General features: G+C 33.2%; 1 protein-coding gene across 1 annotated transcript; it reads right to left on the bottom strand.

Moving 5' to 3' along the window:
* Positions 1-13376: 13376 nt before the first annotated feature.
* Positions 13377-60963, bottom strand: LOC131845278 (M-phase inducer phosphatase-like). The gene is made up of 6 exons (XM_059194318.1): positions 60886-60963; positions 17558-18038; positions 15546-16461; positions 15101-15252; positions 14097-14278; positions 13377-13605 (listed from the first exon to the last, which is right to left on the bottom strand). The coding sequence occupies exons 1-6, from the start codon at positions 60933-60935 to the stop codon at positions 13377-13379; spliced, it is 2010 nt and encodes a 669-aa protein (XP_059050301.1). The 5' UTR covers positions 60936-60963.
* Positions 60964-72089: the final 11126 nt, after the last annotated feature.

Genomic DNA, 72089 nt, shown 5'->3' with positions numbered 1-72089 from the left:
TTCGTCCGCGTGGAATAGTCGACTAGCATTATTAAGCCAAAGAAAAAAGTTACAATATGTTATCTATGGTTTCAACGTTCTAGCTACAAAAATTATAAATAACATACAAACTTACATTCCCAATTTTATTTTAAGACTAAAATTTTTATAATCTTTGAATGTAATATATATTTATATTGAATCAATAACCTAAAAAATAAGTTTCAAGCTTCTAGTTTAAAAAATGACGATACTTGCAACCTTTCATCACCACTTTCAACCCTTTATTAGAATTAAAAATTAACCTATGTCCTTTCTCAGGGTCTAGACTAGCTGTGTACCAAATTTCTTCAAAATTTTTTTTTTTCTTTATTTCTTTTTTGGGATTTTTGTGCTTCTTCTAAATCTGTTCAGGAGTTTTAGTGTGTAAGCGCGATAGACAGACAGAGTTACTTTCGCATTTATAATATTAGTGAGAATAAAAGATATGGTCGCGGGTTCGATTCCTCGCACGGCACAAACATTTGTATTCATGAGTATGATTGTTTGTATCGGTCTGGGTGTTTTCTATATATATTATGTATGTATTTACGAAAAAAAATATGTATTTGTATCAGTTATCTAGTACCCATAACACAAGCTTTAGCTAGCTTAACTTGGGTCTAGATGGCGCTGTGTGAATTGTCCTGAGATTATTATTATTATTTAGATCGTTGACTGATTGTAGATATTTATTTATTAATAATGATTTATTTATTAATACTAGATAATGATGTTTTCAACTGTAATTCAATGTTTATAACTAACAACCAATAAATATATTTCTGTTTACGAAATGCTCTCATTATTTTTTAAATCCCTTTTTATTTTTTAACAAGTTTTTTTTAGTATAAGTGTCGCTGGAGTCGGAGAGGTTAAAGAGTAATCGTCTATCACAGTATGGACATGTAATGCGTAGGAACGAGGATAATATTTTAAGAAAGGGGTTACATATGAATGTGGATGGTTATAAGGGCAGAGGAAGGCCGAAAAAGAGATGGATGGACTGTGTGAAAGATGATATGGTAAGAAAGGAAATAAATAACGAGATGACTGCGAACAGAGATGAATGGAAGAGAAAAACATATTACGACGACGAAGCTGATGATGATGAACAAGTTTTTTTTTTTATTTTTTACTAATAAGAGTGCAAATTTAGGAACTTACGGTATACGGGTACCAGTGGAGTATGAAATCTGTTAGAACGAGGTTTGCAATCGATGTCTAGACTGGCTGGTATGGCAGATGAAGTATGTTTGAATATTTGAAAAGACAGTGTGTTTTGTCATCTTGTCTTACACTTATCTGTATATTGTATTAAATGTGTTTTTATATTATTTTATTTTGATTAGAAATATATTTTGTTTATCTTATTCTACGTTATTTACTTGAACACCACTATAGTTACTCTGTTAACGTGAGAAGTTCGGAGGTAACTTCCCTCACAAAATCAAGTCAATTAAGACCTCAGTGATGTCTGAGACTGGTCGTAACCGTCAGGCGGAAGTTGTCCTTTAGCCGCTCCATAAGTCCTTCCTTTGGTTTGGAGTGCCATCTGCACTCGCCCCCTATCGTCCAGTGAAGTTATAAAGGACAGCTGCGGCCAGCATTAGAGTAGTCCGAAAAAAATCACAGCCTATTGTGGCAAATTCACAACGATGACTTCAAGAAACTGCGTGGAGGTCGACATAACATAGTCAAATCAAATCTAAACATCTTTATTCATGTAGGTCTATTACTGACTTATGATATGTCAAATCTACCGTCAGTTCGGAATGATATCGAGATGAGAACTGACAAAAACTCAGCTCGTATTCTTTTCAAATAAATGTTGTACATGTTTACAATAATACAGATTCATTTAAATTCAAATTTGGGAGAATAGAGTGACCACCAGCATATGCTATTGCAATTATTCATTATACACACTTCTTAGACAATAAAAAACGACTTCTTAGAAAGTTAATATCTAATATCTCTAATACATACCACAGATAACAAAATATCAAATAGTAATTAGCGTTGCCCAGCGTCCCGTATTTTAGGCTTAGTTTAAAATGTCCCGGCGGGACTGACTGTCCCGTATTCGAATCGAGCTCCGTTTTTTATTATTACATAGATCGATCTACGCTAGGCAATGTCTTTTGATAATTTGTCCCAGGTAAACAACTAAATTCCCGTATTTTTATGCCTATTTAAACATTTGCCTCTTATAGGATGAAAAACAATCACAGCTCTAATAGTGTTAGAGTTCAGTTTAATATTGTAGAAAAATCCGATATTTTAAAACGATATTAAAAGAAGGTAGTTTGTGTTTAGTACTAATGAAGTACCCAATGTAAAGATTACGAATATTGTAAATAGCGCCATCTAGTATTTATAGACTGAACTAAGTTTTTAATCATAAGAAACCATTACCCCATTCTTTTCCCTCCTACACTGACTTCGGTCTATAAATACGGAGGTCGGTAGTTGAATAATCTTCTTTCGTTGAATAAGTCACGGCATTCAGTCGACGAGCGCAGAGCGTGCCGGTTGTGTTTTGGATACTAAAGTGAATTGTATTAGAAATGGGTTTATCCCGGTCTTAGTTGGGCCTGGGGGGAAGCTGCAAGTAGTGAAGGTGAGTGTTAATGCATTCTAAAAGGGCCTTTTAAACCTACACCCGTGTCACAAGTCACGGGCGCTACTTGGGGTTTCCCTTGCGGTAGCCGGCTTCAAAGCCTAAGTCGTCACCATTATTTAGTGCTTCTTACAATAGTAATACTCACTATACGACAACTTAATATTAGAAGCAGGAAGAAAAGATGGCGGAAGGTAAGAACAGAAACAAAATTATTTTCTTTAAATATATATATTCTATATAAAACTTACAATATGACCAACTTATCTATTTACATTCTTAGCTAATAAGCGTACGTTTTTCGAGTAACAACTATTCATTAATCTATAAACGCATTGTATGACGCACTGTCATTCAAGACTGACGTATTTCTCTAACATAATTTTGGCGCCAAATTTATTAACATACAGAAATGAAACCGAAGACTACGGCTGTATGAGCTTAGTCTCTTTGCCATTCCTATATGCATAAAAAAAACTAAATATATGATAAAGTTGTGATAAAATTTGGCGCCAAAAATTATTTTGACATTTGGGTTGTCATTTAAAATAAACATTATTTTTTTATAATTGATATTTAAATGCAGATAATAAATAATAATGAAAGTCATGTTGCTTTTATTGAATGTTCAGTACATCATACAATACGTAATACATGTTCGAAATAGTCTCGGAAAAATCTCATTAAAACCACTCCATAACACAGTTGAATAACACAGATTCTATTGAATAATAAAATGAAATTTGACAATTATATATCTTGTAATAACCTCAAATACAAACAATCTAAATTATTGATTTTATTACAATTTATTTAATACAGAGTTTTATATGTAACAATGGTTTATGTTAAATTGGTGAAATTTCTTACATACATACCAATTTTTAACTTTCTACCTCTATACATACACGAGTTACTAATTTTTGAAACAGTTTTTGTTTGTTTGTTTGTTTATATAAATATATATATGTACAATAGGTCTGTATTGACGTTGTATACAGTAGTGGGTTCATTTATCATATACCTAAGTTAATTCAATAAACTAACACAATTTGGAACAAACTAAAAATTACTTTTATATTTAAAAGTAACTTCTTACCATTTCACACGTATGCTCAGTCGATTACAGGCTTTAATAACAAGAGAATATGGTTTATTTTTAGTATTTCTGTTGTTTCTTAATTAGTTTTAACTAATCCACAACAGTATTATAAGAAGAGTTTGTTTGTTTGAACGCGCTAATCTCAGGAACTACTGGTCCGAATTGAAAAATGATTTTTGTGTTGGATAGATAGTTCATTTGTCGAAGGCATTAAGGTATATAATATTACGCTACGACCAATAGGAGCGGAGCTGCAGTGAAAAATGTTGCAAAAACGGGAAAAATAAAGATGTTTTTGATAACAACGCGAACGAAGTCGCGGGCATAGCTAGTACTGTTATAAAAATGTATAGGATTTTAAATCGGGATAATTCTAACAGCGCCATCTATTAACAAACTATACAGAGCTAGTTCTAAGTACTAGATAGATTTTTTTTAACACAATAAACCAACCAATACATACAATTGTATTCATGAACAATGTTTGCACCATGTGAGAATCGAACCCGTGATAATCGCAAGGCGTTAATAAACAGTATCATTAGAAAGGTACTTATAATATTATATTCACGAAGAATATTGTACCATTCGGGAATCGAACTCGTGAATATCACATAGCATTAATAAACTGTTTCATTACAAAGGTTCTGGCAGACGAGCGATAGTCTGAAAACGTAAGAAGCTACGCTGAAATAAAAAAAAAATAACATAAAAAAAATTTATATACAGTCGACATAAAATTAATATAGTATAATGTAACGTTAGCTATCGTCATAATTTGTTTTAAATAAAAAATAATTTTCTTTCTTTTCGTTTTAAATCAACCTTATATTCTAGTGCAAGCGTAAATTAGTATTGCTCATTTTTTAATTAACAATAATAGTTGTATCTTGTGTATGTTGTGTAATGAGGTAAAGACTAGAGAATTGAATTCTCTATGAATGTATCACGATTGAGGACTTTGTGTATTTGATTTGCTTTTGAATTGAATTTAGCATTTGAATTCTCTATCAATTGATCACTATTTAAGACTTTGTGTATTTCATTTGATTTTGAATTGAATTTAACATTTGAATTCTCTATCAATTTATCACGATTGAGGACTTTGTGTATTTGATTTGCTTTTGAATTGAATTTAACATTTGAATGCTCTATCAATTTATCACAATTGAGGACATTGTATATTTGATTTGCGTTTGAATTGAATTTAGCATTTGAATTCTCTATCAATTTATCACGATTGAAGACTTTCTGTATTTGATTTGATTTTGAATTGAATTTAGCATTTGAATTCTCTATCAATTGATCACTATTGAAGACTTTCTGTATTTGATTTGATTTTGAATTGAATGTACCACTTGAATTCTCTATCAATTTATCACGATTGAAGACTTTGTGTATTTCATTTGATTTTGAATTGAATTTAACATTTGAATTCTCTATCAATTTATCACGATTGAGGACTTTCTGTATTTGATTTGCTTTTGAATTGAATTTAGCATTTGAATTCTCTATCAATTTATCACAATTGAGGACTTTCTGTATTTGATTCGCTTTTGAATTGAATTTAGCATTTGAATTCTCTATCAATTTCTCACGATTGAGGAGTTTGTGTATTTGATTTGCATTTGAATTGAATTTAGCATTTGAATTCTCTATCAATTTATCACAATTGAGGACTTTGTGTATTTGATTCGCTTTTGAATTGAATTTAGCATTTGAATTCTCTATCAATTGATCACTATTGAAGACTTTGTGTATTTGATTTGATTTTGAATTGAATTCTTTATAAATTTATCACGATTGAGAACTTTGTGTATTTGATTTGATTTTAGCATTTGAATTCTCTATCAATCACGGACTTTGTGTATTTGATACATTCTACTATTGATAATTAAAATTATTTTATTTATAACATTAATTAGTAATCCTTTTACAAGACACTTAAATTGGTGTTTATGGTTAAATAATAGAATATATAAAAATTACTAATTAACATTAAATTTTAATATATATATATGGATTTTTATCAATATAATAGTAGGTTTCCTGAGCATATTATTTTCGGACTACTCTAATGCTGGCCGCAGCTGGCCTTTACAGCTTCACCGGACGATAGGGGGCGAGTGCAGATGGCACTACAAACCAAAGGACTTATGGAGCGGCTGAAGGACAACTCCCGCCTGACGGATACGACGCCAGTCTGAGGGCACCGCTAGGGATTTGAACTGGACGTCAGGCCGTCGTAATTTCGATCCCCGTTTGAATTGGACGGGGGATCGATCGGAGGGGGAAGGGGAAGTGATAAATAGTAATTAATATTGGGGGTATCGTTAGAAATGTTTATGAGGTCGACCAACACACGGTTGTCACTGAAAAGGTAAGTAATTCCTGGTCAATAAAACTCCGTCAACCCATTACTAATCTGATTTCCTTCACTGGTGCCACGCCAGCGTATACGGTTAGCACAGAGTGGTGCATTCCATTATGAACCATAAGCAGTAGGCTATAAGGACGAAATAGCCAGATCTGTTATCACAACGTTTTACAATATTTACTGGGAATTAAGTTTCCAGGGGAGACCGCGTGGTGGTCGACTATGTACATAGCCTTGTACGTTTTGCTAATAGTGAGGCCAGATGCCATTACTAATAATCCCCCAACAATGTGAAATGATCGACGAAGTGTGACATATTCGATGAAATGTGACATTGTTTGTCACACAATGTCACATTTCATCGACAATGTCACACTATGTCATACTTTGGGTACGAGTTATACGTTTCACTCCACACAATATGAGAGTTGGTATTGTGACAAATTTTTTTCTTCCCAATATCAAACCTAGCTTTCTAACTAATAACTGATAAAAATCCATTTACAATATGTTACTATTATAAAATTCAATTTAATTAACTTATTAACTATTTCTATATACAACTTATATATACGTTAATTTATTGGACAAACTTATTTTCCAATTTATTAACTAGTCGGATACCGTGGCGGTGCGTGGTAATTCACGAACAGAAGTCCAAAGAACTTGGAATCTTTAGTAAGTGTATATAGGCACTTATTTCTCGTAAAATCCTACAAACATTTTCAAGAGTGTTATAAAGTTTGATTTTATTTTTTAACTAGCTACTCTATCCGGCTTTGCACGGGTGTACATGTATTATATATATAAACCTTCCTCTTGAATCGCTCTATCTACTACAATAAACCGCTTCAAAATCCGTTGCGTAGTTTTAAACATTTAAGCATACATAGGGACAGACAGCGACAGCGACTTTGTTTTATACTATGTACTGATGGTTAAAATCATAAAACACTTGATTTTTAATACTTGACTGTACTGATAATGAAATGACCATCTACCAATCCAGTAGCAATACAGTCTGACCATCCATCTGATGGTAAGTGGTAACCGCCTATATACATGAACAGCACTACGGACTCTTCCATTGCCATTCCTGACGAGTTATATGTTATTTTGGAAGAGAAACTAATTTTGTCCAAAAAATTATTTATGTCGCCTATATACACGAACATCTACAGACATCACGGTATGTGACACCACTTTTCCATCACTATCCTGATGAGATTGATGTAATTTTGGTAAAGAAACTAATTTGGTCCAAAAAATTATTTATGTCGCCTATATACACGAACATCTACGGACATCACGGTATGTGACACCACTTTTCCATCACTATCCTGATGAGATTGATGTTGTTTTGGTAAAGAAACTAATTTTGTCCAATAAATTATTTATGTCGCCTATATACACGAACATCTACGGACATCACGGTATGTGACACCACTTTTCCATCACTATCCTGATGAGATTGATGTTATTTTGGTAAAGAAAATAATTTTGTCCAATAAATTATTTATGTCGCCTATATACACGAACATCTACAGACATCACGGTATGTGACACCACTTTTCCATCACTATCCTGATGAGATTGATGTAATTTTGGTAAAGAAACTAATTTTGTCCAAAAAATTATTTATGTCGCCTATATACACGAACATCTACGGACATCACGGTATGTGACACCACTTTTCCATCACTATCCTGATGAGATTGATGTAATTTTGGTAAAGAAAATAATTTTGTCCAATAAATTATTTATGAACTAATAAAATATTTACATTATATTTGGAGCTGACGGCACTTTATTGAATTTAAAGCTTGTGATCGCTTATTGCGTTAGGGGCCGTTCAAGTATTACGTAAGCACTATAGGGGGGCGGGGGGGGGGGGGGGTCTTTTCTTTGCTTATTTTGGATGACATGGGGGTGGGGGAGTCTGTATGATGATTACGTCATCGGTCGTAATTTACTTTTTTACACGAATGGCAACCCTCACATTGACTTTGCTAAAAAAAACAATACATTAATTGAGAGATGTTTACGTAAGCATGGGTGGAGGGGGTAAGAGCTTTGCTTACTTTTGCTGACAACGGGGGATGGGGGGTAAATAATTGTGATAAATCTGCTTACGTAATACTTGAACAGCCCCTTAATTACAACTACCCTACCTGGAATTATAGTCGTGAAGATACTAATGATTATATATTCGAGACTTCCCAACCAAATGTGTGGGGATTTTATGGCGATAAAGAGTAATTTGAGGGATCTAATGTATAGGCGGATTTGAAGAAGGAAAAATTTGGGTTTTTGGCCTACCTGGACTATAATTCCATTTAGGCCGAAAACCCCAATTTTTTCCTTTTTACTAAAGGCATTGATGATTATATATTCGAGACTCCCAACCAAATGTGTGGGGATTTTATGGCGATAAAGAATAATTTGAGGGATCTAATATATAGGCGGATTTGAAGGAGGAAAATTTGTTTTCGGTATATTTATGTAAAATTAGAAAATAAGATCATGAGCATTTCGGCTAAAATTAACGAGTAATTTGAAATAGGCAGCCTAAAAGTAGATAACATCGGGTTTAAGAATCGATTGATGCATAAAAACAAGTGTTAAGGTTGCAAACATATTAACAGTATATGTTAAAAAATATCAAGAAATTTGAAATTGCCGGTCTAAAAGTTGCCAGTAGAATCCGCTTTAAGAACTGATTGAAGCATAAAACAAAAATTGAAGATCAAAATAGGTTGCAAATATATAGACTAGCGATTTTTATTTTAAACCTGAATTTCAGCCTAAGTTAGGTCAGCAGCATACAGCGTTCTATTGGGGGTGTCTACTTATCTTTAAAACTTGTTTTAGGGAGGAATGCAACAGTAATTTTTTATAGGTGTGCGTGACACGACAGTGAAGATGAAGAGAAATTGCAGCAAGCACATTATTGCCATATAGAAAAGTATAAAATTGATCAGGAAAAGTTTTTTTAAAGAGTTATGAGTTGTTTCGTTGCTTTTACCGTATATAAGGACATCCATAAATATTTCGTCACAAGAATTTTGTCTTTCTTTGCTGCTGTGACAACGTGGGTTCTTGTCACATTACTTAAATTACAAATTGATTGTATATTCTGGAAGTATTTTAAAACTTTCCTATAATAGTTTTACATTACTTAAGAAATGTGACGTTGCGTAATTTAGGACCTTTACAACCCTTTGTCACACTATGTCACACTTTATCGATCACGTCACTCCGCAATGTGTGACGAAATTTATGAATACGCCCTCTGTGTATTTATTTAGGGAGATAATTGCTTCGATCTTAATTTCTTTACTCAGTTAATTTTTTTAATACTATTTTTAAGTAATAATTAGATACTACAACAGCTGATCATTAGGCGGGGCGTATGCTTAAAATGCGTTAATTAACGACCGTCCCGCTAATTTAACTAAATTATATTGCAAGCGTTTATAACCTAAAATGGCATATAAGAAAAGGTGGGATACAATTTTTTAATCTATGTTTTTTTGTACTTAAATCTTAAAATAGTATGGCGTTTTTTTTTCTATTTACAAATTCAGTACATATCATAAATCGACGTAAGGGGAATAAATAATATTTTAAATATACAGTTGAATGAACGAATATCCCTGGAAAATTCACACAGCGCCATCTAGTCCTAAGATAAGCAGAGCTTGTGTTTTATAATAGACAACTGATATAAATACTTAGATATTTTTTTGTACATGATATACTAGACAGAAATATAAATGACCGCACCGTGCGAGGAATCGAACCCGCGACCATATAGACCATTATTGGTAGTTTCTTTAAATCAAAATATCTTTATTCATGTAGGTCTACAGACTTATGATAAGTCAAATCTACCGTCAGTTCGTAGTGATTTCGACCCAAGAACTGATAAGAAACACAGCTCGTATTCTTTTCAAACGAACATGTACATGTTTACAAAAATTAAGATTCACTTTTAAATTCAAATTTGTAAGAAAAGACTGACCACCAGCATATGCTATTGCAATTTTGTCAAAAGGAAACATTGTAATCGGCTGTAAACCGGATAGAGCTCAGCATCTTTACATAATACGAATGGTATTATTTTTTTCAAGTGGCTCCACTGAAAATCAGCGCTGTAGTGACACACTGCCTTTTCAGCATAGCGAATTATTAGTTATTAAGTTTTCTTTTTTACTCTGTACTCTTTTTCATGCTGAATAAATGATTATTATTATTATTAATAACTTAGTACAAGCTCTGCTTAGGTTGGTACTAGATGGCGCTACGTTCAAGTTTTTAATAACCATTCGTTCTTCATTCACTCGATGTCATTCAGTAAAATTTGACAGATCTTGTTTCAAACACCTATTACGCATCGCAACGTAAATTTACTAAGAAATAACGCGCTTTTGCGAGACATTTATACATATTAAAGTTATAAGTAATTTTATTAATTAATTTTCAATTTTATTCATATTAGAACAAAGTCGATATTGTGTTGGCACTGAATAATAGTTACTTGTAAAGAAAAAATACACGTAAAGATGAAATGGTACTTGTTAATATCGACTTTGTAATATGAATTTACTTGCGAACTTTTAAACTATCATTCTCTCTCTTTCTATCACGTAATAAGAGAAAGAGACGCATTCATATATTACATTTAAATTTCAGTAATTAAAATTCAACCTTATTCCAATTAAAACAAGTCGATATTGTTTTGACGCCGAAAATAGTCACGTGTTGTTTCGGAAACATACAGAAACATCGGACTTTGTAAATAAAATTAATACACGTATCGTGCAGATATCTATCTCTTTCTATCACGTAATAGGAGAAAGAGATGCATTCATATATCATATTTTAATGACATTATTTAAATTTCAACCTTATTCCAATAATAACAAAGTCGATATTGTTTTGTCACTGAAAATAGGCACGTGTTGCTTCGGAAACATACAGATGTTTTTAATCGACTTTGTAAATACAATTAATTATCGTTATACCTCTTTCTTTCTTTACATCATAATTTGCTAATAAATGTATTAATTAAATTTCAACCTTATAAGAATTGAAACAAAGTCGATATTGTTTTGCACTGAAATATAGTCACGTGTTAAAGTTATACATACAGATAAGATCTTACTTATCAATCGACTCGTTCTATCTCTTTCTACCACGTACCAAGTGAAAGAGACGCATTCATCATATTTTAATTGCAGTAATTAAATTTCAACCTTATTTGAACTATAACAAAGTCGATATTGTTTTAGCACACAGATATTAATATCGACTTTGTAAATAAAATGAATTCACCTACAAAACTGTTAACCTATCATTCTATCTCTTTCTATCACGTAATAAGTGAAAGAGAAGCACTCACATATATTAATATAAAATGAATTTACTTGCAAATTTTTAACCTATCATTCTCTCTCTTTCTATCACGTAATAAAGAAAAGAGACATAATCATAATAATCACAATTCGACTATACTTCCATATCGTGCAAACATCTGTCTCTTTCTATCACGTAACAAGTGAAAGAGACACACTTCTAAAATATCGTTCTCTCTTTCTATCACATAACAAGTGAAAGAGACGCATATACCATATTCATGATTCGGTATTGTCCAATAGAATTAAAGTTATTAATTCTCATTACATACATAATTTGAGATTTTGTCTATGATTTTGATGTATAAACCAAAATTTTGTTGTCTCTGGACAGTGGATCATATTTATAGGATCTTATATAATGTAACTGCCCCTTAAAATTTAATTCTATTAATGAACTATTGTTAGATATTTGATATAAATGTTTTGTATGCATCAATATAAATATGTTTTTCTTTCTTTCATTAGCAAAAGAGAATTGAAAATTGTATGATCACGTGATCACAGATTTCGTATGAAAAATATTTATTTTAAAATTCCCTTGTTTCCTTTATTGGAGCTGTGTATGCAAAACACAAAGTCACGACCAATTCATTTTGTATGAGATCATTCAATTTGTATGACACCATACATTTTGTATGACACCATTCAATTTGTATGACTTCATTATGTATGACACCATACATTTTGTAAGAGACCATTCAATTTGTATGACATCATACATTTTGTAAGACACCATTCAACTTGTATGACACCATACATTTTGTATGAAACATTCTATTTGTATGAGACCATTCATTATGTATGACACCAGACATTTTGCATGAAACCAATAATTATGTATGACACCATACATTTTGTATGAGATCATTCAATTTGTATGTAGTTCACGTGTCAGTCACACCAATATAATTGACAAACAGCTCAGCTGAGACTCGAACCGTGTACCTTACGTTTCACATGCATAACACTGACCTCGTCTCGTTAAAACGGTCCATGATTCGTCAGTTATCGTTCATTAGAAACGTAGGAAACAATGGAGAAATGTCAAAACTAAATATTTCGCTACATAGTTAAAAACTGTTAGGTTTTAAAAGCAGACGTTTTAAAACGTTTTTATAAAACATTCATTTTGAAACGGCGACTTTTTTATCAGAATTGTTTCTAAAATGTATACCATTTTTAAACGCAGACTTCAGAGAAGCCACCGTAACCTGGTCAGACTTTAAAATGGCCCTTATTTTAACACGACTGTTTGTGAAACGTGTGCGTTTAAATAACTCAATCATTTTATGATGAACTTTTGTAAAATGTATGTTAAAAAACGCAGTCGTTTTCAAAAACGCATCACAGTAGCTGTAACATTATGTCTTTAAAAACGCCGTTTATTTTAACACGCCCATTTCTAAAACGCATGCATTTCAAAAACGACAACGTCTTTATCATAAACTTGTGTAATTTGTATGACGTTTAAAAACGTAGTCGTTTTTAATTGCATCAGTGTAGCGGTAACCTCGTCTGAATTTAAAAATGTAGCTTATTTGAATTGACTGTTATTATGTGTGCGTTTAAAATACGCATACGCTTTTAAAATGTATCAGAGTAGCTATAATCTCGTTTGAAAACGCTGCTTTTTTTGACACGTCTGTTAATTACACGCAAGCGTTTAAAAACGCATGCTTCTAAAAGCGCAGGCGTTTATAAAACGTTTTTGAGTAGCGGAAACCTCGACTGATTTTAAAACGCCGCTTACTTTAACCAGTAGTAAAACACATGCGTTCATAAATGCTTACGTTTTAAAACGCATACGCTTATAAAAGCGTAGACGATTAAAAAGCTTCATAGTAGCCGCTGTAACCTGGTCTGACTGGGCGTGGAGCGGTGCTGCTTGAGGAGTTGCTTGTGCTTGGGGTCCAGCATGGCGGTGTACCCCTCGGGGGTACACAGCTGCGGGTGACGCTGGTAGAAGCTGCGGTACCCCTCGTGGAGAAGGTAGACCTCGGGGTAGTGGAGAGATGGGTAGTTCTCCATGTTCTTGGCGCGATCGGACGAGCGGAGGAAACGAGATCTGTGGAGAAGATATACAAATATTATTAACATCTGTGGTCTAGCGGTTAGCACGTTGTTTTATAGTCACGGATTCGATTCCTCGCAAGAGAGCTGTGCTGTTTTCTATTTGATGTTGTTCATTTGTTTCATCTGTTTGTAGCTATATATTACCAACAGGAGCAAATATTTGTATCAGTCTGGGTGTTTTCTATACATATGTATATAATACTAGTTGTAGACGCGACTTCGTCCGCGTGGAATTTAGCTTTTTCTAAAATAAAAGTAGCCTAAGTTACTCCTTATTACATCAGCTACCAGCCAATAAAAGTCCCGTCAAAATCGGTCCATCCATTTCAGAGATTACCCGGAACAAACAGACAGACAGACAGACAAAAATTGTAATAAATATTATTTCGGTGTATGTACCGCATTTATATTCATATGCATGTAGTAAAAAACGTTTATTTCAATATTACAAACAGACACTCCAATTTTATTTATATGACTTACAACTTGGGTCCCCTCTCAAGTGAGAATTCGCAGTGGAAGACCAGTATGCTCCTTTTCGAGTCTTCATCCTTGGGCTGCAGTGGTTTGTTGACCATGGTGAGGATCTGAGCTGGTGTGTACAGGTTCACAGCGCCCAGGATGTGACCACCTTCAAACTCGTAGGGATAGCGGCAGTCTATCACCTGTAGAGTAAAGAATAAGTTTGTATTAATAAGATTGTTACTAATCACACACATTTTCATAAGAATAGACAATACATAATACGACATAAGATTTATAAAATTGTGTTATTATGTGTGATCTGTAGCAATACAAACAGGTCGAAGCTCAGCGTGGGACATTGTTCAGGGAACAAAACACTGATGTTCAGCTTCAACCCATTTGAGGGTACGTGAAAATAATAATTAAAATAAATATAAAATAAAAAGAGCAATATTATTAGTGATTGTCTGTGCGGTGTGTTTATAATAAAAGTAATGTAAATAGTTCACAGTATAATTTGATATAATTTTAACGTGAGTGGTAAGGATTAAAAAAAAATATATATTAAAAATAAAAGGCCGGATCATGTAAAGTATATCAAATTCAAATTCAAAATATCTATATTCATGTAGGTCTATTACAGACTCTTATGATATGTCAAATCTACAGTTCGGAATGATTTCGAGATGAGAAGAACTGACAAGAAACTCAGCTCGTATTTTTTTCAAATAATAGTGGAACATGTTTATAATAAACATAGTTTTTAAAATTCATATTTGGGAGAATAGAGTGACCACCAGCATATGCTATCGCAAAGAACAAACAATTTAATCAGTGTTCACAACCTGAACAGACCAGTCCCCACAAGCAGCACCCGTTCACGAGTATGACGTATGAGCCAGCCATCATTGTACTCAACCATATTTGAGGGAGCACATCGACCCGGCCCACCACGCCGCCATATATATTTCAGAGTATAGTTATATATTATTTTTTTTATATTAAGACATTTTTATACGAACCTGGAAATCGCTGATGGAATCCTGGAAGTCTCCCCTGAGGAGTGCTGCGAGGGTGTCACACGATATGGACTTCAGATCCGAGTGGTCCCCGCTGGTGAGAGGCAACGCGAACGGCACTGAGAAGTCTCCAATCAGATCTGGGTCCACGGCAGCTGGAATAAGTTTCATTTTTATACTGCTGGCAAACAAGCATACGGCCCATCTGATGGTAAGCAGTTACCGTAGTCTATGGACGCCTGAAACACCATGGGTGTCTCGCGTTGCCGACCCTTAAGAACTTATAAATGGGAAAGTAGTCATTTTTGTTACGCTATCACGCGAAAACTACTGAACCGATCATCATGAAATTTTGTACACATATTCTTAGAGATATTATAATGAACATAGGATACTTTTTATTAAAAAGAAAACGGTAAAAATCTAGTAGAAATATAAATGAACTTACATCTCGCTAATGCAGACATAATAGACGCATTGTTCTCTGAATACGCCCTCTGCAGCACTGGCCGTTGCACCTTCTCCGCATCACTAGTTCTCCGTCGCTTATTCACCACATTCTCCATCTCGCTCTTCTCCACTCGCTTCTGCGACCTCTTCTCCGGATTCTCCAGTATTGAATACAACGATACCCTTGCTTTACTCTGCGGGTTTAGACTGTAACTGCGTTGCAGTGGTTTCCTCTGGAAGTTCTTGTCTGTTAGAATACTATCCTTAATCTGTCCGGAGAGCAAGTCGTTGAAGTTTGCCATTTTTGGTGAATTCGATGCGTCTTCCATATCCAGGAAAGGTTCCTCCAGCTCCGATATGAACCCACTTTCCATTGAAGTTGTCGACTCTGATGTGAATATCCTCAGCCTGCTCGAAGCTGGTGAGGATATGGAACTCATGGATCCTATACTCGAGTCGCTACGTTCATGCCTCAGGGGGTTCTTCGTTGGCGTCTCTGTGAACTTCAGGGATTTCTTGACGGAGGCACTCGTGCTTGAGGACGATTTGGTGGCCGGTGAAGTGAATTCGAAAGTCTCGTCTTCGAAGTTCAGCATCCTCGTCGCATTTGCGTTCGGTCGGTTGAACGACGTCGACTGCTCATTATCAGCTAGTGGTGCTCCGAACGAGAAGTTTCTAGAATTAATTTTCCTTGCTGTGGTGGATCTACCTCTGGATATAATATTGGGACTGTCTGTGGATATTATTTCATACTTCGTGCAGTGATCAAAATTATCCGAATCGAATTCCTCTTCCAAGTCGTGCAGGGTTTGGAAATCCGAGTCCAGATCTGCATCGTTTTCTGGTACGAACATATCCTTGACTTCTTTCTCCATCTCGTAGGATTTCGATGGGATGCTGTTGGTGAAATCCAGCTGTGAACATGAAGAAATAAGACATTGTAATATTGTATTAAATTCGTTGTAATTGGTGTAGTAATGTAATAAATAGGCTCACATTGACGACCTCGGTGGTCTAGCGGTCTAGTGCGAGATTCCTCGCACAGCACAAACATTTGTATATGATTGTTTGTATCGGTCTGGGTGTTTTCTCTGCATAATATGTGTGTATTTACAAAAAAATATATATCTATGTATATGTATCAGTTATCTAGTATCCATAATACAAGCTTTACCTAGCTTAACTTGGGTCTAGATGGCGCTGTGTGAATTGTCCTGAGATTATTGTTATAATCTGTTTTCCGAGGACGGGACATGCCAAGTCTCTCGTAACTTTAGATTATTTGTATTGGGTATTGCTATATCTATTAAATATGTTACTTTATCTACTTTTATTATTATTATTCCTAACTTCCAAAAAATAAATCTCATCTCCCCTCTTAAGGAGAGGAGATGGCAACTTACCCCCGGCAGAATATTATTATTATTATTATTATTATTATTATGATAGTCCCTAGTTCTATATTCATGCAATAGAAATATTTGTATTCATAAGTGTGGTGCATGAATGTATTATAGAATGTAGAACAATGATATATTATAAGCTATTTTCTAAAATTACATTTCTATTTGTGAGACAATTTTAAAACTGTACATTCCCACAAAAAATTGTAATTAAATTAGAGAAAAATATTCAGAAAAAGGAAATATATTATAGAAGAATTTCTTGTATTATTCATATTAGTATAGAAAAGAGAGACAAAATATATTCTTTCTCATGAATAAACAAACAGGTATTAAACCCCATGACCAGAAGAAGCAACTGCTAAATCACATGGATGTAATATATTATATTAATAGGATGATACTCTAGTTATCAAAGATTTAATTGAATGTGTTTGCCCTCAATTATATCATTGATTTTTTATTGATGGGAGCCAATACAGTCAAGAATGTACAACTAAAGAAGATAAAGAATATAAATAGAACTAATATTAATTCAAATAAACTTATAATATAAGCACTTTAAAATGTTCAAATATTTTTATTTTAATATAAGATAGAATATTACCTTAGTCGTCGACCAGCTAGTCTTCGTCGACTGGAAACTCTCACCAAACGAACAATCCCTGGTTTCTTCCTCCACTTCCAGCTTCACGAAGGTCTCGCTCATCAATCCAATATTCTCTTTATCCATCTTGAATCTGGAACGTTCTTCGAAGATCCTAGATATCTTTGTCGTACTGGACTTCAGGATCCTGCTCGTTATAGGTGATGAGACATGCCTGTTAATTTGTGGTGACAGTCTATCCAGCACTGGAGAATTTCTCAACCTCTCAATAACGGGTGAGACTTTCGGCCTGTACAACGGAGAATTCTGTATCTCACCGAGGACTCTCCACTTCGAAGCTGATGCTATGGGTGACTGGGGTGAGTTGAAGTTCAACGAATGAGGACTCATTTTAATCTTGAAGTTTGTTGTGAGTGCTTCATCCTGTTTACGTTTTGTTCCGCTGTTCCCGGAGTTGATCTTGAAGTTTTCCGTGATCAATCTGTAAATACGGAAAGTTGTATGTTAGTTTGTGTTAATAAAACCACTCTGTTTACACCCTAAGGTAGAAGTTCCCAAACTCTTGTGTTATAGACCCCTTGCCATATTTTTCGGTTTTGGGTAGACTCACCATTCTTACCTGGTACTGATTTTTTGTAAATTTCTAACTGTAGTAGAGTTTAGTGTTAAAAACATGAAGTAAAAACAACAAGATGACTGCTGACCTAGAGCCTTTGCAGTTTGTCATAGACCCCTGGGGGTAAATATAGACCACTTATCCAGTGTTATAGATTAATTTTAAATCAATGTTATTGATGAGGGCCTTTTTATAATGGATATCACAAAAATAACAAATAATAAATATGATGTATTAAAAATAACTATTTCTAAATAGTACATATATAAATGTGTACATGTCACACAGCGCCATCTAGTCTCAACTTATAGAAAAACTTAAATATATTTTTTTAAATATACTTAAATGATGAAATAGTAGTGGAATATAATAGGAAGGGTGAATTAAGCCCATGGTATTAACCAGGCATTTTTTTACTATAATGGAATGGTGCATCCGCCACAAAATTTATACTAGAAACTTTTGGAAACTATGTACTCTCAAAATTATTTCTTCAACAAATGAAATGTGGTCATATCAAGTATTTGTGATGATAATGTAACGGTGCACCCGCCTGCGCTGACGGTTTACGCTGGCGGGGCATCAGTGGAGGATGATAAGATGAGCATGAGGTCATAGCCCGTGACAAATTCACCAGTAATTTATCACAATGGTTTCCAGGGGGAACCGCTTGGAGGTCAACCTGACATGGTACATTGCTGGCAATGAGATCATCAGTCCACAGTACTAACAATCTACTTACCCCCCAGGTCGTCCTAATTGAGTACATAGAAAATGTCACTACATCCCTTTGCTAACAATTAAGATAAATTTAATTAAGATAACATTTAAGATAAATTTTCACATAAAATATTAGGATGAAATTGCAACAATTTTGTACACACAGAAACCCTTTCGTTTGCAAAATGAATCATAAAAAACCAGTCACATTTATAAAAAAAAATATCAATGGATAAACAACTATTTTAAAAGTTGGTTAAACACTACACCAATGTATACCTGACACCCCATCCTCTAATGGCATTTATTAACACTACAAAATCCCTTAATAAATACTGCAAACCCATTGGACGTCACAAAAGAAGACGGGGTACAAAATCATTGTTTCCTTGTAGGGCCAATATAAGTTTCAAATAAGAAAACTGGTTTCACGCACCTATCAGCCCTTACAACACGTCACACATTATCAATAAAGTTCACAACACAAAATATATAAAGATATTACGGTTCACAATTCAACAATAGTATTTCCACGGAGGTTATGGGAACGTTACTTCGATATTATACGATTTCTCACGTAAACTATATTACAAACAAGGGTAGATCATATTATTTTATATCTTTAATATAATAACTCTGAGGTAGTTACAATATATGAGTAATTTACGAAAACTTGACACGACAAAGTAGGTTAGTGAATCGGCGAATTCTGTTTGCCGCGCTTTTTATTTTTTCCTTCACTTTGACGGCTGTCAAAAGAGGTTGCGTTCTAAAATTACTGTTTTGATAAGTCAGTATCTTTTTACATTCATTACTTTATCATGTAATATAATTAAATATAATCATTAATTTAAGTAATTTGGATATCATTATTGATTATTTATTATGTATAGATTTTTTTTTATAGCATTACTGATGTTCCAATGTTTTATACATATAAATACATAGTATAAAACAAAATCGCAATCGTCTGTTCGCATATCTTTTAAATTACGCAACAGACTTTAATACAGTTTCCAGCAATAGATAGAGTGATTCAAGAGGAAGATTTATATGTATAATACATACGTGTATAAAACAAGCCGAGAAAATTAAAGATTTGTAAGCCTTATTAAGCTACTCTTATTATTATTAGAATTATCATAGTCAATCAACCAGTCTTTCTTTTAATTGGAATGGCAGTACGGATCATTCATTGCTATTTAGAAGAACAAGATGGAATGGCTCTTATCCTGTAATTTTACTGCCTCGAATGAATACCAGTATTTACCATAATCTAAACCGTAACTCCATCTTGCCCGTCGGTTATTTATGTCTTATGTGCATTTCATGACAATAGAGAATCGGTTAGTTAATCAATATTCATCATAATAACAGATAGGGCGTTCTCGTTATTTGAATAAATGTTTTTAACGGCTTTTATTTCTGAACGGTTCTTTATGTATCTTTTTTTTTAATGGATATTTGAAAATTGATTTTTAAATATATGTATGTAGTAAGTCTGTTGATTCTCGAAACAGATTTAAAAAAATTAATGACCACAGATCTTACTTATTCTTAATATTTTTTTCCTAGTGTCCAGTTTTTTTTTTGGTTCGGTTTTTCCCTTTTTAGAGAAAGGCAAAAGGACTCAGCCCATACAGCCCCTAGTGTCCAGTTCACTATAAATGAGAAGAACTGTCAAGAAACTCAAAATGGATTAATCATGATGGGTATTTTTTAAACTGTTTTATAGTTATAGTTATTTACTACAATTTAATAGAATTTTAACGTTATAACTAACGTCTATTTTTTGTAACAAATACACTATTGAATATAAAAAAAAACAAAATTTAGGAAATCGCTAATTTATGGTGAGCATAGACATTTTGTGCAATTTTTTCAACGGTTACGTTATGCGTGTATTCATTTACCCTTGCGAGTACCTGCATTGATTGTGCTACGTCTTATCATAAAGCAAGGGGCTTTTTTATGCAGTTAACGGTACCAGGGGGACATAAATACGAGGAAGAATTGTTGAGAATTGACTAGAAAGTTTACGGGTTTATGTGATTAGTTGAATGGTAAACAAGGTAACGGCTTACCTGATGGTAAGTGGTAAGTGTCTAGTTTAATAATAATAACCCGGTTTAAACAACGCCATCGAGTCCTGAGCTAAGCAGAGCTTGTGGTACTAGATATTTTTTTTATAAAAGCTTAGAAAACACTTACATAATATAAATAATTATACATCAATACAAATTTTTGCACCGTGCGAGAAATCGAAACTGCGACCATTGGTAAGTGGTGTGGCCCTCTATGTACATAAAATAGAAATAATCTTTATTAAAATAAACTGAATATAAGCACTTTCGAAGTCTTATAAATTTTTTATTCTACCGCTCATTTGAAAGACAGACTCAGACAAGAAGAATAAGCAATAAACTTGCGTGTTGCTCTTTTACATAATAGTTGTTCTAAGTAAATATACCTCCATATAGTCAACATGTTTATATGTTACTATATTTTGGTGCTATACATAAATTGAAACACATTACTGCTTGTAGCCAACAAGCAGTATTTTTAGTTCTTCGTGAGTTTGAATTAGAAATTATAAAACTTGAATATCAATAACGCGTATCTACAATATTGCTAATTAGTTTCTATCAGGCGTTTCAATAATAATAAATTTATTTGTAGATTATGTAAGGTTTTGATTAAATTTTGTAAATATGGCCCTTGCAAAATCTGCTTCTATCAAGCGTACAAATCTTAAAGTTAATTAAATTATCGATTTTTTATATAATTAATAATTATTGTATATATGCCAATTTGTATCTATATAAATCTAAATGTCATGAGGTATAATTTATTATTTTAGGATTTCATAAATTCTTGAATTGAGTAGAAACACTTGGAAACTACCCATTCATGCAGTTTTCTTTTAAATAATATTCCAGAGAGAGTTCTTGTCATCAGGAAGTTTATTAAATATTTGTATCTCCATACAAAATGGACACTTATTTGTTATGGACAGTTTTATTGTATGTACTTTTATTTTACTTGTATGGCTGTCGCGTATTGATTTTTTCATCGTTGTCTCTTTTAGAGGAAAGTATTCTGGTTGTTCCTTTACGAATATGCATAATTGTTTAATATATAAACATATTAAGGTAAGCAGTTTATTTTTTTTAAAAAACGGACGACAAGACTATTGTATGTGCGCACCAAAAACTGACCTTATACTTTTTTTGTGATTTAAACACGATTTCATATGACAATGTTTATTGCAATGTTTTACAACAAACTCCCAGAGTCTGTACACAATTTTCCAGAAAAAAAAATTCAAATGTGTCATAAAATATTTTCTTTGTGAAAAATCTTATTATAAAATTGAAGAATTTATAAATGATAATAATGTTTTTGTAGAAAATATCTAACTTAAAATTCATAGCGCTGACAATGTTATCTGATTGAACAGAGATTAAGCGCGTAGCGGTTTCTATGTTGATTGTCGCATGCCTAATCCTTGTTAATTAAATATAAGTAAATCAATACTTATTTAAAAGAGCAACACACAAGTTTCTCATTCTTGTGATGAATCTGCATTCCGAATGAGCGGTAGAATAAAAAAACTTGACTAATCAAAAGTGCTTATATTAAGTTTATTTGAATAAACGTTATTTCTATTTCTATGAAGACATGTTCCACATACGAAATTATCGATACCAAAAAACTAGTGTTTACAAATATAATATTCAGAAACCTGTTACTGGTAATAAACCGTTTATACGAAACGTTCGTTATTCGGTATTGTCTATGTGTTTTATCTCAATACAATAAGGTCGAGATTGGTGTAGCGGCTGTTGTGGAGGGATAAAGTGCATTGGAGGTATGTAAATCTATCTGTAAACGACACTGACTGGTGTCGGTGCATCCACTTTTGTGTATTGTATTGTAAATAATAAAGAAACTGGTTTGCACGACTAACTGAGAATTTCAGTTGGTTGTCAGACTTATTGATAACTAGCTGTACTCGGGACTTTGTACGCGTGGAATTTAACTTTATTTTTCTAAAATAATAGTAGCCCAAGTTACTCCTTATTACATCAGCTACCTACACGTAAAGTCCCGTTGAAATCGGCCCTAAAAAGTTTGTTTGTTTTATTCAACGCTTTAAACACTGGAAATGATTTATCAAGGGAAATTTTGTACCTCAGTCCCACCTATTTTAGCGAAACAGTTTGCTTTGTAAACTGTTAATTACTGTAATTACTGGCAAGTTGTACAATAATAGGAACACGAAAAAAAAAAGGAAATTTAAATTAAGAACAATGTAATTAGCCAATAACATAATCATTACCTAAAATAATAGTTACAAAAAGAGAGAAGCGTTTATCATTTAAATTTCGAACATTAACCAAAATAGTGTTTTCATTTAAATTGCGACCGTACGAAAAATATCGATATTTATTTAAATTTCGAACGTACTAAACATCTGCATTTCGCATTCCATATTCAAATAGTGTTGTAACGATCGCGAGGTCGCGACGGCTCATCTCTGTCGATATCCTTCCGACATTGTCACAATAACAAGAACTTGAAAAAAAAAGGAAATTTAAATTTAGAACAATCTAATTAGCCAATAAAACATAATTATTACAGAACAAGACTAAATTACAAAGAAAGAGCGTTTTTCATTTCAATTTCGAATTTCGAACGGTAACCAAAACAGTGTTTACATTTAAACTTCGAACGTAAACATCGGTTTTCATTTAAATTTCGGAGCGTTTTTCATTTCAATTTCGAATTTCGAACGTTAACCAAAATAGTATTTTCAATTAAACTTCGAACGTACAAAAAAGATCGGTTTTCATTTAAATTTCGAACGTACCAAACATCTGCATTTCGCATTCCATATTCAAATAGCGTTGTAACGACCGCGAGCCCGCGACGGCTCATCTCTGGTATCCTTCCGACCTTGTCACCAGATGCGCCCGTTTTTATGCGCAACCATAATTCTCAGAATGCGCTAACGGATTTTCTGTATTTGTGGTTTATCCGGTCTTTAATTCAACACCTGTTTAATCTATGGTTAGACAATAAAATTGTGCAATAAACATAGATTGTGGAACTTTTTTTTTTAATTTAAAGTCTTAGTATGTAGGGACTGGTCTGCTCTAATCACTACGACTGAATTAATCTTATTGTGTATTTATATTTGATCATAATAAATTAGTGCTAGTTGGTAGTTTATATTCACATGTTTCGACTTACAAATGTAACGTTACAACGATTTTTTTAAAAGAGCAACAAGCAAGATAATTGAAATGAGACAGTTTTCCGATTGATAGGTAGGTTAAAGAAACTGATTATTCAAAAGTGCTTAAATTAAACTTATTTGAATAAAGGATTTTCTATATTATTCTATTCTATGATCATATTCGTAAGTTATTTCTTTTCTTTTTTAAGTTATATTTTTATATATATAACTAAAAAAGAATCGGTCTAAATTTACGCAAATATAATTCGAGAGCTTCTCTATACCTTTAGTATATTTAGTAACTTATTTAAAACTAAAACAACAATATACAACCAATAACTTTTATTAACATTATCACTGGCCACTATTCATGTATAAAAACATAACGTACACTATTGGAAACAGTTTAGAATCTGTGCGCAGACCTTCCCTGTTATAAAGAAAAAAGTTAATCGATCAAAAAACCGTTAATAACGTTCCGTGGTGCAACACTGCGGGCGTGGCGCATGGCGGCTCCGATACCCGGTTGTTAGTGCTGTGACCCTTCTAAGTAGGTGTTATTTTTTTATTTTCAAATTTAGAACAAAATATTACACCAAGACACAATACACCAAACTTTCTTAATTATTTTTTTAAAGTTCTTATTGTTATGACCCCTCTAAGTAGATGTTATTTATTTTTATTTTTAAATCTAGAACGAAATACACCAAGACAATACACAAATTTCCAGATATTTTTTTAATCAGTTGTTAGTGTTGTGACCTTTCAATATGTGTTTTTTTTTTTTGCAAATATAGAAAGAAATATGACACCAAGACAATAATACACAAAATGCCATATTATTTTGTTAAATTAAAATATGCTATACAAAGGTAGAACTACACGTACGTACAGTCAAATTATTAAATTGTTAGGTTACAAGCAATATTAAAGGTTTTTTTTTATTTATTTACTAGCTGTGCCCGTGACTTCGTTCGTGTGGTTATCAAAAACACTCCATACATATTTTTTGACTAACTTGAACTGCACACAACGGAAGCCCTCAAATATGAATAATTTTCGCCGTTTTTGCAACATTTTTCACTGATGCTCCGCTCCTTTTGGTCGTAGCGTAATGTTATATAGCTGAAAGCCTTCCTCGACAAATGGACTATCCAACAAAAAAATAATTATTCAATTCGAACCAGTAGTTCCTGAGATTAGCGCGTTCAAACAAACAAACAAGTTTGTGCTATGCCAGGAATTGTACCCACAATCAACTACTACACCGTTAAAACATATCTTTAATAAATACAATATGTTTTTTCCATACAGACACGCGTCTGTGTATTGTTGCGCCCACGCTTTCTAAAAAACGTTGTGCATACTTCGTTATAATAAAAAAAGCTGTCGCGTGCTCTATGGATGGGAGACAATTCAAGATGGCGGTATAAAAAATGATTGTCCTGAGTGTTCAGTAACAGATTATACTCAAATTCAAAATATCTATATTCATGTAGGTCTATTACAGACTCTTATGATATGTCAAATCTACCGTCAGTTCGGAATGATTTCGAGATTAGAAGAACTGACAAGAAACTTTATGCATTCTTTTCAAATATTGTTTACTGTTTGATATCACGGAAGTCAGATGATAACGTGATGTCCGTAGCGCTATTGACTGTCGGTTACCACTTACCATAAGGTCTAACGTTAGCTTATTTACCATTCCATAAAAAAAAATACATTTGAAAATACTAACTCACCCACAGATATCCAAGAGATTGTAGATACAAATTTCTGTATCATCCATACTGGCCACAAAGAAACACTAGGAAATTAATCACTATGTTTTATGACTAATCACTTCTCATATGAGAATAAAAGCTGAATTAAATTTATAAAACTATTAGTGTTAAAATTATTGTAACATTCTTATTATAATAAATATATACATTAAATAGTTTTAAATAAGCAACACTCAAGAATATGAACGTACAAATTCATAGAAATAATTCTCTCAATATGCCAATTCCTGAACTGAACCTACTCTCCCTAACACCAAGCATCGACTGAACGAAAATTGAAACTCGCTATTATAAATTTCTATAGAAAATTATTCTGCGAAGATGACACATTTACAATAGATAAATACAATAGCTGTATATCCTCGTTTCCTTATCCCCTGTACACCATAGACGACAATAGTGCTAGTCCGTTAAGGTCAACAGTGCGTTTATTTTGGCGCGTGCGGGGGAGCAGTTCAGCTGCAGCGACAAGTGAAATCTTCGCAGCTGGTAATAAACAGCTGCTATATTGTCTATGGATTACGGTGTAACGACCTCGGGGCGCTAGAATATGGTTTTTCTTTATATAATATTTCTTTCTTGAGGTAGTGTAGGGGAGAATCTATTCAGATTCTTAATTTCAAATAAACTCGATTATTAAGGAAGAAATTCTTACTCGTAAGATATGATATGATACTTCGTATTCTTGTTAGTAGTCTTAATTTTTTTTTTCGAGACTACACTAATGCTGTTGGTCTTTACAGCTTCACCGAAGTATAGAGGGCGAGTGCAGGCACTCCAAACCAAAGGAAAGACTTATGGAGCGGCTGAAGGACAATTCCCGCCTGACCGGATACGACACCAGTATGAGGGGCACTGCTAGGGGTTCGAACTTCGGTTAATCTTCATCTAGAGATCTAACACTTATATGGTTCACTCTAAAAACTTTAATAGCGCGTTTTACGATTTATTACACCAATTTAGGACTAACTTTATGCTGAAAGAAAGATAGAAAGAGAGAGAGAGAGAAAGGGAGGAAAGTAATTTGAATAGATAAGTTTTTATTTTCATACCAATTTAGCAAGTAATTACAATATAGAAGAGTTATCTTCAGTGAGAAGATTTTACACTTATATGCTTCACTCTAAAAAACTTTAATAGCGCGTTTTACGATTTATTACACTAATTTAGACTATTTTATATTGAAAGAGAGATAGAAAGAGACGGAGGAAATAATTTCAATTTCAATAGATAATATAATAGAGAAGTTTTTATATTTTCATACAAATTTAGCAAGTAATTATAATATAGAAGACTAGTTTTTATTAAGAAAATTTTACACTTATATCGTTCATACTAAAAAACATTAATAGCGCGTTTTAGGACATAACCTTAAATAAATACATTTTTCACTTCATTTACTGTTGAACGTGTTGTTTTTTTGTAAGTTTCTACCTAACTTTTGGCTTTAAGACAGTCTCTGTCAAAGGAAATAAATTTAAAACATTGATCCTTATAAAGTCTGTTAAAAAGGGGTCAAAGTTAAACGTTACGATTACAAAAGTTACTGCACTCGCGTGCGAGGGTGGCTACTTACAGCTGCGTTCAACAATAAGAAAAAGCAACAAGTGAATCAAATCCTCGCAGCTGCCAAGTACAGCTGCGAATTGTCTATGACTTTAATTTTTCACGACGTCGGCAAAGGAACCGTTTCATTCTGCCCTATTTTTTTTTACTTAGAACATTGACCTTACATCGGAAGGAAGGGGCAGATGGTTTTCGCGGGCGATAAGGTTATGATAAATTGTTATTGATATAGTTTTTTTAATAAACCTATGATCTTGGAACTCCATATTTTATTTACTTACCATAAATATAGTTTTTCACATACAGATATAGATATGAATATATATATATATAAATATTGTATGATACAATATTGAAATAATTTTAAAAAATACATTTTTTTACTAGCTGTGCCTGTAGCTGATGAACAAGGAGGAACTTAGACTACTTTTATTTTAGAAAAATAAAGTTAAATTCTACGCGGACGAAGTCGCGGGAACAGATAGGTCTCAATAAAAAGCATGCACTCAAAAAAGAAACAGACCAAAAATCAAATTGTTTTTAAATTTCTATTTTCCATTAATACTTTTTACTACTAAACGTGTTATATAATAAATATAATAGAATATATGTTGAACTAACATTTACGATATTAAATTAAATATTTAAAAATTAAATTCTTAATCAAACATTATTAATTCACATTCAATACCATCCAATTCCGTAAAACACATGACAAAAAAAGCACAACAAAAAGAGACTGAAAACACCAGAAAAGACCAAAGACGAGAGGAAATTTCCAATTCCATAAAACATATAACAAAAAAAAAGCGCAATTTAAAAAGATAGAAAACACCTTATTCAAGACCCAAGACCATAGACAAGAGGAAACACCTTATTCAGGAACCTTTCGAATCCGGAAGCGCACGTGCGCGCTCCATTCACTGCACAGATTATACAATAACATCCAATTGACAGATATTGAAATGTAAACCAGAAAGGGTTCAAATATAAGGTGTTTTAATAATAAAAAGTTAACATTACTAAACGTATCGTGGTTTTTTTTAAAGTGAAATAAATAATAAATAACCCTGGACAATTAACACAGCGCCATCTAGTCCCACGGTAAGCAGAGCTTGTGTTATGGGTACTAGACAACTGATATAAATAAATAAATAACCCTGGACAATTAACACAGCGCCATCTAGTCCCACGGTAAGCAGAGCTTGTGTTATGGGTACTAGACAACTGATATAAATAAATACATAAAGAGTCTGTAATAGACCTACATGAATAAAGATATTTAGAATTTGTATTTGAGTTTGAGTATAGTCTAAGAATCTATATAGATGTCTCTACTCTGACGTTGATGGATACCTCTATTACCAAAGTATACAGTTTATATAAGAACAAATTCATAAAAGAAAAAAAAACGGAACCATAAACAAAAACCGTTTTTTCAAGCGACAGACCGTTACTGATCGATACCCCGATGGCGGCGCATTGTTCATTGTTCGCTATTCAAATTCGAGGGTGCACAGATTATAAAGGGATGCTTCAGATTGTCTGTGGTATCGAACAAGTTGTGTTGATTGCGGTGACCATTAACTTATGATTCTTTGTTTTTTTTTTATACGATGAGGGTGGCACAGGCAGTTCTGCATACGGTTTAACCGATTTTTAAGTGGCAACATTATTAGTATATTATTGTATATATAAATATGTTTGTTTTTTTTAACGTTTTATTTTTGTTTGTTACTATGTTGTTCTATTATTTATTTTTCTGTATAAAATGATTTCATCTCTAATTTAATGCATTGTTTTTATTTACGTTTATCTTATATAATAATTTATATGCAGCTGTCGGCATCGTTGTTATTGTGTTGTGATGTGTGATGTAATAAATGTTATTCTATTCTATTCTATGGATTTTAAGTTGTTCTATAAAAACATTATTATTTAACGAATTCTTCAATTTTATAGTAAGCTTTTGGAAGAAAATGTAAGATTATATTTAAACTAATACGTTCTAAATGTAACATTTTGCTGATTTCATCCCCCCTCACCCCCTCCCTTAACGTTACAAATCTAAACGTCCATTAATATGGTACGACTTTCTAAATGTAACATTTTGCTGATTTCATCCCCCCTCACCCCCTCCCTTAACGTCTGTCGTACCATATGAATGAGCCCTTAGATTTGTAACCGCTGGCCGTGTAAGGAGATACGACCGGACGGAAGGCGGACAGGATTCAAGGTTCGTTTGTTTCTTGCGGTTGTAAAGAGGAAGTTAACATCGCTGAGGATACCATAGACAAGTGAGAGTACAGTGCACTACGCAGTTCCCTCTTCCCTACAGGGCCCCGCGTTGGATTCGGGCCCCCTAGTCTACTCCAGTCCCTACTGCACTGCCAAACGATAACCGATAGCTACTTAGTAGTGTAAGATTTATATAATTGTATATGCATATTGATAAATCTAATCCTCCAAATAAAGATGGGTGACACTGCATGTTGTCAACTCACCCGGCCGGCCAGCGGTGGTTCTGGGCCAGACGGATAAGGTCTGCCTCGGTGTCACTGTTAGGCAAATTGTAACATCTCGGCTGGAGTTGTACAAAAGTGGAAATTAAATAAATATTATAATATTAAAGTAAATTAAAAAAGGCACGGACGAATATGTCTGTGGAAAAATGTATTTAAATATTAAAAAAAAAAACCGATAGCTACTCTACTCTCGCCTGGAAATCAGTCTTAACAAATGCTTACCGACTATGGTCAATTTGATCGTTTCTGTATTTATTTGTGTGTAAAAAAATTACATTATCTTCTTCTTTCTTCTCTGTACTGTCATTTTCCTTTATGTTTGAACAAATTTTGACGTTCTAATTTCAAAACTAGTAAATAAATATTTAAATATTTTTCTATTTAAGCGACGAATGTGAGAACAATTTTCACGTTCGAATTTCAAAACTAGTAAATAAATATTTAAATCCGTTTTTATATGACTGAGCAATGCCAACAAACTAACTTTTTAATCTTACACGAAGCGAAGACCAATTTACAAACAGCTATATAACGTCTCAATTTAACTTCACATGTTTAGTATAAACAATATTTCAGTGATCACGAGTAACCAACTTTTTATTTTTACACGAAGCAAAGACCAATTTACAAACGGTTATATATAACGTCTCAATTTCAAACCTCACATGTTTAGTAAAACAATATTTCAGTGATCACGATTGCCACATGGCGTACACGCCGCGGGAGGGCCGCGCTGTGGGTCTGTATGCTCAGTAATTATACTATACTTAACGTGTACACCCACTGAAATGCATTCAATTAACAGGTTCAAGTTTTGAGCAACATTTTAATTTATAATCTTTTTTTTTAACGCTTTCTGCGTGAAATACTAGTAAATATTATACAATTATAGGATAAAATACAGACAGATTTTCAAATTTTAGGTTTAATATTTTTTATATATTTTTTTATTAGTTTTTTTTTTTAATCTTTTTTTTAAATACTACCTATTTTTTTTTCAAAGTTATCAAACATTTAAGGTTCTGTTCAGGTAGAATATACCTTAAAAATTACATATAGCTAAATAAATACACTAGCTTTTTACAATCTAATAAAAATATATGCTGAATTAAAAAAAAAATAAGAATAAACATTAGACTTAAGAATCTATTTACAAAGTCGACCATAAACCGAACAGTGAAAATAACAATTCACAAAATTGTGAATGAAGATGTTCAAACTTAGTATGAGTCATATTCAACAAATCCCACGAACCACGTGCAATTCCAAGTATATCAACATTTTAATCAATAAAAAAAAATATAGCCCTAAAACGTAGTCCTTTGCCTCAGATACCAAGTGATGTGAAAAAAAACCTTGTCTAATCGATGCCCTTGAAGCTGTTATAAAAAATCTCGCGCGTAAGTTGCGCCGCACGTGTTCCAAATTTGAACGAATATGGAACCAATTCTGTAACTGAAAACCATAACGGTTTTCCAGATATTGTTTTCATAGATTCATTTAGAAAAAAAAATTGGACGATCAAAGATTATGGCACTAGAAACCGAGTAATTTTAACACATTTACAAAATATAGTAATAATAATCTCGGGACAATCCACACAGCGCCATCTAGACCCAAGTTAAGCTAGCTAAAGCTTGTGTTATGGGTACTAGATAACTGATCTACGTATATATTTTCGTAAATACATACAATCATACTCATAAATACAAATGTTTGTGCCGTGCGAGGAATCGAACCCGCGACCATCGGACGTAAGGCGGTGTGTTAAATCACTAGTCCACTGAGGTCGTCATTTATAACGGTTTTCTTGAAATAAATAAAACATGATTTTAAATAATAAGTTTACTAGCTACTTGCCCCGGCTTCGCACGGGTGTACATGTATTATACATATAAAACTTCCTCTTGAATCACTCTATCTATTAAAAACCGCTTCAAAATCCGTTGCGTAGTTTTAAAGATTTAAGCATACATAGGGACGGACAGACTGCGACAGATACTTTTATGGATGATAATGTAATGGTGCACCCGCCTGCGCTAACGGTTTACGCTGGCGGGGCACCAGTGGAGGATGATAAGATGAGCATGAGGTCAGGTCAGTTAGCACATCGTGATAAATTCACCATGAATTTATCATGATGGTTTCAAGGGGAAACCGCGTGGAGGTCAACCTGACTTGGTACATTGCTAGCTATAAGATCATAAGTCCACATTACTACCAATACCCTATTCCCTTAGCGACAGCTACTTGTTTTATACTATGTAATGGTATTAGAAAAACCATCAAAGAATTTTCAAAAACTTCCAAAGTGAAGGTACGGCTAGGGGAGCAAACATAAAATTTACACAACTTCATATAAGGCACACGTTCAAAAACTAACGTATAATAAATCCTTCTTAAAACATTCCATTATCTAACCGGAAATGTGTTCAGGCCGTACTAAGACCGTATCCGGTCGAAAAAACAATAAGAAACTCAAACCCACTTGTTGCATGATGAGTTTGCAATTTAATTTACGATTGAAAAAAAAATTTGAATGCACATATCATAGAATGATATTGAATATTAACAAAAAGTACTTCATGAAAAAAATACGGTTATTTGGCATTCCAAAACTTGCTAAGGTCCATGACTATACTGCCAGGTAATAAAAATAAAAATGGTGCCATAAATTATAAGTAAATAAAAAAAAATTGTCAATTCTTTTTTTAATTTCAAAAATATGTTTTTTTTATAACACAGGGGACAAACGAGCATGCGGCTCACCTGATGGTAAGTGATTACCGCCGCCCATGAGCACCCGCAACGCCGGGGGAATTGCAAGTACGTTGTCGGCCTTTTAAAAAGGAATAAGCTCTTTTCTTGAAGGTTTCAATATCGTATCGGTTCCGAAATACCATTGCTGGAAGGTGATTCCACAATGTGGTTGTGTTAGGCAAAAAGTTTCTAGAAATCCGTACTGTGGGTGACCGCCATTCATCCAGACGATCAGGATGGTATTTCAGTTTCTGGCGGGTGGTACGGTGGTGAAACTCAGCAGCTGATATTAATCCGAACAATTCCTCAGTACACTCCCCGTGATATATGCGGTAGAAAATGCACAGAGATGCAATAACTCGCCGCCAATAAACTTAGTTTCTAAATTACTTCCACATAGTCTGTAAGTACGACTGGTATATAAAAAATGTTAGCACATATAAACGACTTTCAAAAATAGTATTGGCAAAAATACTATTATTTTATAATATCATTTTATAATAGTAATACACATATAAAAATTGTAAACTTTCCTAAATGGTATTAACAAATGCAACTACCAAACCATAAACAAAAATAAAAACTAATATGAGTCTATGATTATGTGCCGGACTGATATAGCAGCCTTGGCCTCATTTCATCAATCACTCTATTTATTTTAGTGGGTTAGTGTTTAGTAGTCGACATCCGTTTATGAACATTGAAAGATTACTACAATGGAGCAACCAAAGTTTGTGGCAGCAGAAACAAAAATTACATTAAATATTTCAACTTACGACCCAAGTTTGTGGCCCTAGATACCAAGCAATTTAGCACTTCTTGGACACTAGAAACAAAAATTACTTCAACTTAAATTCGAAATCATTTTAGCTGCTTATGAACGTCAAATTTTTACATTATAATTTTTTCCCTGCCGTCCAGTTCGGTATATAGATTCAATTGAGAAGAACTGGCAAGAAACTCAATTGAATTTTTCTTTTAAAAGCCAGCTTATTTACAATGTATATTTAAAAATCCCGTACAAGAACAACTATTGCCATGCACGCTCGTCATTCAAGTAATCGTTTAGTGAGTAATAGGCTTTGCTCAGTAAATATGATTTAACAGATGTTTTGAATTTATTTAAGCGTAATTCCAATATATCCTTTGGTATCTTATTGTAAATTTTTATACCCATTCCCATAAAAGACCTATTGGCTTTTTCTAAACGATACTTAAGTCTAAGTTTGTGACATTAGAAACCAAACAATTTTAGTTAATTATTTTCAGTACTATTGTTTTTAAAGATTCATTTAGAAAATAATTGACGACCAAAGATTATGGGACTAGAGACAAAAATTGCTTCAAGTACTTCAACTTACGACCCAAGTCTGTGGCACTAGAAACCAAGCAATTTTTACCACATATTTGCAACATATTGTAAGATTTCCATTATAAGGGCAGAGGAAGGCCGAAAAAGAGATGGATGGACTGTGTGAAAGATGATATGGTAAGAAAGGAAGTAAATAACGCGATGACTGCGAACAGGGATGAATGGAAAAGAAAAACATATTACGCCGACCCCAAATAAATGGGATACGGAAGAAACAGATGATGATTGTGAGATTTCCATCTTCTTCATTAATATAGAATAAAACAAAATTGCCGTCGCTATATGTCCCTATGTATGCTTCAATCTTTAATACGCAACGGATTTCGAAGCGGTTTTTTTTAATAGATAGAGATTCTAAGCGGGGTAAAACGTTGGGGCACTTGATACGACACGACGAACTAATTAACAACATTATAGAAGGAAAAATAGATGGAAAGAGAGGAAGGGGAAGACCGAGACACAGCTATATCAAGCAAGTTAAAGAACAAGTTGGAGTCGTGTCGTATCAACTGCTAAAAGGACTGATGGAAAATCGTGGAAGGTGGCGGGAGCTCCACCGACAAGAGCACAGCTCTTAAATTATGAATGAATGAATGATTCTAGAGGATGGTTTATATATAAATACATGTATAACCGTGCCAAGCCGGGACGTGTAGGTAGTTGACTAATAATATTCCCAAAGAAGCAAAGTGCAACATTTAAAGTAATGTTAGTTTATAAAATACGTGGCTACCATTTTGAATTGAAATATAAGTAAATAACTTAAACTTATCAAACACTAACAAGCACTAATGGAATGTTCTCGAATTCACCGCCAAACTTCAAACCTCGTATCTCATTCATAAATCATACGACTTGTAAATTATCTCGTAAAAACTCATTCCCTTTTTGCCGCGTTTTTCGCTGTCAAAAGAGCCGCCATTTTGGCAACGGCGCGTTCAAACAGGATGGAACACTTGTAAAGTTTTTTTTTTGGTGATTTATAAAGACACACAGGTTGTCTCTGGTTTACAGCCAGTGTTTTGAATGTTTGTTCGGTTAAGAAATTGTTTGTCATGACCACAAGAGACTAACTAAGATGAGAATGAATTGTATATACATTTGGAAACGAATATATATATATAAATAAAACTGGAGTGTCTGTTTGTGAATATAAATACGGTACATACCTACACCAAAATAACTATGTTTACCATTTTTGTCTGTCTGTCTGTTTGTTCCGACTAATCTCTGAAACTGTTTTGACGGGACCTTTCTTGGCAGGTAGCTGATGTAATGAGTAACTTGGCTACATTTATTTTAGAAAAATAAAGTTAATGTATTAATATAGATTACACAATCTGTCCTAAAATTAATGTAGTTTAGGTTTTTTAACCATTAGTCGTATCTAACTGGGTTACTGGCGTAATTACAATGATATTAGATGCCAAAGTTCATAACAGCGATATTTTGTTTAGTTCTTTCATTTTATTTCATAGTTTTGTGATGCCAAAGGCTAGTAAACTGGGACGTGTGAATAATACCAATTTATATATATGTATATAATAATAATAATGTGGAGAAAACCAGCAATAGCTGAGAAAAAATAAAGAATAACAATAATAATAATAATAATACCCACAATCTCCAGAAGACAATTGCTGAAAAAATAAACAAATATGCAGAGCTAAAGGAAGAAGTAACAAGAATTTGGAAACAGGAAAAAGTTTATATAATACCCATAGTCCTCTCATCTACAGGTATCATACCCAAACACCTACATCATAGCCTGAAACAATTAGATATACAAAAAACACTTTACATCACCCTTCAAAAAGCTGCCATCTTAAATACTTGTCGTACAGTCCGAAAATTTCTCGAAATCGATGAAAATGATATAACACCAGTCACACCAGGCACACAATAAGTACACACACACTCACACATACATACACGCGCACACACACATACACACACTCTGCACTTACTTGGTTTCGGCCCGTAAGTGTGGAGAAAACCAGCAATAGCTGAGAAAAAATAAAGAATAATAATAATAATGTCTCAGGACAATTCACACAGCGCCATCTAGTCCCAAGCTAAGCAGAGCTTGTGTTATGGGTACTAGACAACTGATATAAATACATGGATACATTTTTTTTGTAAATAAATACATATTATACATAGAAAACACCCAGACCGATACAAACGATCATACTCATGAATACAAAATGTTTGTACCGTGCGAGGAATCGAACCCACGACCATCGGATAGTAAAGCGGTGTGCTAAACTGTCAGATATACCTACGTGGTAATATTTTTACCCTCGAAATATAGTTTTTTTTAATGTATGATAATGTTATACACTTGCCTGCGCTGTCTTCGGGGGGAAAGGAGACTGTTAGAATTTTTTTTTTATACAAGTAGATAATGTAATGGAAAATTAAAAAAATGGTTACATAACGCATTTTTTAGCTATTTGTATTTTACTTTTGAAATTCCTTAAAATAAATATGCGTAACCGAAATTATCGGAACTAACGGATAATCCGAAATCATTTCATATCCGCATCCGTATCCGTATTCGGTATAATAATCATTGCTATATCCGAAACCTATCCGTGTCCGAAATTTCATATACATAACAGCCAACAACATAATATCACGGGGAGTGTTCTGAGGAATTGTTCGGATTAATACCAGCTGCTGAGTTTCACCACCGTACCACCCGCCAGAAACTGAAATACCATCCTGATCATCTGGATGAATGGCGGTCCTCCACAGTGCGGTTTTCTAGAAACTTTTTGCCCCGCACAACCACATTGTGGAATCACCTTCCAGCAATGGTATTTCCGAACCGATGCGATATTGAAACCTTCAAGAAATAGAGCTTATTCCTTTTTAAAAGGCCGACAACGTACTTGCAATTCCCCTGGTGTTGCGGGTGCTCATGGGCGGCGGTAATCACTTACCATCAAGTGAGCCGCATGCTCGTTTATCCCGTGTTATAAAAAAAATGTTTTTGAAAATAAAACAAAAAAATTCAATTTTTTTTTATTTACTTTACGTTACGTTTATGGCGCCATTTTTATTTTTATTACCTGGTGTTGCGGGTGAATAATACGATGTTATTGGTCGAGACGATGTATATTACAGATGATGATAAACTGACAATATGTACATAGAAATAATGATCTTATATACTAAATAACAATAGGAACATGTAAGGTGGGGTGACACAGTTTAGATACAGCAGTGCCTAGTAGACAATATTGAATTTGTCTTACTAGACATTATTAAATGCAATTATTATTTTGATGTATTTAGGTGACTGTGTCCCATACCTGGCAGTATAGTCATGGACATTAGCTAGTCTTGGAATGTCAAATAACCGTATTTTTTTCATGAAGCACTTTTTTTACTTTTAGTCGCATGCTATTTGCCCCTGTGTTATATAAAAAAAAGCCCTATTTTATACTATTTAGAGCTGAAAACTTAACAATGGTCATTCTTAAATTGAACGGCAAGACTAATTACACTAATTTGCTGGCGTCTGTTCTATATTTGAAACAACGCCAGCGTTGTGCATTTCAGCGGATGACGTCACTTAACGGTTTTCGCGCGTTCTACTGCACACGATGTGAACACCCTCTTTGGAGCGCGCACAATCGATTTTGCACTGTATAGTTATACAATTAAGAACACAATTCGATTGTGCATTGTTCTCATTAGTGTTTTGTTTATAAACGGTCTCTATGGCCCCGTCTGTGAATGGCGCCAATCGTATGGAGTTCTAAGAAATCTCATTTTGAAATTGGAATGTGACATATTACGTAGATAAGAAAAATGAATGTAATAGAATAGCTATTACACTTATTTTAATATAATATTGCTTTGCATATATAATATATATATATACAAGATTCTGACAGCGTCGGTGGTTTAGCGGTTTAAAACACACCGCTTTACTTCTGATGGTCGCGGGTTTGATACCTCGCACGGCACATGCCATGTTTGTATTCATTAGTATGATTGTTTGTATCTCTCTGGGTGTTTTCTATTATCTATGTATTTAAAAAAAAATCGTAAGTATTTATATCAGTTGTCTAGTACACATAACACAAGCTCTGCTTACCGTGGACCTAGATGGCAATGTGTTAATTGTCCAGGGTTATTTGTTTATTTATATATTTTTATTTAATCTACCGCTAATTCGGAACGCAGATTCATCACAAGAAAAACGAGCAAGAAACTTGCGTGTTAAACTGTCAGATAGAACAATAAATATGTATGATATAATACAAATTTTTCAAACTAATTTACTCTAAAAATATAACAACATAAAACATATACGATCGTGGGAAACAAGAATAAATATGGAGTTATAGTTTTCTATTTAAATATATTTACATAATTTCCTGTTTCGTTGCGAAAATATTTAATTTATAATAAGGCGTTATAGATATAAATATGCAAATTTTATTCTTATAACAAATATCTTAGAACTGGTTTTTATTTGTACTTTTACTTAAGTACTGTTCAGTTCCTAAAGATTGTAGCGTGATATTACATAGCCTAATCTTCTTCAATCATTTTAATAAATGCTTGAATACTTGTTTTTATTTGTACTTTCAGAAATGTAAGTAATGCTCGGATCCTAAAGGTTGTAGCGTAATGTGTAACCTAACCTTCAAACATTAGGCTAAATAAGTTTCCATATTTAACTGGTAGTTTTCAAACAAATAAACATTAAATATAATAATAATGCTGAAGTGAACAATTTCATCCCTTATTTCATCCCCTTCCATATTACTTCAGATAAAAAGTACTTGTCTGTCTCAATGTCGAATTTGATTAAGATCTGTCAGCTATTTAGTTGTTCAAAAGTGACAAACAGACAGATAAACATTTTAGCATTTATAATTTTTATCGACGTGTAAGTGTATAAATAAATATAAATAGTGTGTAAATAAACAAAATTACACATGCAAAAAAAATATATAAATAAACATCTCTAAGGGAACCCTTGTTTCGAATGTAAATATATTTTTTAATCGTATCACACGTTTAAATTATTATAATACACTCATTAAGTAAAATATTTTAAATTTGTGAAAACGACTTTATTTTATTTACAGCAAAGTAGATTATCCTTTTTCAGTTCAATCATGGCGCAGTATTAATGTTGCATTAGCAAAAATTATTTTCATTTTGTGAAAGCGACTTTAAATCATTACGCTCAAAGTCCCTAATCCTTTTTTCTGTTATTTAAATTAATATTTAATAATCGCGTAGTCTTAATATTAAACTGCATTAACTTAATTTTCTTTCATATTGTGAAAGCTACTTTAAAACAATAAACTCAAAGTCGCTAATCCCTTTTTCTTTTATTTAAATTAAAATATAATAATCGCGCAGTCTTAATATTAAACTGCATTAACTACAATTGTTTACATTTTGTGAAAGCTACTTTAAACCATTACGATTAAAGTCGATAATCCTTTCTTCTTTTATTTGAATTAATACTGTTTAGAAATGCGTGCGATTGTCATCCAGGTAACAAGACATGCATATCAGGCCGTGACAGACAATGGACGTTCTAATTTCAAAATCTTTTGTTGTTTATGGAACAGCGAAAGTTACAAAACAGGTTCCATCTTTGTGCATTTTTTTGCATTGTTTTCAATTTATTTCTTTAAAAGCGTGTGTGAATTTGTATTTTATAATAATAATTAGCGAACCCTTCCGGTTTCGTATGGATGCATTGCATATCTTTGAAAATCTCGGTTTGTTTTATACTACAACACGCATGTATTATACATATAAATCTTCCGCTTGAATCACTCTATCTATTAAAAAAATCCGTTGCGTAGTTTTAAAGATTTAAGCACACATAGGGACGGACAGACAGCGTAAGCGACTTTGTTTTATACTATGTAACTATATCAATTGTGGTGGTGAACGTAACTTGACATGTCCACATTTCGCTCAGTATATTTGAATACAACACCGAAGACAATGGCTGTATGGGCTGTGTTCTTTTGCCTTTCCCTCAGACGAAAAAAGTAAACAAAAAAATGGAATCCATTTTGATTTTTCCGCCATTTTCCGGTTGACTAAGGTTTGTTAGATTTTAATAGCTAAAGATTCATCTATATATATAAATAAAATTGGAGTGTCTGTTTGTAACATTAAAATAACTACATGCATAACAATATAACAATTGTTGTGTTTGTATGTTTGACTTAGGCTAGTTTTATTTTAGAAAAATAAAGTTAAATTCCACGCAGACGAAGTCGCGGGTATAGCTAGTTATAAATAATAACATAACAACTGTTATTGTGTCTGTATGTCCTTGACTGGGTTTTCCGTTATATTATCAGCTCCCTATAAATATATGTGCCTATTATTTATATGTTTGTAGCGACCTTCCTTTAGTTAGATAATATTATAACGGTTTTGCAATATTATTTGTTTATGGTAGACTCAACACAATAGCGCAAAATTACAGATTTATCTGAAATACACTCTTAAAGTGTTAACTTTAAGGTTTAATTTAAGAAATGTGTAATTTTGTCAACACAAAAATCTATTAATACATGTTACTAAACTAGCTGTTTCACTTTATTTTTAATTACAGATACATATCATATTTGGATAATCTAGTCAACTGATATAAGTACTTAGATACATTTTTTTCGTAAATATATATATATTATACATAGAAAACATCCAGACCAATACAAACAATCATACTCATGAATACAAATGTTTGTATCGTGCGAGGAATCGAACCCGCGACCGTCGGAAGTAAAGCAGTGTGCTATACTAGACTGAGTCCACTTATGATTTGTTACTCCGTCAGCTTAAGATTCCAGTTACATAAAAAAAATTCCCGCCTCTAACTAGCAGATATATTTTTTAAAAATTTCAATATTTAAAAAAATAACACAAGAAATTACAGTTACATAAAAAATTTTACCACCTCTAACTAGCAGATATATTTTTTAATAATTTCAATATTAAAAAAAAGAACACAAGAAATTGCTGTTACATAAAAAAAAATTCCCGCCTCTGACTAGCAGGCATAATTTTTTTAATAATTTCAAAAAAAGAACACCTAAAATTCAATTGAATTTAAAAATGGAACGGGAGGCTGCTGTCCCATATGAACCGTAGGCAATATTGGCTGCACATTTTTAATTTGCGAGCCGGGCAAAAGAACGTATTCTATTCAGCCGGGGTCACGACCTGACAACAAAGAGGTTCCCGTGCGAATCTGGATCATCTGATTTGTCTATTGTTATACTTTTTTCTTTCTCAAGCTTCCGCAACGTATGGTGGTGCAAGGGTAGTAAATTTAAGGCGCGAAATTGTCCCTTCCAAAACCTTTCCCACAGTATTGGTGTATTGACAGTTTAGTAGATGGGAATGGACAGGAGGACAGACAATCAGATATGTTACACTTTTGATTGAAGAAATTGCATTGTATGACCCCAATTTGGTCAGTACCAGCTTCTAAAGAAGCTGAGATATACTTTCATGCCAATTTAATACTAACCATCCGCCGCGGTTTCACACGGTTTAAAAAAATACACGTTACTCTCAGATTAGGTATCTTTATTGAAAGTAGACTTTTTTTGACGGCCTCTGTGGTCTAGCGGTCTAGCACACCGCTTTACGTCCGATGGTCGCGGGTTCGATTCCTCGCACGGCACAAACGTTTGTATTCATGAGTATGATTGTTTGTCTGTATCGGTCTGGGTATTTTCTATGTATAATATGTATGTATTTACGAAAAAAAATATATCTATGTATTTGTATCAGTTGTCTAGTACCCATAACACAAGCTTTAGCTAGCTTAACTTGGGACTAGATGGCACTGTGTGAATTGTCCTGAGATTATTATTATTATAATCAAAAATCATTTATTCATGTAGGATATTTTAGCCGCTTATAAATGTATTTTTTTTTGTATTAATATTTTTTCCCAACCGTTCAGTTCAGTATACAGATTCAATTGAGAAGAAATAGCAAGAAGCTTAATTGATTTGTTTTACAAATTCATCTGCATGTCAGATCAAAGACGTAGATACATTTTTTTCCTAAACACATACATAAAATACATAGAAAACATCAGACTCATACAGTTTTTTTTATAGATGATAATGTAATGGTGCACCCGCCTGTGCTAACGGTATACGCTGGCGGGGCACCAGTGGAGGATGATAAGAACATGAGGTCAGGTCAGTTAGCACACCGTGACAAATTCACCAAGAATTTATCACGATGGTTTCCAGGGGGAACCGCGTGGAGGTCTACCTGACATGGGGGGCCGTTCAAGTATTACGTAAGCACTATAGGGGGGCGGGGGGTCTTTTCTTTGCTTATTTTGGATGACATGGGGGTGGGGGAGTCTGTATGATGATTACGTCATCGGTCGTAATTTACTTTTTTACACGAATGGCAACCCTCACATTGTCTTTGTTAAAAAAACAATACATTAATTGAGAGATGTTTACGTAAGCATGGGGGGAGGGGTAAGAGCTTTGCTTACTTTTGCTGACAACGGGGGATGAGGGGTAAATAATTGTGATAAATCTGCTTACGTAATACTTGAACAGCCCCTGGTACATTGCTAGCAATAAGATCATCAATCCACTTTCCACTTTCCCCCCGACTCATACAGTTTAAGCACATGATAATAATCGAACCTGCGATCCGTTGGAAGTAAAGGAAAATATACGTAAAATCGAATGGCAAAAGAATTTTTCAAATCCCTCCAGAAGTTACCGAGCCTTCAACACAAACAAACATACGCGTCCATGTTAACATGAGACACTTGCTGTAATATAACATACACATATATACAAACATCCTGAATAGATACGTAATCACAAAGGAACGCCGGGTCGTTGTCCTAGTGTTTGGACCTTTATTTATAAAGGCTCGTTTTTAATGAGAGATAACACATACCAGAGACCCGCCCCGGCTTTGCACGGGCAATATTTGAGTTTATTTTATTAAAACTAAGATTTCTCCTAAAGTTTTTGTGAAAATCGTAAAGATGTAAACGACAATATAGTTCAAAATTAAATAATTTTAATAAACAAGGTTGGGCCCGCGGTTTTGTCCGCGTTAAATTTCAATAAAAAATATAGCCTAATGTTATTCTGATGCATAAACTTACTGCAAAGTTTCATCTAAAACCGTTCAAAAAAAATACGAAAGTTCGTGAGTATGGATGTTCGTTACTCTTTCACGCAAAAACTACTGAACTGATTTTGATGAAACTGTACAGTAATATAGTTTATACATTAGAATAACACAGGCCATATTTTTATTGAAATTTCACGCGAGTGAAAACGCGGGTACAGCTAGTGCTTAAATATACATATAACATCCATAGAAAACACCCAAGACTATGTAGTACATACTCAGGAATACAAATATGCATCGTAGGGGAATCGAACCCGCGATTATCGTATGTGCGCTAAACCTTGGTCAATTCTAATTTACTGTCTATTCCCAATAATTTATAGAAATAGAAATAGAAATAATCTTCATTCAAATAAACTCATTACAAGCACTTTTGAATAGTCACATTTTGATTCTACCACTCATTCGGAACGCAGACTCATCACAAGAAGAATGAGCGAGAAACTTGTGGCTCCTCTTTTGTATAATAACAGACCAGCGACTGTCGTAAGTAAATCAGTGTGCCAAAACTAGGTTAATTCTACATTATTGTCCATTGCCAATAATTTATATACATTTGTAACAAAAGTCACATGTGAGTGCAGTTCTGGAGATCCAGTTCGCGTCACAGAAATACAAACAAGAAATAATAAACCTGTATTCTACCTTAAACACTAACAAGTTATTAGAAATTGTGTTTTAATTTATAATCATAGTTAGACATAGACACATATATAAATATACATTGTAAATAAACTGGGTTTTAAAAAAAAAAGTAATTCAATTGAGTTTCTTGCCAGTTCTTCTCAATTGGATCTATATACCGAACTGGACGGTAAGGTCAAAAATTATATAATAAAAACTTGACGTTCATAAGCGGCTAAAATGTCCTACATGATAAATTAATTTTTGAATTTGAATTTGAAACCTAGATAATACTGAAACAAACATTCAAATCTCACAGATAACTTGCTCAGCTGTATGTAATACATGTTCAAGATCCCACTTTTATAAAAAAACAAAAGCTATGGGAAGGAATAGAAAACAAAATCAGTGTCTAAAAAAAAAAAGAACTTGTACTATAGAACTGGATTTAACGGCCGTTGGGATCAGTCTATCTCTTTCTAATGCGTGCTTTCGTCTCTCTCGCGCACACCATAAACGGTCCAGTTGATCCTTGGAGGGAAATATGTTTTTCTTTAAACGCACAGATAATGTATGGGATTCGTTATACGCCAGGATTGCTACTTTTTACGTGTTCTCAGACTGACAATGTACTGAGTTAGGTCTCTGATCCCTGCTCGATAAAAACAAATAAAATTCTTCATCTAACGTAACTTATATAAGAATATACATTTGTTCCTTTGCCTGCACAAAATGCAAAAAAATATATACTATTAATACATATAACATTCTATTTTTAAACGTAAGTACTTAAATCCGGAAATAGAAAATAGTTGAAACATAACGACTACAGCTGCATACAGAAATTTATATTCAAACTTTGAACTTAGAAACAATATAAGAACATTAATTTGTTCCTGTGCCTACACAAATTGCAAAAAAAAATACAACTATTAAGCATAACATTCCATTTTTAAACGTAATTACTTAAATCCGGAAATAGCTAAGAAAGTTGAAATAACGTCCACAGCCGCATACCGATATTTAAATTCAAACTTAGAATTTAGAAACTATATAACATTAATTTGTTCCTTTGCCTGCACAAATTGCAAAAAAAAATACAACTATTAAGCATAATATTCCATTTTTAAATGTAAGTACTTAAATTCTGAAATGCTACGAAAGTTGAAATTCAAACTTGGTACTTAACTATATTACAACATTCATTAGTTCCTTTGCCTAAACAAATTGCAAAAAAAAACTATTAAGCATAACATTCCATTTTTAAATGTAATTACTTAAATCCGGAAATAGCTAAGAAAGTTGAAACAAACAACGTCGACAGCCGCATACCGAAATTTAAATTCAAACTTGGAACTTAGAACTGATCCGGCGGTTAGCGTCCGTTGAGATTTAAACTTGGAACGGGATGGGATGGATGGTATATAACCATAGACTACGATTACGCAATTTCGTAAATAGAAAGCAAGTCCATTTCAACACGTCTTTATGGTCAAGTAATAGAGTAAATTGACTTGTGAAAAAGGTACAGTGCGCCGCAGTAATGCCAACGATACAGATAAAAAATAAACGAGTTAGGTATGCGATCGTTTTTGCACAATCCTTACGATAATTTTAGTGATTTTTTGCCTTTACAACGACTTAGTAAAAACACATATTAAATAAAAAAAATTCTCCGTCACAGTTTTTTTTTAATGAAACCGGATTGTTTTAGTAAATGTAATTGAAATAAATTATGTAATTAAAACTGTAATACGAAAATAGCAGGCCTGTGATTAATGTTTTTTACTTTTATATTATGTAAAGCAATTTTGATAGCAATAAATATAAATTAAAAAACGTGCGAAGGAAGAAGAAAGAAGTTAATTATTTCATTTAAGTTAGTTAAAGAAAGAGGCAATTTTCTTCTCTCATATATAAAAATGAAATGACGTTGGTTATTCTCGCTTAAACTCCAGAACGGCTGGACCGATTTGGGTAATTTTAATTTTGAAATATTTGTAGAGCTCCAAGGAAGGTTTAAGTGAGAAAATATGAAGAAATTGCATAGAAAATAGTAAAAACAATTATATTTTCCATACAAACTACTGATACCTGTCAAACAGAGTGCGTTCAGAGATTTATTGCGTAACTAAACTTTAAAAAACCTTTGACATAATATTATTTCAAGCGAAATGGAGTTCGCTAGTAATTGATATTCATATAAATAAATATATAATAATAAATATCTCTGTACAAACCAAATATTTTATTTTAATCGTAGGTACTCTGCTCATCTCATGAGACTGGCTGAAATTAGAAAATAAAACTTTTTAAATTTCGATCATATTCTGCCTCTTAGCTTGAACTGGTACTACTAACAAACCCCATATACAGCTGTAGTGATAAACGACCTTCAATTTCTTTTTAAACAGACATGTTCATATTTTTTTTTAAACGATTATACGAGGCAAAGGAATTATGAAATCCATTTGTATACTTAACACTTATCTGTCAAAATTAGAACTCCATAGAGGGAGTCAATATTTAAAAAAATAAGCCAACGTACGCTACACTGTCAATGGTCCGATCCATAGAGCATGATGTAATAGGAAATGACGACATTCCTTCTATGTCAAAGTTTAAAATCCGTTAAGGATAAAGTTAAATACTACATTTAAATGTTTATTTATATATGACGGCCTTGTTGGTGTAGCGGTTATCACACCGACTAACTCCTATGGTCGATGGTTCGATTCCTCGCGCGGTGCAAACATTTGTATTCATGAGTATGATTGTTAGTATCGGTCTGGGTGTTTTCTATGTATATTATGTATGTATTTACGAATATATATATTTAAGTATTTGTATCAGTTGTCTACTACCCATAACACAAGCTTTAGCTTAACTTGGGTCTAGATGGTGCTGTTTTATTTTTATTATACTACGATGGTGGTCAACTGATACAAATACATAGACAATTTGAATTGGTGAAGAGCACGTACGAGGTTATTTGCATAAATATTTTTTTCTATTTCTATACTTATTTTATTTTTCCTAAAAATAAAATATTATTTTATAATGTTTTATTTCAAATCGGACTTCAAAAGCCGTCAAATACATTAATAAAAAATATAGTGTAATCATTACGAAATATAGTGTAATTCAAGAGGTAAGTTTATATGTATAATACATGTACACCCGTGCGCAGCCGGGGCGAGTAGCTACTTATGTTATAATTCGTAAAATTTGATTGGCAAAGCGCATGAGTCCATACTGCCTAATCGGAATTTTTAAATTTTTTTTTTGTTGCTAGCATTATTTCTCTATATTTTAACAATTTTTTCTTACAAACAACATACTCTCACGTGACAACATCCTGATGACATAACCCAACCTTCCGCTGGAATGCGTAATGAAGAGTGTGCGAGCGAGACGACACGTTACACTAGAGTGAGACGACGAATAACGGCTGACTCTCAATGGGAGCCTGTTCTCGTCACACTTTTTTTTTTATTGAACGTGATTTTTTTTATAACCTGTGGTCTCTTAAGTATACTCCTTGGGATGTAATGGGTATAGGGTACTCTTGTTCTATGTTCAGTAAGGATGTACACTATCAAATGTAGAACGATTATCTATACATCTATACATATAAATAAAATTGTAGTGTCTGTTTGTAATATTGAAATAACCGTTTTTTACTACATGCATATGAATATAAATACGGTACATACACCAAAATAATATTTTTTACAATTTTTGTCTGTCTGTCTGTCTATATGTTTGTTCCGGCTAATCTCTGAAATGGCCGATTTTGACGGGAATTTTATTGATGCTGCTGATGTAATAAGGAGTAACTTAGGCTACTTTTATTTTAGAAAAATAAAGTTAATTACCACGCGGACGAAGTCGCGGTGTCAGGTAGTATAATATTATTCGCCAGATAATAGAATGATGTAATAACAAAAAATGTAATAAAAAAAAAAAATAACACCTTTAGAAAAAAAATTGGTAAATTAAAAATTTACAAAATGTACTTCTGATCATCATCATCATCATCATCATAAATCCCTACGTGATGATTAATAATAGAGTGGTGTAATAACGCCTTTAGAAAAAAAATAGTTAATTCTAGTCTATGCTCGCGAGGTTTTGTAATGTTAACCACAAAATTACAGCAATTCTGCTCAACAGTCACTCTCTAGACTGCTTGATCAGAATTGATGTTGTTCGAACCATTTTGTAGTATAAACTATTTGGAAGGGGGAAGGGATGGTAGTTATTTATCTAATTATGTATTTACAAAAAACTAAATATTTATATCAGTTGTCTAGTACCCATAACACAAGCTCTCCTTAGCTTTGGACTAGATGGCGCTGTGTTAATTGTCTAAGGTTTTGCGGAAGTCCATTAATATATAATAATAATAATCTCAGGACAATTCACACAGCGCCATCTAGACCCAAGTTAAGCAAGATAAAGCTTGTGTTACGGGTACTAGATAACTGATACATATACATAGATTTTTTTTTTCGTAAATACATACATATTATACATAGAAAACACCCAGACCGATACAAACAATCATACTCACGAATAGAAAATGCTAGCACCGTGCGAGGAATCAAACCTGCGACCATCGGATAGTCAAGTGGTATGCTAAAAACACCCACGGCGATACAAATAATCATATCGGAATCGAACCTGCGACCGTTGGAAGTGAGACGGTATGTAAACCACTATACCACCGAGACCGTTCAAGATATAAATAGCAAATAAGTAATAAATACAATACAAAGATGGCCTCATTACCCAATAACCGTGTAACCGAAAGATCTACAATTCTAAACCTCGTATAAGAATTACTTTCGCTGTCAGTATCACTTTCGGTTTCGTTGCATTTCGCTAGCCGCCTCCTATACTCGTCGATGGCTTCAACGAGCTACTTCCTTTGCCTGCGTTATAAAAGTTGGCGGCCATTGTTTAAAAAAAAAAAGAATACAGTTCATTTATATTTCCACTATCACGTTATATAGATTTGTTTAGTATTAACTTAAATAATTATGCCGCGCAATCATTGTGTTCTTAATTTGAAATAAATTTTGAACTTAGAATTCACTGACGTTTGTTTATATGAATATTAAAAAAAAAGACTGAGTATTTTTCCGCGATAACAAAGTTAGCGCTCAGTATTAAAAAAAAACATTTTTATTTCTACTATCGCGTTATATACTTAAATTTGTTTAGTAGTAACATCAATAATTATGCCGCGAAAACACTGTGTTCTTAATTTAAAAACAATTTTGAAATTAAAATTAACTGATGTTTTTAATTTTCACATAAACAATACGAAGATTAAAAAAAAATACACTGATAATTTTCGAAATTAGAAGTCACTGTATCAGATATAATAACTAAAGAAAAAGACGGAGAATATTCCCGCCAAACCAAAATGTTCTTAATTTAAAATAAAAGTTTGCGTTCAGTAATGAAAAAAAAACCATATACTACATTATTAATTCTATTATCGCATTAATCTTGAATAATTTACCCGCCAAATCACTTTGTTCATAGTTTAAAAACAAATTTGAAATTAGAATTCACTGTGTATTTATGCGATTACCAAAAAAAAAGATAGAGAATTTTCCCGCGAAACCAAAACGTTCGTAATTTAAAAAACAATTTCAAACTAAGAATACATTAATTTATGGTAGAAATGTAACAATTGTAAATTTCATCACTTGTTTTTATTGAATAGAAAAAAAAATGTTATTAATTGACACTTTTAATTAGATAGATAGATATATCGTTTATTTCATTGTTACTAGGGTTCATAATTTCTCGAGTTTTTCAATTTCTCGGGTCTCGAGAATTCTCGAGGTCAATTTCTCGGGTCTTCTCGGGTTGTCGAGAAATTTACATTTACGTACGTTTTCTGATATTATTTGGTTCCAATAACGTCAAAAAACTCTGTGGTTTCATTTGAGAGGAAAACAACTGCATTTTTTGTTAAATACTAAATATAAAATTTCACTATAAAATTAATTATAAAACTTTTATTGATTAAATTAAATTGTTATATTTTGAAAAAAAAAAAAACTTCAGGTTACTTACTCCCGTACAAAACACCACTTTCATATGTTAGGATCTAATATTATTCAGACTTATATTTATAATGACAGCACCATTTTTGGCTGGTTATTTATTAGAAAAAATCTACCTTAAACTTGTAAACAAAAATAGTTTCTGTAAAATAAAAAAAAAATTACATTAAAGAAAACCTTAATATCTTGTATTATTGTGCCGCCACGCAACAAAACAAACGTCAATTTAATTTCTATATCGGTACTTGATTTCTCGAGTTCTCGACTTTTCTCGAGCTTATTTTCCCGGGAACAAAACCCAACGCTTTCCGAAATGAATCCTAATTGTTACTAATCACAACTGCATGTTCATAATTTAATTAAAGTACAATAATCGAATAACAATGTATAAAAACAAAAATATTTCGCTAGTCGTGTCCTACATTAGACGTATGGCCGAAACAAGCTACTTCCTTTGGCTCTCAATAAATAAAGGAGTTCATTGTCTTGTTCTGACAAAAACTATGCCATTAAAACATAGTGATTACTAACTCAGACGGCCTTATTACAAAAAGATAAATCTGGTTTAGCACTAGTAATAAACCATTCACCAATGTATTCCTTATTACAAAATGAAGTTTATCTCTAAATCGTGATTCGTCTATGGTCTAAAGTTAGACCTGCGATGCCCCTAGTTTAACAGTGGTCTAAATGTAAAAATACAAACTCCATTTTAAAAATTCTATTGTTAGTTGTAGTTTTTGGAAAAATATTTTAACTAAATTAAAAATATATTAACTAAAAATATTTAAAGCTAATTTTACGACAATAAAAACATATAAAAGACGTTAATTGTTATTTTTTCACTCATTTGACTTTGAAATAGTCACCATTCAACGATCCAATAAAAATATCTCGCCGTTCCTTTTCTCCGTATAGGACTCCTACTTATAATTTAAAACTGATTTTCAGCCTAATAGTACATTAATAAATATTATATATTAATGAAATAGTTATAATGAAGACATAGATAAATAGAAATAAATTTATTTTTAGTTTATACATTTTTCTTTGAACTAATATTATTTTTGATCTTTTCAGTTTTCTGGTAAAATGGAACGTAATTGTACGGTGACAGACATGAGTGACTGATTTCTGTATGGAATACATAATGAACGATTTAACTGTAGTACTAAGTAGTCCTCTGTAAGATCTGGATTCGTAATAATGTTAGGTTTATTCCAAGTATTAACTTTAGGAATGGTTTAAACCACGACCATTTAGACCACGTTTCGTCCGAGTTTTAACAGATTTTTTGTAATAAGACCGAGAGTGTTCTATAATTATATTATGATATACTGTAATTGTGTTGTAATATTGAAATGAATAAATAAATAAAATATTGTTTACTTGCTGTACCCGTGACTTCGTCCGTGGATTTTAACTTTCTTTTTCTAAAATAAAAGTAGCCTTACTCCTTATTACATCTGCTAATAAAAGTCCGGTCAAAATCGGTCCAGCCATTTCAGAGATTTGCCGGAACAAACAGACAGACAGACCGACAAAAATTGTAAACTCAATGTTTAGAGACTGATTGATGATTGAAAATCGTGGACTTTCGCCGACAAGAACGCGGCTCTTACATTATGAATGAATAAATGACCATAAAATAGATTTTTTAGGGAACATATAAAAACTGAATTAAAAAAAAATACCATGGTTTCTATTGTAATAAACAGAAATAAGATCCGATAATTTCCAAATTCATAACGAAGTTCCGCGTGACATTAGAACTCCACGATCGAATGGCAGATCGATATAGTCACGATTAAAGTAACAATTCGCCAAATTAAACTCATTGTAATTACAAATCTAATAGAAGACAATAAGGTTTATTTTCCAATAAACAATTTAGAGTATACTATTAGATTCAAGCAGGTGGTATCACACCCCAATGGTGCCATGTGCACATCGCCCCTCAACAGCCCCATTTGGAGCATTCCTATAAATTTTATTGTTTCAGATAAAACAAAAATTTATTGCGAAACATTCGCCATTAAAGCATTACACACAATTTCTTTTGCCCGAAAAAAAATCAATAACCATAAACAAGAACCATTTGTCATTAATTCTCTTTTGGAATTTGAAAATAGAACATCTTTTCAGTTAGTATAATTTCTTTCGAAATTTGAAAATGGAAACACCTTTACAAAATGTAATCTTATTTCTTTGGAAATTTGTAAATGGAACATTTTTGCAATGTAGTCTAATTTCTTTCAAAATTTTAAAATAGAACATCTTTAAAATGTAGTCTTATTTTTCTTAATTTGAAAATGGAACACCTTTACAATGTAGTCTTATTTCTTTCGAAATTTAAAAAAAGAACTACAATGTTTTTTTTTGGCATGAGGCTAGTCTTTACAATGTTAACTAATTTTTCTTAATTTGAAAACGGAACACCTTTACAATGTAGTCTTATTTCATTCGAAATTTAAAAAAGGAACTTCTTTACAATGTAGCCTAATTTTTCTTAATTTGAAAATGGAACACCTTTACAATGTAATCTTTTCTTTCTTAATTTGAAAATGAAACATCTTTACAATGTAGTCTACATTGTAAACATGTTCCATTTACAAATTACATTCTTCTTAATTTCGCCCGGAAACAGATTCCTTTATGCGCATTATTACATATGGAAAGAAACACGCGAGCCAATCGACATTGCATGTTTCGGTGCGCAATTTAATAGTTATTTTAACCACAGTTTCAATAACAAAGGAACAAATGTGTATTATGGCGTCCGTTGCAAATTATATGATGCGGGAGAGTACTGAAATACAATCATTACAAGATAATTTCACAGGAATATCAACCATTACAACGCCATATTGCCTGCTCTTTCAGATAAAACTATCTTGGGGACTGGTCTGTTCGGGTTACGAACACTGATTAGACTTTGCTATTGAAAATATTGCTTTTCCGATCGATGTCACGTTCAATTCAAACGGGGATCGATATTACGAACCCGCTAGGGGTTCATCAGACCATCACTGGACGATAGGGGGCGAGTGCAGATGGCACTCCAAACCAAAAGACTTATGGAGCGGCTGAAGGACAACTCCCGTCTGGCGTATACGACGCCAGTCTTTGGCACCGCTTGGGGTTCGAACCTCGGCTCAGGGCGTCGTAATTTCGATCCCCGTTTGAATTGGACGGGGGATCGATCATTAGACCACATCGTATGAACTTTAATATCTAGTTTTATGGTGTACACCTTTGCGCTACATAAAGTCACCACCAAGTTACCTTTGTTCATGTATTTTTTTGTATGGAGCCGTGTATTAAATAAGCACTATTTGGAAGGGGAGGGGGGTCTTTACTTTGCTTATTTTGGTTCCTGGAAACCATCGCGATAAATTCCTGGTGAATTTGTCTCGATGGGCTAACTGATCTGACCTCATTTTCTTATCATCCTCCACTGGTGCCCCGCCAGCGTATACCGTTAGCGCAGGCGGGTGCTCCATTCCATAAAAAAAAATAGATTTAGCATAAAAAGCCTAGTTGCAATCTAATTGAGTGGAGGCCGTTGAAGGCATAAAAGGCCATTGGCTGCATCTTGAGACTTGGCAGACTGGTGCACCATTACATTATCATCCATAAAGAAAACTTATTGGGGCCGTTCAAGTATTACGTAAGCACTATTGCACTATTGTATTGTCTTTACTTTGCTTGTTTTAGATGACATGGGGGTAGGGGAGCCTAGATGATGATTACGTCATCGGCAGTTATTTACTTTTTTACACGAATAGCAACCCTCACATTGTCTTTGCTAAAAAAAATTTTTAAAAAACATTTATCGCGATGCTGTCCAGGAACCTCGTGGAGGTCAACCTGACATGGTACATTGCTATCAGTGGGGTTATCAGTCCACATTACTAACAATCCGCTTTCCCCCGGTGCTACAGTTAACGCTAGTGTTGAGTGTATGCGCCACCCCATCTACTAAACATATAATTGGTGACGAGGGTGAGTGTGCATCTGGTGGGTTGAATGAACTCGTATCGATCGATGCGCGGGCGCAATCCCAACATTGGTGTTTGATGTGCCATTATTAGGTAACATAGACGTAGTATCTATACATATAAATAAAATTGGAGTGTCTGTTTGTAATATTGAAATAACCATTTTTTACTACATGCATATGAACATAAATACGGTACATACACCGAAATAACATTTTTTATCATTTTTGTCTGTCTGACTGTTTGTTCCGGCTAATCTCTGAAACGGCTGGACCGATTTTGATGTGACTTTTTTTGGCAGGTAGCTGATGTAATAAGGGGTAACTTAAGCTACTTTTATTTTAGAAAAATAAAGTTAAATTCCCCTCGGACAAATCGCGGGAACAGATAGTTGATAATAAATATCATGGACAATTCACACAGCGCCATCTAGTCCCAAGCTAAGCAGAGCTTGTATTATGGGCATTAGACAAAGTTATATAAATACATGGATGCATTATTTTTGTAAATAAATACATATTATACATATAAATCATCCAGACAGATACAAACAATCATACTCATGAAAACAAATGTTTGTACCATGCGAGGAATCGAACCCGCGATCATCGGATAGTAAAGCGGTATGCTAAACCACAAAACCACCGAGGCTTTCCCTATGAGGCAGGGTGGTATCCTCGGTCATTTCCACCCCAGGGCAGTTACTGCAAAATCTACCTTCTGCTAACTGGCTTACCAGGGTGGGAATAGGGATGGTTAGTAATGTGGACTGATGATCTTATTGCTAGCAATGTACCATGTCAGGTCGACCTCCACGCGGTTCCCTTGAAACCATCGTGATAAATTCTTGGTGAATTTGTCATGATGTCAGGTCAGTTAGACCTGACCTCATGTTCTTATCGTCCTCCACTGGTGCCCCGCCAGCGTAAACCGTTAGCACAGGCGGGTGCTCCATTCCATAAAAAAAAATAGATTTAGCATAAAAAGCCTAGTTGCAATCTAATTGAGTGGAGGCCGTTGAAGGCATAAAAGGCCATTGGCTGCATCTTGCGTTGTATCCGCTTGGATGCGCGGGCGCACCGTCCGTGACCTGCCGTTAACGTAACCTAACGTAATATAAACTAAACGTTACACAACATATGTACAGTAACGATACGTACGTTTTTATCTAATAGATAGATAGATAGATAAAGCAATAAGACCGCCTTTTGTATCAGTGTATATTTTCCATTTAAATTGTTTTTTTTTGTTTTTGTTCTGTAATTGGTGCAATAAAGAGGATAAATAAATAAAAAATATCAAATTCAAATTCAAAAATCATTTATTCATGTAGGACATTTTAGCCGCTTATGAACGTCAAGTTTTTACATTATAATTTTTTTTCCCTACCGTCCAGTTCGGTATATAAATCCAATTGAGAAGAACTGGCAAGAAACTCAATTGAATTACTTTTTTTTTAAAGCCATTTTATTTACCATTTATATTTCTATAGATGTCTATGTCTAACATTAAATGAAAATCCCGTGCATGAACAACTATTGCCATGCACGCTCGTCATTCAAGTAATCGTTTAGTGAGTAATAGGCTTTGCTCAGTAAATATGATTTAACAGATGTTTTGAATTTATTTAAGGGTAATTCCAATATATCCTTCGGTATCTTATTGTAAATTTTTATACCTATTCCCATAAAAGACCTATTGACTTTTTCTAAACGATACTTGGGGACAGCAAGTTTGTCTTTAAATCTAGTATTATATAAAAATGTAAAGTAACAATAAAATTATTTAAAAGAGCAACACGCAAGTTTCTTTATGATGAGACAGCTTTCCGAATGAGCGGTAGATTAAAATTTGATGACTATTCAAAAGTGCTTCAACGTAAGTTTATTTGAATAAATGATTTTCTATTCTATTCTTATTATTTAGTTTAATTCCTCTACAATTAACATGTGTGAGACCACAAATATTCGGTGTGGAAACCTGACCAGAGTTACGACCTTCTCCAGTGGCGATCAAACTCCGACTGTTATTGAGTCTACACTCATATCGCGAGTGTTTCGCCTCTGAACAAGGCTTCATCAGGTGTTAATTAGACTTCGGGTACAGCTCGGAAGCCTAGTGTTGACCCATCGGCGACCAAACCGCGACAAACACATGTCGCGATATGGGTGTAGACTGTAGACTCAACAAAATAACAGAGTCTGTTATAAATCTGCCAGAAAAAAGATTTAAATGTCATATAAAACAGTTCCTTTGCAAAAAAGCTTACTATAAAATTGAAGAATTCGTTAACGATAATAATGTTTTTATAGAAAAACTTTAAATCCATAGCACTGACAATATTATCTGATTACACTAATAATGAGTGCGTAGCGACTTCTATGTTGATTATCGCATGCCTCTTACTTGTTATACTGTAATCATTTATAAAAAAAATCTATTAAAAAGAGCAACACACAAGTTTCTTGCTCATTCTTCTTGTGACGAGTCTGCGTTCCGAATGAGTGGTAGAATCAAAATATGACTATTCAAAAGTGCTTATAATGAGTTTATTTGAATGAAGATTATTTCTATCCACACAATCCATCCTAATCATCTCATCCATACCTATCTCTCCATCTAGTAGAGAAAATTACCCACGACCATATAGGTCCTTCGATTTATGGTATGTTCCTAAGATAGCCTATAAACAATTTTATTGCGATCGTTGAATTAAATTCAGACATAAACATGATACAATAGAACTCTATGGTCTAAAGAGAGCCATAGACACCGTTTATTGCTCTGCGGTTCTCAATGGCGGGAAATAACAATGAGCCCGCATTGTTTTGTCTATCATTTACCTGATTATATCAATATTAATCTTAATGCGGAACGAATAGATGTTATTTTAGAATATAATGTGTCATACAATATTGTGTTTAAAATGTTTTGTTGTGAAAAGCAGTTCTGAGTCTAAGACAGCCATTACTCTGTGCTAAGTCATCGTGGAGTAGAGAAACTGTGCTTTTTACGAAATTGCACGGACGGACGAGTATAAAATTGTAGTGTCTTTTTGTAATATTGAAATAACCGTTTTTTACTACATGCATATGAATATAAATACGGTACATACACTAAAATAACATTTTTTACAATTTCTATCTGTCTGTCTGTTTGTTCCGGCTAATCTCTGAAATGGCTGGACCTATTATGACGGGACTTTTATTGGCAGGTAGCTGATGTAATAAGGAGTAACTTAGGCTACTTTTATTTTAGAAAAATAAAGTTAAATTCCACGCGAACGAATTCGCGGGTACAGCTAGTCTTTCATATATATAGGGATCATTGAAACATAACTTAGTATTTCTCAAATTTATACTCTATTATGAAGGGATTGAGTTTAAATTTAGTTGTGGACGTGGGCGAGGGGTCGAACCATATGTTTATGCCTTCACGGTCCAACAAATAGGGGATGACCAGGGGAAGGTTGAAGGACATTTTACAATTTCCACATATATACTTTGTGTCCTTAACCTTTTTAATTACGGCATTCTGGCCAAAAAGAAGGCCTAATGCCTTTATACGAATTTAAAAATAGAAACAGGACATAATCTGTTCTGATTCTATTTTTAAATTTGTACGTTTATATTTTTAAATGGCTAAATATAATGTAATCCATTATACGAATTTAAAAATAGAATAAGAAAAAGTTTGTTTTGATTCTATTTTTAAATTTGTATGATTATATTTTTAATTGGCCAAAAATAATCTAATGCGTTATACGGATTTAAAAATAGAATCCATCAGAAAAAAGTTTGTTCTGATTCTATTTTTAAATTTCTATGATTATATTTCAAACTCTCTGGTTATGGTTATTTATAAATTGTATCTGGGAATCTCTCATGGAAACATTACTTTGACGACCTCGGTGGTCTAGTGGTTTAGCACACCGCTTTACGTCCGATGGTCGCGGGTTCGATTCCTCGCACGGCACAAACATTTGTATTCATGAGTATGATTGTTTGTATCGGTCTGGGTGTTTTCTATGTATAATATGTATGTATTTACAAAAAAAATATCTACGTATATGTATCAGTTGTCTAGTACCCATAACACAAGCTTTAGCTAGCTTAACTTGGGTCTAGATGGCGCTGTGTGAATTGTCTTGAGATTATTATTATTATTACAGAAGATTTGGCTGTATGGTCTTGTCTTTTGCCTATCCACTTGTGGATAAAATATACTACCACTACTAAATTGTATCTGTATTGCAATGTACTCTATGTACTGACAATTGTATAGTCTGTGCTGTACCTATAAATATACTCGTACAGTTTTATCAATACGGCCCACTTTATGTGTTTTAAACTTGTCAAATAATTAATATTTATTTGCACTAGTAATGATAACGGTGCCCTATATTGCAACAAAATAATTTTATCGTCAGTTCATTCACAAATGGTACATGTATATATACGCTATGGTTTATCAATTACAAGTTACGCCTTCATTAACTCGTGATATGCAGTAATAAATGTTCTTTTAATCAACACACAAGTTTCTTGCTGCATTCCGAATGAGCGGTAGAATAAAAAAATGTGACTATTCAAAAGTGCTTATATTAAGTTTATTTGAATAAAGATTATTTCTATTTCTATTTCTAATCTACTACATGAATATCTAATTTTCATTTAATGTTAGACATAGACACCTATATAAATATACATTGTAAATAAACTGGCTTTAAAAAAAAAGTAATTCAATTGAGTTTCTTGCCAGTTCTTCTCAATTGGATCTATATACCGAACTGGACGGTAGGGAAAAAAATAAATTTAGAATGTTAAAATTTGACGTTCATAAGCGGCTAAAATGTCCTGCATGAATAAATGATTTTTGAATTTGAATCTGTGAGCCCGTCAAAGCGGAATCAAATCTACTAAAGACAACAGGCAAAAGAACTCACATACAGCTCATAAGTAAAAATAAAAGAAGCTGAGAAAACTAAATGTACAAAAAATAATAATAATAATAATGATAAGTCTATTATCGGTGACGACCTCGGTGGTCTAGCGGTCTAGCACACCGCTTTACGACCGATGGTCGCGGGTTCGATTCCTCGCACGGCGCAAACATTTGTATTCATGAGTATGATTGTTTGTATCGGTCTGGGTGTTTTCTATGTATAATATGTATGTATTTACAAAAAATATCTATGTATTTGTATCAGTTGTCTAGTACCCATAACACAAGCTTTAGCTAGCTTAACTTGGGTCTAGATGGCGCTGTGTGAATTGTCCTGAGATTATTATTATTATTACCCCATCAAAGGGAGATATATATAAATACATAGATATTTTTTTTCGTAAATACATACATATTATAGGTATCTTCTAAATATAATTATATGACTCAAAGGTGACTGACATAGTGATCTATCAACGCACAGCCCAAACCACTGGACGGATCGAGCTGAAATGTGGCATGCAGGTAGATGTTATGACGTAGGCATCCTCTAAGAAAGGATTTTGATTAATTCTACTCCCAAGGGGATAAAATAGGGGATGAAAGTTTGTATGAAACTGTCAATTTTAAACCGATCGGGCTGAGACTTTGCATGCATAACGCTACTATGACGTAGGCATCCCCTAAGAAAGGATTTTGTTAAATTCCACCCCTAAGGGGATAAATTAACGCGAGCGACGCCGCGGGCAAAAGCTAGTTAACCATAATATTCATTGCCATCCGTTATAAGCTAATCCAACGAACTACAAACTGTCCCTTTCATTCTGAACGAGATTGAAAAACTTTCCGATCCTTTCATTCGAGGCATAGACAATATAGGTATATCGCACAGCTGAAAAAAAAAGGTCAATATTCTTTATGTTTCAAGGCTAGATAAGTTCGCACGAGTGACGTGTAGGTATGTTAAAATAAGTTTTTTGCGAGCTTAAATTATTTGTTTAATAATTTCAATATGCAGACTTTCTTGCCCCGGCTTCGCCTGGGTGTACATGTATTATACATATAAACCTTCCTCTTGAATCACTCTATCTATTAAAAAAACCGCATCAAAATCCGTTGCGTAGTTTTAAAGCTTCAAGCATACATAGGGACAAACAGACAGCGATTTTATTTGATACTAGCTGGACTTCGTCCGCGTGGAATTTAACTTTATTTTTCTAAATTAAAAGAAATTTTCTAAAATAAAAGTTGCCTAAGTTATCTTAAGTTGTTCTTATTACATCAGCTACCTGCCAAAAAAAGTCCCGTCAAAATCGGTCCAGCCATTTCAGAGATTAGCCGGAACAAACAGACAGATAGACAAAAATTGTAAAAAATGTTATTTTGGTGTATGTACCGTATTCATATGCAGGTAGTAAAAAACGGTTATTTCCATATTACAAACAGACACTCCAATTTTATTTATATGTATGTATAGACTATGTAATGATATACATTGTTAAGAAAACGTAGAGGTTATAAAAACCCTGGTAATTTAATATACTAATAAAAATAACATGTTATTTAGTTAAAAGTATCTTTACTTGTCTATGATACCTACAGGATATATTAAAGAAATATAAATCAGAGTATATTTTAGTTTATCTATGTTTAAATTAATAAGTACATTAGTTTAAAATAAATAATGTACTTAGTTAATTTTGGTCCCTAAAAATAAATAATAAATAAGATATCTCAATGCTAAAAATATTAAAAATAAAAATTATCTATGTACATCTGTATAAAAAAAAAATAACAATTTATCGCCGCCATAACAAACAACAATGGTGTTTTATTTTTCGAAAAACTATAGACAATACCAAAGTTATTTTTTAAATCTAACAGACTTACCCGGAGCACTGGCAGTTGCTTTCGCAATTGTTACTGGCTTCGCTCCACATTTTGGCAAGTTCCAAATATGCACTATATTTAAAAACACAATCACAAGTCCATTTTTCATTCAGTCTTTTAATAATCTCTCTCAAAGTTAATTCACGGTCGCGAGCAACAAAACGAATTGCAGCCGGCGCCGTCCGACGAACAACTGGCGCGATATGTGCTCGTTTCCAAAACCGTTGTTCCCAGAGCTAGTCCTGTCACCCCTGTGGTCCCGCGGTTATACGGTAGGAAATTTCTACTACTATAGTAGTTTTTTCATAACTTAAACTAAGCGTGGTGTTTATTGGAATGTATTTCTTTAGTTTTTTGCTTATATAATTATTCTGTTACTAAATAATGTTTATTATAATAAATTGCAAGAATTAATAATTATTTGGGAGTGTTTTTAATTATTAAGTGCTTATTTTTATACAACTATTTAATAGTCAATATTATTAACGGATTAGCAGAGAAGTTAGAAAATGTAGTAATATATTATTCTTGTTAATGAAAATATTGTAGAGTTCATTAAAATAATATGTAAAATATTATTTTAATGAACTCTACAATGTTTTACAGTTGTGTCTACAGTGTTTTGTGCTACTATTGAAGTATAAATGGGACAAATGAATAATTTATCATATAATTAATTATCGTTCACATAATCTCTAATAAAATTGTTCAAATTAGTTGTTTGTTTTATTTTTAATTGCATGTTTTATAGTGATGATATATTTATATTGTAATAGCTGTGCCCGCTTTTTTACGCGCGTGAAATTTATAACCTATACGTTATAATGATGTATAAGCTAAAGTTTCATCAAAATCCGTTTAGTATTTTTTGTGTAAAATAGTAACAAACATTCATCCATACTCACAAGCGTTTATAATTAATAAGATTTATAGGTCTTCACTTAATATATTTTTACATACTTTTGAAATAAATTCCTTTAGTGTTAGTTGAATATTAAAAAGTAATTAACACTGAAAAGTTTTAGGTTATATATGTCACTTTGCCGGGAAAAAAATCGGTTAGGTTTGAAATAATTTTAAATTTAGAAGATTCTCGGGTTGAAGCTGGTAACTAAAACTTGCACTGGCGCGTAATCCAACCCGTCTACCCTGCCAACTAACTAGATCGTATAACTATACATTGCATTTCCAACTCTATTACTAAGCTTATAAGACTTAAAACAGTTAAAGAAAATCATCAATGGAATGTCATACAAAAATCATATGGCCACCGAATCTAGACACGCGGTAGCGTGTCAAGCCGAGTTTCAAGTAAACTGGCGAGCAGCACCGTGTGTATATTTACACGAACCACAATAACTCAAAAACTCTTTCACATAAACCTGTCAAATTTGGTATATATTGAGACGTAAATATGTGTTCCAAATTTCATAAACATATCTCAAACGGTTATTTAGATATTAATGTCCAAAAATCGTCATTTTTATCACTGATCAACTATAGATCAAAATTATACACAATCAATATCAAGTTCAATCATATGCAGATAGTAATTATATAAACCAAAAAATGTCAAACTGGTAAATTGTTATCATTAGGGTATAAATTTTTCCCTAATTGATCTAATAATAAAACTAACCTGTACGATTACCATATAATAGCAAAAGCTTACGATATTCAAAGTCATCCGTTAGAAATCCTTATTAATATAGGGGGTAGGGTAGAAAATCGCTATTGTAGTTAGTTTTTTGAGTGTATATATTAATTTTGTCAATGCAAGGTAGTTCCTGAGAATTCCCTTCAAATCATATGGTAGTGCTGTGAAGAATTCCTTTCTGTTTGCCGACGATTTTAGGTTTTTTCAATACCAAATGGGTCACTCCATTGTACCAATTTCCGTAAATACTTACTGTATCCAATCCTTAAAAGTCTGAACAAGTATTCTAGTATTCTTTTCAATAGAAAGAAAGAAAAATATTTTATTCAGTGCAATGTAAAAAATACAATATAAACAACAAACGAAAAAAAAGAGCAAATAAAATGTACATATAATTAAACTTAATTTAAATTACTAACAGTATTTTTAATTGTTTTTTAATAGATATAGAATTTTTTTCCGGACTACTCTAATTACAGCTTCACCGGACGTTATTGGGCGGAAGAATAGAATAGAATAGAATAGAAAATCATTTATTCAAATAAACTTACATTGAAGCACTTTTGAATAGTCATCACATTTTTTTTAATCTACCGCTCATTCGGAATGCTGTCTCATCACAAGAAGAACGAGCAAGAAACTTGTGTGTTGCTCTTTTAAATAATTTATTCTTACTTACAATTTAAGTTTAAGTGTGTGAATACAAACTACCGATTAGCACTAATTCATATTGAATAATAAAATAGAAAAAACATTTAATATACAACAACTGGTTAAACAATTACCTATTAAAGGAAGGACTTATGGGGCGGCTGAAGGCCAACTCCTGCCTGATGGATACGACTTTAGCCTGAGGGCACCACTAGGGGTTCGAACCTCGGCTCAGGCCGTCGTAATATCGATCCCCGTTTGAATTGGACGGGGGATCGATCAGTTTGATTCACCTAATGAACCATAGTAAACCCCATAAAACTTATAACATGGCGAAAAACATATGGTGGGAACGTACAGATAATTATATTCTATTTATACTACATTATCTTTACATATAGATAAAATTGGAGTGTCTGTTTGTAATATTGAAATAACCGTGTTACTACATGCATATGAATATATATACGGTACATACACCAAAATAACATTTTTTATAATTTCTGTCTGTCTGTCTGTTTTTTTTTTATGGATGATAATGGAATGGTGCACCCGCCTGCGCTAACGGTTTACGCTGGCGGGGCACCAGTGGAGGATGATAAGATGAGCATGAGGTCACGTCAGTTAGCACATCGTGACAAATTCACCAGGAATTTAACACGATTGTTTCCAGGGGGAACCGCGTGGAGGTCGACCTGATATGGTACATTGCTAGCAATGAGGTTATCAATCCACATTACTAACAATCACCTTCCCCCCTCTATCTGTCTGTTGGTTCCGGTTAATCTCTGAAATGGCTGGACCGATTTTGACGGGACTTTTATTGGCAGGTAGATGTAATAAGGAGTAACTTAGGCTAGTTTTATTTTAGAAAATTAAAGTTATTTTCCACGCGGACAAAGTCGCGGGTACAGCTAACTATCACCCCCTATTTTATTTTAGCCCCTTAAGGGTATTTTTTTTACAAACAATGTATATTATTTATATTTAATCAACAGCCTCAAAAATAAGTTTCAAGCTTCTAGCTTCAAAAATGACGATTTTACATAAAAACTTGCATCCAATAATTATTTTGCCCATATTCCAAGGGTAATTTTTTTAAAACAATGAATGTCATATGTATTTATATTTAATCAACAATCAATAATAAGTTTCAAGCTTCTAGCTTCAAAAATGACGATTTTACATAAAAACTTGCATCCCCTATTTATTTTGCCCCCTTAAGGGTATTTTTTTACAAACAATGTATATTATTTATATTAATCAACACCCTCAAAAATAAGTTTCAAGCTTCTAGCTTCAAAAATGACGATTTTACATAAAAACTTGCAACCCCTATTTATTTTTTGCCCCCTTATATTAATTTTTTTACAAACAATGAATGTCATATTCATATGTATTTATATTTAATCAACAGTATCAATAATAAGTTTCAAGCTTCTAGCTTCAAAAATGACGTGTTTACATAAATGTATATATAATCTTACAAAAAATGTTAACGGCTTAAGTAACCACCGGTTTAACTGATCGTTTTTTATTTTATTTATTATTATTTTCTAGGGTACTAGACCCCTATTATAAATACCTTATAAACTAACATAGATATGTAAAAATAATATAAATTCATTATCATTACATAGTATATAACAAAGTCGCTGTCCCCGTCTGTCTCTATGTATGCTTATATCTTTAAAACTACGCAACGGATTTTGAAGCGGTTCTTTTAATAGATAGTGAAGTTTTAATAGAACTTTTATTTTATTAACAAAACAAGTAAGTAATCTTTTAATAACTAACAGCCGTACAAATCATAGAGAGAACGAATTGAACGGACATGAATGAACACTGAATGAACAGTGAATGAATGAATGTTGCCAACATAACAATAATGGAACACAAACTGACCAACTCTACAATATATCAATGTGTAACATTGCCACATCTAACAGATAGAGTGATTCAAGAGGAAGGTTTATGTGTATAATACATGTACACCCATGCAAAACCGGGGTGGGTAGCTAGTATAAATATAAATAGCCTGTGTGGTCACGGCACTGTCGATACACCATACCTTTCGGCCAGTAGTCCTCCTTCATGAAGGGCAGCTTTACTATCGAATATCGCGGTTTCTATTCCTCGATGCAAACATTTTTATTTACCCTATATACTTGATAGGATTTATGCATTTCTAATTAAAAAAAAAATATCAACATTCTGCAATATTTCTCTATATAAACTACTAGCTTTTTTATAATTTCTTCTCGCTATAATTTATCCCCTTAGGGGTGGAATTTATTAAAAGCCTTTCTTAGGGGATGCCAATGTCATAGTAGCTTTACGCATGCAAAGTCTCAGCCCGATCGGTTTAAAATTGACAGTTTCATATAAACTTTCATCCCCTATTTTATCCCCTCGGGGGTAGAATTAATCAAAATCCTTTCTTAGCGGATGCCTACGTCATAACATCTACCTGCATGCCAAATTTCAGCCCGATCCGTCCAGTGGTTTGGGCTGTGCGTTGATAGATCACAATGTCAGTCACCTTTGAGTTATATATATTTAGATAGTCGTGTGAAATTTCATACGCCGTCCTCGCAATTTTCGTAAAAAGTGGTACAAAGTGTTATTTACTTTTTGCAATTCACGTATTAACAAATAAATAAATAACACATCATAATAACAAATAAATGGCTGGCTCAAACTGGACATTAGTAGCACAAAACAGAGACAAATGGACATCTTTGGAGGAGGCCTTTACCCAAAATGGGGTTCTTGATAACTAAATATATGTAAATATATAAATACATATTAGTAACAAATAGATTAATAATAATAAATACATATAGTAAATAATAATAATAATAAAAATACTTGAATAATTATAAATTAACAAATAGTGGTAAATATATATATTCTAAGTTACTAACACATAAAATTGTAATAAGCAAGTAACCACCGTTTAAATAAAAAGGCTTTTTTAATTTTTTAATTTTAATTTAATAATAAATAAATAACACAGCGCCATCTTGCACCGTGCGAGGAATCGAACCCGCGACCACCGGAATTAAAGCGATGTGTTCATATTATAAAAATGTTCGTGAGTATAGATAGATAGATCGCTGGATGTATGTTTGTTACTCTTTCACGCAAAAACTACTCAATTGATTTTGATGAAATTTTAAAGTAATATAGCTTATACATTGGAATAACTTATAGGCTATAAATGTCAGGCGAATAAATCCGCGGGCACAGTCACTATGTATCTACATATAAACCAACTATACATCTGCCAGTTTTTGCGGGAGCATCGCACAAATGACATCAGATTATCGCCACCATCGCTCCGTAATTTGAACTGGTTTGATGTTACTAAATTACTATTATTCCTAGCTCGATAGCAACCGGCTAAACCACGTTTTGTATTTTTTTAAGATGGTAATGGAATGGTGCTCGCGTTTGCTCTAACAGTTTTTCCTGGCGGGGTACCAGTGGAGGATGATAAGATGAACGAGATCAGGTCATTAGGACCAGGAACACACAACAAGGAAGGACACACAAGTTTCTTGCTCGTTCTTCTTGTGATGAGACAGCTTTCCGAATGAGCAGTAGATTAAAAGAATATAATGACTATTCAAAAGTGCTTCAATGTAAGTTTATTTGAATAAGTGATTTTCATTTCGTTTCAATAACCGCCACGTTTGAGAAGTCCGCACATAACCTACAATTAGGATAACGAAGTAACGTTATCTTTGGCCATTTCTTCTTGTCCATATTAATTTAGACTAAAAACTGAGAGGAGAGAGTCAGAGAGAGAGAGAAGAGGTCAACCTGACATGGGTGTAAATATTCTTAATCATTATCATTACATAGTATAAAACAAAGTCGCTGTCGTTGTCTGTCCCTATGTATGTATAAATCTTTAAACTACGTAACGGATTTTGAAGCTAGTTAAATATAAACACATGGCAAAATTGGGCCTTAGTTTAAAAAACAATTTGCAGATTTAGCCGAACTGAAGAGGAAATGCCACAACAATAGTCACTCTATTCTCCCAAGTTTGAATTTGAAATAAATTTGTATTATTGTAAACATTTTTTTTTCTCTCTATCTGCGATCAGCCTTTCCGGCTATAATCAGATTTTTTAAGTTATTGGCTTTTTGAGATGATGTATGTAAGGTGCCATCTCATTTACTTTCTTTAGATGTTGGCAAGGCGAGGTCTTTTTAATCTAGATGGACAGTTATTTATATCCAGTACTTTTGAAGCTAACTGGTTCTTATAAACCGGCTAATCTGTGTTTATATCTTCCACAGGCTTTCTGTATCTCTTCTTTTACAGTTGGAATTTCTAGATGTGTATGTACTTCAATGTTTTTTATGAACCAAGGAGCTCTGGCTATGGTTTTTAATGCCTTGTTTTGGAAGCGCTGAAGAATTTCTATGTTAGAGTGTGAAGCTGATCCCCATAGTTCCATTGCATACAACAAGTCCACACTGGTTTTATGATGCTCTTATAGATGAGGAGTTTGTTTTCCAGACTTAATTTAGACTGTCTACCTATCAAAAGTACATGTCTTTAAGTTTTCTATCAGCTTGGTTTTTTTTTGCTTTTATGTGGTCTCTCCAAGTAAGTCTTCTGTCCAGATGCATTCCGAGATATTTTACCACCGTTTGTTGTGGCAAAATAGTTCCATCTAAGTACTGGTGTGCAATTTCCTCTTTTCAATGAGAATGTGATATGGAGAGAGAGAAGTGGTGCTCACTTGAATTCTCCACTTATTCAACCATTCTTTAATTCCATTCAGATGTTTCTGAAGCTCTGTAGATGCAATATGTGGGTCTCTATTACATGACAGCACTGCTGTAAACTCGTCTGCATATGTTGCTGTAACTATACCATTAGTAGTGGGAAGGTCAGCAGTATATATTGTGTACAATACTGGGCCAAGGACAGAACCCTGTGGCACTCCGGCTTTTATTTCAAAATAATCTGATAGGTGATCATCATACTTAACATGAAATATCCTATGTTATGTTATTGTAAACATGTACAACATTTATTTGGAAAGAATACGAGCTGAGTTTCTTGTCAGTTCTCATCTTGATATCATTCCGAACTGACGGTAGATTTGACATATCATAAGAGTCTGTAATAGACCTACATGAATAAAGATATTTTGAATTTAAAAATGAATCTGTATTATTGTAAACATGTACAACATTTATTTAAAAAAAATACGAGCTGAGTTTCTTGTCAGTTCTTCTCATCTCGAAATCACTCCGAACTGACGGTAGATTTGACATATCATAAGAGTCTGTAATAGACCTACATGAATAAAGATATTTTGAATTTAAAAATGAATCTGTATTATTGTAAACATGTACAACATTTATTTGAAAAGAATACGAGCTGAGTTTCTTGTCAGTTCTCATCTTCATATCATTCCGAACTGACGGTAGATTTGACATATCATAAGAGTCTGTAATATGTATGTCTAATGAATGTAGGTCTAATGAATAAAGATATTTCGAATTTTGAATTTGAATTGTATGCATCCTATGTGGTTGTAGCCCACTCATGCATATGCGAAATATCTCCTTTGGAAAGTATACACTCTATCCTGAGGAGATAAAAACCATCGCTTCTAAGAATATCCTTCAATTCTTGTCCCTCATAGTTGCTGTTAGCGAAAAAGGGCGAGCACAATAGATCTATGTAGGTCGCAGTACTACAGGTCTTAGCATCTGACAATAGAATAAAACCCTCAATAAAAGAGGTATTAGGACTTTTGAATGCACTAATCCTGACAGTAATTTAGTGCCTTCTGCTGAGCAGATTCTTGAAATACTCCAATCATTGCTACTTGAAACCTCATTGATTCTTTGAGCTGCTTACCTAACGTTATCACTACTCTTATCAGAATGGAAGGCCAAGCTTTCCCGCCATATGACCGTTAACTGATAACGTGATACGTCACGTTATCAACTATATGATTATTGATAACCAGGGATGTCATGGATATAAAATTTCGGATACGGATAGGTTTCGGATATAGTAATGTTGTATTGGTGTATACTGTTTATGTATGTAATATGTTATGTTATTTATTATTATTCATTTGTCATTATTATTATTATGTTTTTTTTTTCTCTTCTATTCTAGTGCCACCTTCCACCTTTTGTTTTTTTCTCCTCTACCCAAAGGTTGCCTGGAAGAGATTGCATAAGCGATAAGGCCGCCTTTTGTACCCTTTTATTTTAATTACTCTATTAATGTAATTTTTCCTGGTGCAATAAAGAGTATATAAATATAAATAAATAAATAAATAATGATTATTATACCGGATGTATGCGGATATGAAATTATTTCGGATTATCCGTTAGTTCCGGATAATTTCGGTTACGGATATTAATTTTTTAAGGAATTTCAAAAGTAAAATACAAATAGCTGATAAAATAGATACATAACGTGTCTCAATTAGTTTCCGCCCCTATCCGATATCCGAAACTTTTATTTCGGATTCGGTTATGGTTACGGATATTTTTTATATCGGATATCCGATAGTTGCGGTTACGGAGTTCCTTAGCATCCCTGTTGATAACTTTATAAGTTGAATTTACTCATGGCTGCGGAAGTGAGTTTCGCAAGAGTAGTGTGATAAATTTATACGTGAGGAATAAATATATCACACTACTACTAAAGTATGTGATAATAAATATAATGCACATAATTCGACGAATTCGACGACCTCGATGGTCTAGCGGTCAAGCACACCGCTTTACGACCGATGGTCGCGGGTTCGATTCCTCGCACGGCACAAACATTTGTATTCATGAGTATGATTGTTTGTATCGGTCTGGATGTTTTCTATGTATAATATGTATGTATTTACAAAAAAAAATATCTATGTATTAGTATCAGTTATCTAATACCTATAACACAAGCTTTAGCTAGCTTAACTTGGGTCTAGATGGCGCTGTGTGAATTGTCCTGAGATTATTATTATTATTCCTAACTTAAAAAAAATCTCTTATTATTATTATTATTATTATAATGTGGGGGAAGAGGGTCAGTAATGTGGACTGATGACCCCATTTACAAACTCCCAGAGTCTGTAAAGAAAGAAAACTGTTTATTTGGTACACTGAAAATAATTTTTAAATTTTAATTTACATTTTTATATTAATAATTACAGTACCAACTAGGTCTCCGCTCAGCATATGTCGTGACGGGGTGCCACGACGCTGGCTTTCAGCGGATACCTTCATATATAATAAATATAATAATAATAATACACATACATACATAAATCTAGGCGGATAACACAATAAACATTTACGACATACTACCATATATAAATAAACATAAAACATAACTACACTGAAACATAAAATAAACATAAAGTTCTGGTGACACTAGTAGGCTGACACCTTGCATTACCCCGCTCTTGGAGTGCAGACACATCACGACACAGTTTTCTGAGTGAGGAGGAGTATTTTTTTTAATTTATTTTAAAAAATCTGCACACTTGTACTCAATTTGCCAGAAAAAAATTCAAATGTGTTATAAAATATTTTCTTTGTAAAAAAGCTTATTATAAAATTGAAGAATATATAAATGATGATAATGTTTTTGTAGAAAATATCTAACTTGAAATTATAGCGCTGATAATGTTATCTGATTGAACAGAGATTAAGTGCGTAGCGGTTTCTATGTTGATTGTCGCATGCCTAATCCTTGTTGTTAATTAAATATAATTAAATCAATATTTATTTAAAAGAGCAACACCCAAGTTTCTTGCTTGTTCTAGTTTTCCCATTCAGTCCTCTCGCTCAGTTGTCGCCCGGCAATATTTCCGGCAGCGCGAGTGGCAGGGGAAGCAGCTGAATGTAAACGTAGCATTATGAGTGCGTAGCGATTTCTATGTCGAGTTAATTTTACCTAAATGCCGTCTACACAAAGTTAGTAATTCATTTTATAGTAACTGCGTAAGATTCTATAATAAACTGCCAGAATCTACGCTAAATCTGACAGAGAGGCAATTCAAACTTTATATTAAACAAATGTTATGTAAAAAAGCCTATTATAGGATAGATGAATTTATAGATGATAGCAATATATAGCAAGTATAAGTTTATTTGCGGACAACGTTATAATTTATTTTTCATACTGCTTTCTTGATATATGATGGCGTAGCGGCTTTTGTATTGATTGCCGCATGCATCCTTATGTAAAGTGCGAATACTGTAACTACCATATAGTAATTTTAAGTAGCTGTGACGTGGTCGAGTGGAATGAGTAGTCATGCTCACTAAAATGTCCAGACATGTGGCGGCGTGGTGGGCCGAGTCATTGGGCTCCCTAAAATATGGTCGAGCGCAGTGATGGCTGGCTCATCCGTCATACTCGTGAACGAGTGCTGCTTGTTAGGACTGGTCTGCTCTTATCACTACGACTGATTTAATCTTATTGTGTTTTTATATTTGAGCCTAAATGAATTAGTGCTGGTTGGTAGTTTGTATTCACACGTTTCAACTTGTAAAATGTGAACTTACAAGGATTGTTTAAAAGAGCAACACACAAGTTTCTTGCTTATTCTGCTTGTGATGAGACAGCTTTCCGAATGAGCGGTAGATTTAAAAAAATGTTGACTATTCAAAAGTGCTTAAATTAAGTTTATTTGAATAAATGATTTTCTATTCTATTCTATTCTATTCTATCACATACTTCTTACCAGTTACTGTGCAAATTCACAAGGAACTTATTACTATTATTTCCTGAATTAATAATAATTTACACGATTCAAACATATAACTCTTTATACCAACCAATCATATACACTATATCAATTCCGAATTAGATACTGGTCGGCCAATATTTGCATGACTGAGATAA

This window comes from Achroia grisella, unplaced genomic scaffold (genome assembly GCF_030625045.1).
Source record: "Achroia grisella isolate CSIRO2021 unplaced genomic scaffold, CSIRO_AGI_Agris_v1 utg461, whole genome shotgun sequence".
NCBI lineage: Eukaryota > Metazoa > Arthropoda > Insecta > Lepidoptera > Pyralidae > Achroia > Achroia grisella.
This window is presented reverse-complemented; position numbering and strand designations above follow the sequence as displayed.

Bases quoted from the DNA above. Each gene is read 5' to 3' on its own strand.
- LOC131845278 (XM_059194318.1), bottom strand. From the start codon at position 60,935: ATGTGGAGCGAAGCCAGTAACAATTGCGAAAGCAACTGCCAGTGCTCC. The intron at 18,039-60,885 runs GTAAGTCTGTTA...CCGTATTTACAG, and splicing joins AGCAACTGCCAGTGCTCCGG to ATTGATCACGGAAAACTTCA. The intron at 13,606-14,096 runs GTAAGTCATATA...TCTTCTCCACAG, and splicing joins CTTGAGAGGGGACCCAAGTT to ATCTCGTTTCCTCCGCTCGT.